The sequence below is a fragment of the Stenella coeruleoalba genome, assembly GCF_951394435.1.
Source record: "Stenella coeruleoalba genome assembly, chromosome: 2".
In the NCBI taxonomy this organism is placed as follows: domain Eukaryota; kingdom Metazoa; phylum Chordata; class Mammalia; order Artiodactyla; family Delphinidae; genus Stenella; species Stenella coeruleoalba.
This window is the reverse complement of record NC_137147.1, coordinates 21,446,388-21,518,476: the sequence shown is the minus strand read 5'-3', so window position 1 is coordinate 21,518,476 and position 72,089 is coordinate 21,446,388. Positions and strand designations below refer to the sequence as shown.

At 37.5% G+C, this 72,089-nt stretch overlaps 1 protein-coding gene across 1 annotated transcript; it reads right to left on the bottom strand.

Moving 5' to 3' along the window:
* Nucleotides 1-20,278: 20,278 nt before the first annotated feature.
* Nucleotides 20,279-66,560, bottom strand: GTF2A1 (general transcription factor IIA subunit 1). The gene is made up of 9 exons (XM_079913964.1): nucleotides 66,087-66,560; nucleotides 62,142-62,243; nucleotides 52,907-53,108; nucleotides 51,181-51,245; nucleotides 47,230-47,305; nucleotides 44,846-44,979; nucleotides 41,968-42,288; nucleotides 33,601-33,690; nucleotides 20,279-25,247 (listed from the first exon to the last, which is right to left on the bottom strand). Exons 1-9 carry the CDS (start codon nucleotides 66,114-66,116, stop codon nucleotides 25,140-25,142), a joined length of 1,128 nt encoding a protein of 375 aa, XP_079770090.1. The 5' UTR covers nucleotides 66,117-66,560; the 3' UTR covers nucleotides 20,279-25,139.
* Between the last annotated feature and the right edge of the window lie 5,529 nt (nucleotides 66,561-72,089).

Sequence of the window (72,089 nt, the reverse complement as noted above, 5' to 3'; positions counted from 1 at the left end):
AGGAGGAAGAAAGCTAAGCAGTTTTGAGCTGAGACAGGAGTCACAGCCTCCTACATAGAACTGCTTGAGAATATGTCTTTCTCCCCCTTTCTCTTGCTAGAGAATTAGGAGCCTCTCAAAGTGTTCACAGTTGACTGGTGTCACACAGCAAATCCTCCCCTTGATGGCATTCTCCCTCTGCAGGCTGCTCAGCTGGAGCACAAGGAAGGCACCTCTCCTCAGCTGTCCCCCAGTGTGACTGACACGTCTCCTATGCCACTCACCCTTGGATGTCATTCTCTTGGCCAGCATATTATAACAACTAATTGCTCTGATAGTGATTCAAAGAGGAGAATAAAAAACCACTGCTGGACAACTTGGTTCTTCTTTTTACCTTTTTGCATTGGTCTGTAATATCGGCCACAAGTAAGGCACATCCATGTTAGCATGGCCCCAACAGTATTAGAAAACACCAAATTAAAGAGTTTTACTGCATTCTATGAGACCCTTTGGCACCTTATTGTTTTAGTTAAAACTCTCCAAGATTGCTTGTCCCATCTGATAATGACGGTTGAATTGGGGAATGGTGGCTCGCACCACTCTACTTCACCTCGCCACCATTGTAAACTATTCAGGTTGTTGGAAAAAAGCTTCATTTCTCAAAAAAGGTGGTGCATTTTGATTGGCCTCAGTCAATCTGAGGCCAAGTTACCTTGTGACCAGTCAAGGGGCAGGAATTGTTTTAAGGAAAGAATCACAGAAGATAAGGATGCTTCTTGTAGCTTAATAACTTACATTTGGCAGGTTGAACATTAGACTTTCACAGGACTATCTCTCCCTAAACTTCCCACAAGAATCAGACTGTATTCCTTGGGTGAAGCCAAACCCAGTGACTTGGGCCCCTTTGACACAGCGCTCTTTCCTCCTGTCTGCATGCTGAACTGCTTTGGCCAACTGTGGTCAAATCCAAAGCAACACCATTCTGCCAAGTGCTATCACCACTGATGAAAGTAGGTAGACTTGAGGAGTTGCCCTACTTCTGCTTTGCTGGATAGTGTCCCTCTTCTAGAAAATTTCACAAAGGTGAAGCTCCAAGTTCATAGGTGAAGAGCCGAGTGCTGCCCAGCATCGACGTGCACTCCCCAGGCTACATGAAGGAGCATCCAGTGTTTGTCAATCATTAAGCCTCTGTGAAACATGTTATATTTTTAAAGACAAAACTTTTTAAATACAAAGTTAAGATGATACCTACTTACAGGTAAATTAAATTTATAAGACAAAATGTTGACAAAGTTCTTCAGTTAAAGTAATGCAACATCTGTACTCAACTCTTCATAAGCAGCAAGCTGCGTATTTAAAAAATAATGAGTTGTTCAAACAAATAAATGAAATTGTGTTTAGGCATCAGGGCCCATGCTGGTGGCTATCAGGAAATAAAAGAATGTAATTAACTTGGAAAAACTTTCAATGATAAATAAACAAATGTGATCACTATATATTTTAATCATCCTTGTTACCTTTTGCATACTTGCAAAACAGTCATGATTAGCTATCTTATGGCAAACACCCAGGTCATATACTCAACTAAACCCATCTTCCCTACATCTTGGGCACACACCTACAAACACATCTCCCTGCCGTGCCTGCAGTTATTGAGGTCTGGCCAATGGAATATAAACAGGGGTAAGAGTGTCACATTCAGGTCCATGAAACCTCCCACACAATCCTCCTGTGTTCTCTGTCTTCTGTCTCTGCCAGACAGAAGCAAAGGATCCCAGGGAGATGGAGAGAGTATCTGAAATCCCAGGGAAAGGTAAACTTATTAGATGGAAGGAGCCTATGTCCCTGAATTACTGCGTGGAGCAGAGCCTTCCCTACCAACCTGGAGTGCACTGTGACATGCAGGAAAAACAAATCTTTACTGAGTTAAGCCACTGGAATCTTGGAGTTAAAGAAACATTACATAAGTTCACTTTCTTTGACTACAATCACATTCTTACACTGTATTCTTACCCCTTTATTTCAGAAATTGAGCAATGGTAGACAACATACCTTTATCTTTTCCATAGTTAGAACATACTTGAACTCTTTGCCAATGTTACTTGAATTCCTTCCATGTCAAACCTATTTGACAGCACAGATAAATAATACAGAATTATGTAGTCATCTTTTATGCAGTCCTTTAGACAATCATGCCATGATGCTAAATTTAGAATTAAAATGCATTGAATCCAAATGTAAATAGTTGGGAGAAAATTTTTAAATAGTGTTATATTCCTTCTTTAATAATAATCCCATAATGGCCATTTCATGGAAAAGTAAATTTTTTTCCTCATGTTATATACATTACTGTCAACAAATATCCCCGAATTACACAGGAAATCACTGTCATTGCCCGATGTATACAAAAGGAAATTTCAAAAAACTTTTTTCTTAAAAGGAATGATTTTGACATTTTTTGACACCTGTATTAATGCTACATGACTAACAAAACCGTGAGAATTGCTTAGACTAAATCAGAATGAACACACGTCAAAATGCTTAAGAGAGAGGAATGTAGTCTTCACCTGTATGGATCTCTACCAATAAAAGGTAAAATATAAAAACTGGAATAACCAAAATGTACACTTTCTGAGTAGAATTAACTTAGGCTTGGAGAGTAATAATAGTGGCATCGACAAAACGTATTTTTGATGCCATCATTTTATCTTTGAATTTTTGTTACATATTTATATGTCAGGAATGTTTATTGGGACATCACCTCTGAGGAGAGAACTGAATTGAGATAAACGCTAGAAACTGTCCTGATTTATATAAAGAAACTCCATTGCCTATAATTCATGGAGTAATTGATTTTGTTATAATGACATTTGGTTCACTTTCTTTTACAACTTCCCACACTAATTTTTTTTCTTCAGTTAATGTTCAGGTTTATCCATGCTTACCAATTTCTTTGTTCTCCATTCCTTCTTTCACCCCCGTTCTGGTTCCCATAATCTTTTTTCCTGAAATTCATTATTTATCAATACTAATTCTTTCAGCCTGGGCCTTATAAATGATTTACACTTTCCAGTTTTATCTAAAATTATTTTTATTTTCATCCTCACTCAAATAGTAGTTTTAACTTGGTATAGGCTTCTGGGTTGAATTAGTCCACTTTAGCACTCTGAGTGTACTAACTAGGTCATTGCTCTTGCTTTTGATGAGTAATCTATCTTAGTGGGTAAGTAGCTGGTCTCTAAGTTCAGCCTGGGTCCAGGTGTGGCTCCACCATTCACTTGCTGTGTGACTTGGGGGGAAAATACACAATCTTTCTGTGGCTTAGTTTCCCTATCTGTAAAATGGGGGCAAATCTAAAGCATACTGCATTGGGTTATTGAAAGATTCATGCATGACCAGTGTCTGTAACATAAAAAGCAATTTGGTAAAAAAAAAAAAAAAAAAAGCAATTTGGTATCTTTATTTATCTTGCTCAGGACGAGATGTAAATGTAGATTCTATAGCTGTGCTTGAGTTCTCATGGGATTCCTTCTGTTTCACCAGAGCCCTGGGCATATGCATGCTTCCTTGAAAGGCACTACAGTGCAGAGACTAAAAGCACTGATTCTAATTTAGAGACTATCTGGGTTTCAATCTTCATGTGACGCTTGTAATACCACTGAACTTCTGGCATATTGTTAAAAAAAAAAAACATTCTCTGTGACTCAGTTTTCCTGTCTGAAGTCCCTCTTCAGTGAAGGGGGATTAGAAAACTCCACCAAAAAAATGACAATAAAAGCTAACACCTATAACACATGACATGTGCCCTGCACTGTTCTAAATATTTTACTATATTAACTCATTTAATCTTCATAACAAACTTACAAGGTAGGTATTATTATTAATTTCATTTTACAGAAAGGAAAACAGTCATGGAGAGGTTTTTGTTTGCTTGTTTTTACACGATGTCTAAGGTTCAATGGACTTTCTTTCCTTTCTTTCACACTCAGTTCTGTATACAATTTTTTTTCTTCTTTTGTACCAAGAAGGCTTGGAGGAGTGGTTAGGGCAAGGGACGAGGAGTAGGGATCGCAGCTCACACTAGCACTGTCTGCTGTGTTGCCAGGATCCAAAGCCTGCAACTGAATTTCGAACACTCTCTTCAGTCAGAGCCATTGCTAGAAAAGGCTCTTTTTGCAACACCACAAGTTCTTCTCTAATTCTATCTGAGAATGTGCTTTAGTTTTCTAAAATCTTATTGACAACATGTGGCCTTTTCCACGGCACATCACTCCTAGGAGCCGAAAGTTCTTATCTGTAGGATACGAGCAAAGCAGATAAGACGTCACCTCTGAAACCCCAGCCTCCTTCCAAAAATCTCCTGTCTTAATTATTAAACAAAAATAATCTTCCTAGACTCACTAGAATCATTTTATACAATGGAAGAAATAATAGTACAATATATTCATCAAAAATATTTTGCTTGGAAGTTCAAAGAAATAAGTCAAACTGCAGGCTTTTCTGATAGAACCAATTTTTTCTTTGCCTAGTGTGTATAGGAAGAAATAAAAAAAATATTGGGAAGAAAAACAATGTCGATAAAATTTAACTATCCAGAATTTAAACTAGTGTAATTTAAATATTGGTCATGAAACTTGCTGTGATTTTCTAAACCATTTACCTGGCAGCTGCAAGACTACAGTATATAAGCACTAGCTGTGAAACTAGTCCATGGTTCCCCTAAGTTCTCCCATCTGAAGCCCCTGATGACAAAAGCTCATGGCCACAGAGGTGGGGTGGGAGGGAGTCTCTGTAGGTGAAAAAGGCCCTCCACTGAGGAACATAAACCAGATCAGGGCTCAAACCTGGGACCTGCTGTTTACTCTCTTGTATGTCATTAATGGCCCTCAAGGAACGACCTAAGTGTCAGCCAGACACCTGATTATACCCCAATTCTCCTGTCTTGTAGGTCACCATTTCTTTAATATTTAAATTAAAAGGTGTAAACTCCCATTCAAACACAGGAGAAAGCAGCATGCTGACTCCCACCCTAAGTAGTCTGGAGACACCCAGGAGTATATGTTTCTCCTGTTGACCTTCTGCTCTGATTTTCTTGATCCACTGTACCTTCAATCCCACTCACATCTTGTCTCCTGCAGTTTTGTCTTCCCTTCACCCTCAACTAGCTCAACTCAAAAGGCATCCCCTCTTCCTTTGATTCCCCAAAGCCTCCATGATGATAAGCCTTTTGAATGAATCAGACCATTTTTTGAAGGCTTAAGAGTCAAAGGGATTTGTGGTGATGAGGGTGGGGAATGCCTCCCATCACAGAATCATAACCGCATATGCCTTCAATTTGAACTTTAGACACTGCTGTTCTTAAAAGCCCCTCAAAGGCTTCCCTGGTGGCGCAGGGGTTGAGAGTCCGCCTGCTGATGCAGGGAACACGGGTTCGTGCCGGGGTCCGGGAAGATCCCATATGCCGCAGAGTGGCTGGGCTCGTGAGCCATGGCCGCTGAGCCTGAGCGTCCGGAGCCTGTGCTCCGCAACGGGAGAGGCCACAACAGTGAGAGGCCTGCGTACCGCAGAAAAGAAAAAAAAAAAAGCCCCTCAACTATCCTCGATTATAGAAACTTCTCCCGGGCTGTTTTCCTCCTTGGGGACGTCCCTCCACGTGATGTAGGACCAGCCCTCTTCACTTCTCTTCCTTCTTCTCCAACCAGCCTTCAAGTTCTCACGATCTCTTGGCATTTGTCACACACAGCAGTTCTTCTCTGTACTCCTTACCTCAAACCTTCTGAAGCCTACTTTTTAACGTCATTAAGGTGCTTCAAAAATAAAGGGCCATCTATTTTCCCCCATTTCCTAGCTCCAACCCCAAACACATCAGAAGCTGTGACATCGGGCTCTGTAGGATCACATTCCTAGAAGTGGCTCCCTTACTCTTCAGTGTCTTTACAGAGAAGGAACCAGTATAAAGACTCATTCTTCCCATTATATGAATTATGCCACCTCCTCCTGTTATCTCCCTTAAGAAGAACCAAAGACAATTCATTTTTTGTTTTAAATAGTAATGTTTCCCTTCCCACTACAGGAAGTAATATCTGTTCTCCAATGGAAATGAGGATGACATATGTGGATAAGCATATGCCAACTGCCAGGCCTGTATTAAGTATGGAGGCATTGTGGTTGCTCTGATTTTGACTGGTATTATTTCCTCTCCTTTTGGGAATAGTGATCTTTTAAAAAAATAAATCATTTTATCATGCTATCCTCTGCTTTAACTCTCCAATAGACTCTCATTGCACTCAGATATAATCTAGGGCCTACAGGCCCTACTTTCTAGCCCTTTCATACTTCTCTAACCTCATCACCCTTCAATCCCCTTCTTGTTTACGCTGTCACACTCCAGCCATACTGGTCTTCCTTCACTGCTTGCATTCAAGACATACGTATTGAGCATCTACTATGCACCAGGTAATGTTTTAGACACTTGAGGCACATCAGTGAACAAAACAGAAAACACTTCCTCACACAAAATATACTGAAGCTGCTATTTCCTCTTCCTAGTATGTTTACCCCAGAGTTTTGTGAGGTCCGGCTTCCCTTCATCCTTTAAGTCTCAGCTCAAACATTACCTCCTCCAAGAAGACTTCCCCAACCACACTTTCTGGAGTAGTACCCACTCCCCTGGCCACTATGTATTTCATCATCCGTCTTTGATCGCAGCTGTATTTACTATTTTTCAATATTATTTTGTCCATTTATTTATTTATTTAATTTTAAAATTTTACTTATTAATCATCTGTCTTTCCCCGTTAGAATGTAAGCTCCATGAAGGCAGGGACTTAGCCTGTTATGTTCCTCATTAAATCCTTTGCACATATGACAGTGCCTGTCATGTTGTAAACACTCAATAAACTGGATACACTGAATGAGTGAATAATGGATGAATGAATGAATGAATGAATGAAATTACATCTGCTTTTGCTTGAAGTCATTTTCCTTGCTCCGTGTGGTCCTTGTTGTCAAGAATGATACAAATAGATGGAGAGATATACCATGTTCTTGGATTGGAAGAATCAACATTGTGAAAATGACTCTACTACCCAAAGCAATCTACACATTCAATGCAATCTCTATCAAACTACCACTGGCATTTTACACAGAACTAGAACAAAAATTTTCACAATTTGTATGGAAACACAAAAGACCCCGAATAGCCAAAGCAATCTTGAGAACGAAAAACGGAGCTGGAGGAAGGAATCAGGCTGCCTGACTTCAGACTATACTACAAAGCTACAGTAATCAAGACAGTATGGTACTGGCACAAAAACAGAAAGATCAATGGAACAGGATAGAAAGCCCAGAGATAAACCCACGCACATATGGTCACCTTATCTTTGATGAAGGAGGTAGGAATGTACAGTGGAGAAAGGACAGCCTCTTCAATAAGTAGTGCTGGGAAAACTGGACAGGTACATGTAAAAGTATGAGATTAGGTCACTCCCTAACACCATACACAAAAATAAACTCAAAATGGATTAAAGACCTAAATGTAAGGCCAGAAACTATCAAACTCTTAGAGGAAAACATAGGCAGAACACTCTATGACATAAATCACAGCAAGATCCTTTCTGACCCACCTCCCAGAAAAATGGAAATAAAAACAAAAATAAACAAATGGGACCTAATGAAACTTCAAAACTTTTGCACAGCAAAGGAAACCATAAACAAGACCAAAAGACAACCCTCAGAATGGGAGAAAATATTTGCAAATGAAGCAACTGATAAAGGATTAATCTCCAAAATTTATAAGCAGCTCATGCAGCTCAATAACAAAAAAACAAACCACCCAATCCAAAAATGGGCAGAAGACCTAAATAGACATTTCTCCAAAGAAGACATACAGACTGCCAACAAACACATGAAAGAATGCTCAACATCATTAATCATTAGAGAATTGCAAATCAAAACTACAATGAGGGCTTCCCTGGTGGCACAGTGGTTGAGAGTCCGCCTGCCGATGCAGGGGAGACGGGTTCGTGCCCTGGTCCAGGAGGATCCCACATGCCGCGGAGCGGTTGGGCCCGTGAGCCATGGCCGCTGAGCCTGCGCGTCCAGAGCCTGTGCTCTGTAATGGGAGAGGCCACAACAGTGAGAGGCCTGCGCACTGCAAAAAAAAAAACTACAATGAGATATCATCTCACACCAGTCAGAATGGCCATCATCAAAAAATCTAGAAACAATAAATGCTGGAGAGGGTGTAGAGAAAAGGGAACACTCTTGCACTGCTGGTGGGAATGTGAATTGGTACAGCCACTATGGAGAACAGTATGGAGGTTCCTTAAAAAACTACAAATAGAACTACCATATGACCCAGCAATCCCACTACTGGGCATATACCCTGAGAAAACCAAAAGTCAAAAAGAGTCACGTACCAAAACGTTCATTGCAGCTCTAGTTACAATAGCCCGGAGATGGAAACAACCTAAGTGTCCATCATCGGATGAATGGATAAAGAAGATGTGGCACATATATACAATGGAACATTACTCAGCCATAAAAAGAAATGAAATTGAGCTATTTGTAATGAGGTGGATGGACCTAGAGTCTGTCATACAGAGTGAAGTAAGTCAGAAAGAGAAAGACAAATACCTTATGCTAAAACATATATATGGAATTTAAGAAAAAAAAATGTCATGAAGAACCTAGGGGTAAGACAGGAATAAAGACACAGACCTACTAGATAATGGACTTGAGGATATGGGGAGCGGGAAGGGTAAGCTGTGACAAACCGAGAGAGAGGTATGGACATATATACACTACCAAACATAAGGTAGATAGCTAGTGGGAAGCAGCCACATAGCACAGGGAGATCATCTCAGCTCGGTGCTTGTGACCGCCTGGAGGGGTGGGATAGGGAGGGTGTGAGGGAGGGAGACACAAGAGGAAAGAGATATGGGAACATATGTATATGTATAACTGATTCACTTTGTTATGAAGCAGAAACTAACACACCATTGTATTGCAATTATACTCCAATAAAGATGTTAAAAAAAAAACAACAGTTCATCAGAAACAAAGCCCTCCTCACATTCCTACTCATGAACTTTCAGTTGCCAAGACCTAGAGGCAAGAAAACACTGTACTGAAGGAGCTTCTAGGGTCTACTACATTCTCTGAACCACACAGCAAAAAGAGAAGACACAGAACCATATTTGCCCTGACATGTGACAACGGGAGAAGTATACTATTTCTTGGATATACTCTGTACAGAGACCAATATATGTACAGTATGTACAGTATTTAATATTAATAATACGAGTAGCTAACTGTAGTCGGTGGAATGGTGGCCCCCAGAAAGATATGTCCGTGTCCCGGAACCCCTAAATATGACTTTATTTGGAAAAGGGGTTTTTGTAGATGTAATTAAGTTAAGGATCTCCAGATGAGATTATCCTGGATTACCCAAGGGAGCCTTATTAAATCCAGTGACAAGTGTCTTTATAGAGTAAAGCAGAGAGATTAGACACACAGAGGAAAAGGCCATGTGAAAATGAGACAGAGACTGGAATGAGCAGCTCTAAATCAAGAAAAGCCTGGGCTACCAGAAGCTGAAGTGGCAAGGAAGGATTCTCCCCCTAGAGTCTTCAGAGGGAACACAGTCCTGCTGACACGTGACTCTGAACTTCTGACTTCCAGAACTGAGAATAAATTTCTGTTATTTTAAGCCATCCAGTTGGTTGTAAGTTGTTATGGCAGTCCTAGAAATGGAATGCACTGGCCCACATTGTACTTACCCTGTGCCTACACCTGTGCTAGGTGCTTTGCCTTCATTTTCTCCTTTATTCATGGCAAATCCTCCTTACATGGGAGGTATTGTTCTTCCCCCTAAACAATGCCTTGCCCAAAGGTTTTAAATGCCTTGCCCCAAAGTCCCCTGAGGAAAGGTGGAGCCTTAACTCAAATTCAGATCTACCTAACTCTGAAGCCCATGCTCTTTCCACCATACCTCTATTTCTGTATTTAATAAAGTGTTTGTTTTCAAATTATTAAAGAATAGGGTCTGATCCTGATGCCACTTCTAGAATATTTGACACCCAGAGCACTTCATTTTTTAACACCTCCTCCTCTCATATATGACACAATTATTTTCAGTAATAGTCATGAAATGAAATGAGAGTATTTCATTTACAGACTAAAATTTGCACTAACCAAACAAAAGGATTGCACTTCAGAGTTTATACTGTTTTATATTTAAGCAGAATAAAATTCCCAGTGGTCACAACGAAGGACATAATTAAATACCTAAATTTTGTTTCTTCCCTTACAATTATTGTGCTCCAACTGTTGCTTCCTAATCTACTGTTTAAAGACAGAATTATACACTACCACAAGAGTTGGACGCATGAGCTTAGCCTTAAGTGAGTGTGAAGAATTCTGAACCCAGGGGAATTTATTCTTGAAACCAACTAATATGACTGTACCCCAAGTGTCAGGGTCTGACTGTATAACTGGCAGTTGTTCAAATTAACTTCCACACTGATTATGTTTGTTAAAAAATATGTATACCTTTAAAAATTGTGGTTAAAAACATAATATAAAATTTAACCATCTTAATTAACCATTTTTAAGCATACAGTTCAGTAGTGTTAAGTATATTCACATTGTTGTGCAACTAATCTCCAGAACTTTTTCATCTTGCAAAAATGAAACTTTCTACCCATTAAATAACTCCTCATTTGCCCCTCCCCAAAGCCTCTGGCAACCACCATTCTACTTTATGTTATTATGAATCACACTACTTTAGATACTTCCTATCAGTGGAATCATATGGTATTTGTATTTTTGTAATTGTCTTATTTCACTCATGTGAAATGTAGAAAAATGGCTTTTAAAAGATATGTAATGCAAATGAAGCTAACAAATATTTTATTATTAAAACTCAACACTAACTGCTGTATTTAGGCCAATTAGAACTTACACTAAAAAATTATTTCTTGCAGAGAGTGGTAATAATAAAAGCATGCCGAATTTAATCAGCTTTATTATTACGTCTAAATTCTCTGCAAACAGTTCGCCCCCTTCTTGCCTGTTCCTGGGACAGATTGCCCCCTGCCTTGGGGATACCATTGCTGCAAAATGTGCCTAGGAGGGCCACGTGGGACAGCTTTCCCCGGAGGCAGGCCAGGCCGGGCAACAAGAGTTGCTGCCCACGCTCACGTACTTAAATTAAAAACTGAAAGTGGGGCTTTTCAGTGACCACAGGGCATCAGCCTCTGGGTTTCTATATTCCTGCTGCGCCCTACAATGAAACCTTCAAAAGCTGTAGGAACCACTTTGATTGCATTAGGGAGCTTACTTGGGAATAAACCTCCAGAAGAGAAGTGGTATGAGCTCAGTGTAGACCACCCTCCCTTCAGGTAAACAAAAATTTTTTTCCTGAAAGCACGTTCTTTTCCTTTAACTCATTCAACCTAATCCTATTAGTAGAGGGGGAAAAGTCATAACTAACCACTTTGCTGATCCTCAGGTGAGCACAGAACCACTCTCCAGAGTGGCTCTGTCACTATGGCCCCAGGTGGTGTATTTATTTCTCTCCCTGTCTTTTCAGTGTCTTTTTAGAGTGGTGAATGCAAATGGTGAAGAGTCAACGAGTGTTCCCAGAATGCCGCCTCTGAACAAAAACAGGAGACCAGGCTGCTGTAAGGCTGCAGCCTCTTGTCCACAGGTTTAGCTAAGGTGAAAACCATTTGTTCCTGCAAACTGAGGAGATGGAGAGACCTAACTCATCCTTGAGCTACAATCCTGGCCTCACTCTGCAACAAGCCTAAGCTTCACTATCATCATTTCACTGTGTGATCTTAGTCAAATTACTTGACCCCCATAAAAATAACCACCCTCAGGGCTATTGTGAGAATTAGAAGAGCAGCCAAAGCTTGTGGCACTCAAGGAAGATTCACTCCTAGTCTCTTTCCTTCATCGAAACCTCTATTCCCAAACTTTTCTTTCTGCTCCACTAAGAGCTGTGTCTATAAAACCTTTCAGTGCGCTTCTCCTGTCATCTTTGATGCCCCTCTTATTTGGGAACAAGAACTCCCCACATAAGGACCCTTGACTGTGGGAGGTAAAACCCTAGGGGGAGGCTCCAGAATATATAGGACATGTCAAAAAGAGGGTTTAATAAAGAACATGAAAATAACATTAAGTACACATCACACACAAACTCCTTATAACACAGAACATATCAACTAAAAAGTGCCATCTCAGGATAGGGCACAGGGTCCTGATGTATGTTCATACCAAGAAAAGAGAGGAAGTGTTAGAGTGGGGGGCCTGGTGCAGGCAGACTTGTGCTAGAACAGGTTTAAGGAGATGTCGATGACTATGGAACCTCTGTGCTCCTTGTTTCCTACAAATGGGCCTCCAGTGGCCTCATCCAGGCAAGCCCCAGCCTCCAGAGAGCAGTGGTGCTAGCGATGAGGCATCTTGACCTGACTCTGCCGACCCTCCTGACCACTCACTCTACCAAGACTGTATTGGGTTGGAGTTTGGGTCTAGCTATCACGGTGCATGTAGTAAGTATTCAATAAATAATGACAAAACTATACATAAGGAGCTAAAATTTAACTGAAACTCTTTTATGCTCAAGTATAATCAGCCAGCCAACCACAATTGTAATTGTTAAACAGTAAATAATGTTAACAATAATAATGTAAATACATTGCTGTTTTGTGTATCCAGTGAAGGCTATAGGATATTGAATGCCTAATGGGAGGAAGGGGTTAATATAAGGCAGAAGACTCCCTGCAAGGGAAGGAAGGTGATTCTTAAGACATGCCTCTGTTTCCAGTTTTGCTGAATCAAACCTTGTTACCCCAGCTTACCGAGAGACAAATGTGGAAGTGTTTGAACACTGGGATAGATGTATAACTGAATAGGAACCTTGCTGCTGAACCATGCAAAGGACACTGCTTTGCATGATTAAGAAAGCTTTTCATGCTAACTCATAACTCAGTGTGGCTCATTCCCAAGTGAACCGAGCTACACTGTCAGGGCTCTTGGTTGTGAACAATAAAAACAAAATCTGATTAATTTAAGCAGAAAAAGAATTGATTAGAAGAATAGAGTAGTTTGCAGAATCAACAGGAAGGCTGAAAAACCAGGCTCAGTGAGCAATCAAGCAAAGGAGGCAAAGCCACAGCCCTGCCCCAGCAAAAGTGTGCTTAGGAGGCTGCCACAGATACCCTTGCCCCAGACAGTCACTGTCACACCACTGGACCTAAACATATATAGGACCTCTGCCTGGTCCTGAAACTTTGTTTCAAGCCCTCAAGATTCAAAGTCCTCTGATTTTAAAACTTACTACAAAGCTACAGTGATTAAAACAATGTGGCACTAATATAAAAGCAAACACATAGACTAAAGGAATTGAGAGCCTAGAAATAAACCCTCAAAAATATAGCCAAATTATTTTGACTAGGGTGCCAACACCATTCAATGGGGAAAGGACAGTCTTTTCACAAGTGGTGCTGAGAAAACTTGATATCCACGTGTAAAAGAATGAAATTGGATCTGTATCTAACACCAAATGCAAAAATTAACTCAAAATGAATTAAATACCTAAATCTAAGGCCTAAAACTATATAGAAGAAAACATATGGCAAAAGCTTCACAACACTGGATTTGGAAATGATTTCTTGGATATGACACCAAGGGCACAGGCAACAAACTTTTAAAAATAGATAAACTGGACTTCATGAAAATTAAAAAATTTTGTGTATCAAAAAACAATATCAACAGAGTAAAAAGTCAATGCACAGAATAGGAGAAAATATTTGCAAATCACATATCTGATAAGAGATTAATATCTAGAATATATAGAGAACTCCTAAAACTCAACAACAGAAAACAAAAACCACGCATCTCAGAAATGGGCAAAGGACCTGAATAGACATTTCTCCAAAGGAGATATACAGATGGCCAATAAGCACATGAAGTTCAACATCACTAATCACTGGGGAAATATGAAATCAAAACTATGAGATACTACTTCACACCCATGAGGATAACTACTATGAAACTAACCTGGGTGGAATTCTTCATTTTCCTGTCTGTACTTGCTCTGCCCAGCTTTTCCAAGCTACCCTACGGCATCCACAGTGTGGAAGATCTGTCAACACTGCAGAAAAGTCAGTGTGCCTTTTTCAAAATGAAGAAGACAGATCCTTGACTTTCTTCATAATAACCAGCACAGCACTTTTATTTACTCACTCGTTCATTTAACAAATATGTACTTTTAATGTCTGGCACAGAGTTCAGTCCTGGAAATATGGTTGACATATTCACAGCCCTAATGGAATGTATAGTCCAGTGACCCAATCTTCAGCCCCTAAGGAATGCCATAGAATACTCTTCTCTTGAGGCTTTTAATAAATGCCCACATTCTCATCAATTTGATGGCCTCCAAAGTCTATGCCTAAGAAAACAAAAATGGCCCAGATAACCCCTCAAGTTACCCTTATCCTATGGGATGTGTAAAATTTTCAGATTTTGAGCTCTTTCATATTTTAGAGCTCTCATAAAGAGATGATTATTGAGGAATGGAAATTATGCCTTTAAACCAAGCTCCCTTAAAACAACAAAACAGCCAGCTGTACCCTGTTTCTCTAATTACAATCAGGAGTACTTCACACAAGGAGGTACAAGACTAAGCCCACAGAGACACTCTGGTGGTCCCCAGGTATTCCCTCCCACCCCATAGTCTGCCTTCTTGAAGAATACAATTGACTTTTTCTTTTTTAACATCTTTATTGGAGTATAATTGCTTTACAATGTTGCGTTAGTTTCTGCTGTATAACAAAGTGAATCAGCTATATGTATATGTATATCCACATATCCCCTCCTTCTTGCGTCTCCCTTCCACCCTCCCTATCTCACCCCTCTAGATGGTCACAAAGCACCCAGCTGATCTCCCTGTGCTATGCAGCTGCTTCCCACTAGCCATCTATTTTACATTCGGTAGTGTATATATGTCAATGCTACTCTCTCACTTTGTCCCAGCTTACCCTTCCCCCTCCCCATGTCCTCAAGTCCATTCTCTAGGTCTGCATCTTTATTCCTCTCCTGCCCCTAGGTTCATTAGAACCATTTTTTTTTTTTTAGATTCCATATATATGTGTTAGCATACGGTATTTGTTTTTCTCTTTCTGACTTACTTCACTCTGTAGATGGACCTAGAGTCTGTCATACAATTGCCTTTTATTTTGGAAAGGCAACAAGGTTTACAGCAGCTTCTCACAGATAAGTCCCGGAGAAAAACAGAATGGTCTAGGAGGGTAACTACTTGACCTCAAATTGAATGGGATATTTTCACAAATAATTTTGCATCTGTTCTTAAAACCAACATGTGACAGGCTGTCACATGGGACCACAGATTCACTGCCAAAAACACAAGCAGTTAGTACAAATATGTAAAGTAGGCCAGGTGTAAGAAGAGGAGAATTGCCATCCTTTTGTCTCAACTGTACATTAAAAAGCCACCATTGTATACTATTAAAACAAGTTCGAGGAAACTTGGCCATGGGACATCACTGCCTGTAGGTTGCATGCCTCAAGGCATCTACCTAGGTATCAGGAGACCTTCTGGCTATACCTTTTATTAGTTGCACAATGTTGGTTAATTTGCATTACTTTTTTGGGGGTTTAAAGTCCTCAACTGTAGAGTATGAAGATCAAACCAAAAGAACCTTAAGGCCCTTTTGCTAATATAATGAAATATTTTCAGGGGATTCCCTGGCGGTCCAGTGGTTAGGACTTGGTGCTTTCACTGCTGGGGCCCAGGTTTGATCCCTGGTCAAGGAACTAAGATCCTGCAAGCTGTGCCATATGGCCAAAAAAAATTCAGACCTAATATGTGCCCTACACTTTACATACACTATATCTTACAAAAAAGGATGCAAGATAACCATTATAATAATGCTTTTACTATAGATTTTATAGATTAGGGATCTGAGGCTCAGAGAGTGTAGTACACCTGGCACTCAACCCCAGGTCAGCCTGGTTCCAAAGCCTGAGCTGTTTCACCCTATAGTATTTTCCACTGTGTGTCTAGGAGCTATGCTCATAGGCCCCTCTGAGTATAGAGAAACAAGAGTTTCCCAAGGGAAACACAGTCTCAAAACCTAGGCCTAAAACAAGCCAGCAAATCATCAGGGAAAAATGCAGAAAACTGTATACAATTAAAAGGCAGAGAGGTGAGAAGAAATAAAGAAAAAGAATGGTAAACAAAATACAAAATCAGTATTTATGATAACAGTAAATGGAATAAATTACCTACTAAAATGCTTAGTTACAAGAAGTCATGAAGGGGCTTCCCTGGTGGTGCAGTGGTTAAGAATCCGCCTGCCAATGCAGGGGACACGGGTCCATGCCCTGGTCTAGGAAGATTCCACATGCCATGCAGCAACTAAGCCTGTGCGCCACAACTACTGAAGCCTGTGCTCTAGAGCCCGTGAGCCACAACTACTGAGCCTGCGAGCCACAACTACTGAAGCCCGCGTGCCTAGAGCCCGTGCTCTGCAATAAGAGAAGCCACCGCAATGAGAACCCCGCACACCGCAACAAAGAGTAGCCTCCACTCGCCGCAAATAGAGAAAGCCTGCGCACAGCAACGAAGACCCAACAAAGCCAAAAATAAATAAATAAGACAAATAAATGTATTAAAAAAAAAAAAAAAGAAAAGAATCTGCCTGCCAATGCAGGGGACATGGGTTCAAGCCCCAGTCTGGGAAGATCCCACATGCTGCACAGCAACTAAGCCCACGCACCACAACTACTGAGCCTGTGCTCTAGAGCCCGCGTGCCACAACTACTGAGCCTGTGTGCCATAACTACTGTAGCCCGCGTGCCTAGAGCCCGTGCTCTGCAACAGAGAAGCCACTGCAATGAGAAGCCCACGCACCACAATGAAGAGTAGCCCCCGCTCGCCGCAACTAGAGAAAGCCCGTGCGCAGCAACAAAGACCCAATGCAGCCCCAAATAAATAAATAAATAAATTTATTTAAAAAAAAAAAAAAGTCATTAAGGATGCTGTTTCTTTCCATCTTCTGCTCTGCCTCCCTGTATCATCTTTATCTTAAGCTCGGTTCTCAAGGTCATAGGATGGCTGCTAATGCAATTGAAGCTAATGCCTCCTCATCCAAATCTGACAGGAGAGAGTCTGAGCATTTCAAGCAAGAATCCTGAATCCCTGAATCAATGACCATGGCCAGGAAAGAATGGCTTAAGCTAACCAGGACCTCATCTTTATTAAAATACTATCCTCTTTGACTTGTAAAACACCAACCTCTCCCCTTTCTTCCTACTTAACTGGACTTGTCCCTTACTGACTCCCAGGACCAGCTTCGAAGGTATGTGACAAGTGCAGTCACAAAGGGCTCCACTGTCACCATCTTGAAATTCTTAATACATTTTGAACAATGTGCCTCGCATTTTCGTTTTGTATTAGGTTCTACAAATTATGCAGCCATTCCTGTTAACTAATCCTTTTCCCAATCTGTCTTGGGAGTGCCTTTAGGGTTGGTCCTGGATCCCTCTCTTTTTACATTCTTGCTTAGGTGAATCATTTCTATGGCTTTAAATCCTCTCAATATGATAATAAATACCAATGGTCTTATTCAGCTCAGACATCCCCGCTGAGCTCCATCTGCTTATATCTTGCCTTCTTGATACTTCAACCTGAATGTCTAATGGGCATCACAAACTTAATATATCAAATATGGATCTTTTTATTTCTCCCCCAAATATCTGTACTCTCCCATGCTTACTACACTTGAGCCTCTTAGATAACTTTTGTACCTTGTAGATACCATCCCCCTGTCCTGACTTGAAGCACTTGTGTTTCTTGTTCCCTCTGTCCACCAGAAAGCTGTTACCATTTTGCACTCCTGCAAGCAATGCATCATAAGGTCCATTTATCCACACCCTGACCATGACAGGGTATTTTTTTCTGGTCATTGGGTAGATGGAAAAATGATTTATTATTATTGTCTTATTTTGTATTCCTTCAATTATTAAAAGGGTCAATTAATTGACATCTGCCTTTCTTCTTAGATGAATTGACTTGTTATATATATATGTATTTTCCCTAATGGAGTATTCTATTCATTTTTAAGAGTCCATTATATTAAAAATATCAATTGTCTTCATAAAAAGTGAGTTAGAGCAAACCTGGGATGAGGAAGGACAAATCAAGAAATGTCAATGTAAGACAAAGCATGGTAGAAGCAAAAGAAATGTTCTTGACAATGGGAATATAAAGATCTAAAGGGAGAATGTTGCAGGCATAGGGGAAAATCAGGTGTAAATGCCTTGCTTAGGAACTGAACTTTGTGTTACTAGGTGGGTCCCCCTATGTAGTTGCCACCTGTGCATCCAAACTGTGACTCACTTCCACGTGAACATATATTAAGAAATGGGCTTTAGTGAGACAAATCTACAAAGTCAGGGTCAGCAAGAGAAGAACGAGCAGGGGCCCACATCCTGTCACAGAGAGGCAGGCCAAGGCCAGGGGCTCTGATAGACACAGTTGAGATCCAGTTGAGGGAAGTTGCCCCAGGTTCTCCCTTCATAGGAAAGGCCAAGTGTAACCTTTGTCAGACTAGTTGATGCCAGTCTGGTTTTGGGGTGACTCAGACTAGGTACCAGTGAAAAAAAGAAGGGAATCAGGAAAAACTTGTGGGTTTTGTTTTGAGCACCTGGTAGGCAGTGGAGCTATTTCCTAATATTGGTGAAGACTAGGTTAGATGATACTGAGCTTCAAATCCCAGTGACTGGGAGAACAGTAGTCACTGATACACACAAGGTTTGGGAGTGGGGAAATAGAAATTGGAATGAATTCCATTTCTGTTACATTGTGTTTAAGAAAGCAGGCTATTCCAGAAGTGATCAGGAGGTAACTGGTATCATTTCAACTCAACAACCTTCAGAAAGATGAAGTTTGAAGATAAGATCCAGAACATTCCTGATTCAAGAACACAGAATTCATTTCCAATGTGAAGACCACAATTATAAGTAAGCTTCTAGAATTATCTCCATTGGCAAGCTCAATGCTCTCTATAATTGCTAGCTTTTAGTCCTCTGATCTCTCACTTTAATCTGCAGAAGCATCAACCCAGATGGTAAATGTGTTTCTATTATGACAGGAAGATAAGGAAAACTCAAAGTAACCTAGCCAGTCTAAGATCTTTTCTGTGACCATTATGCCTTACTAAAACATATGGATATATACACACGTGCCAAGGATTGTGCTAAAGGCAATGTATGCATCATGTCATTATCTTATCTTCACAACAACTCTATGAGGTAGTAGGTTTGGTAACATGCTGAACCTCACACTGCTGTCAATCCAATCCACACTGGGATTAGAACCCAGACAATCCAACCTCACTGCTTTTAAAGGCAGCAACCATCTTAACTCATCTCTGGCTCAACCAATAATACTGATCATAATTCCTGGCCTATGGGAGATCACCAAAAAGAGTTGAATGAGTGAGTTAATACGTGCTCTGTGCTCGATTCCCTTTCAAACTAAGAAAACTTGTATTTCAGAACAGAAACAAAAGTAACCGATTATTTATATATGCAACTTCTTCCTTGGCTGGGAAGTAGGAGCATTGACACAAAGGTTATTTGCCTCCAGAAATAGGATTGCCAACAATCCCTAGGAGAGGGGTTCAGGTCAGACTCAAGAGTGATGTAATCATAGTTTCAATGTCTTTCAATAACAATAACACTTCATTATCACTTTCTCCATAAATGAAATGAGCAGAATCCACTGATATTTAGGAAAATCATGCAATTTTTAAAATGTTGTATTGCTACTACAGTTTTAGCTTTGGGAAAATTCAACCTATTTTAGACATATAGTTCAAAAAATGTTTACTTTAGGGGTAAAAAGGCTTAAAGCCTTCTGGTGTGTTTCATTATTCCTATCCATACCCATCATTCCCTTTTCTTCCCTCAGGCACTTTCTGCTACAGACAGATGCACTGCTTCACTAACTCAGCCTCCCAGGCTTAATTTGCTTGGCTGTATCCACATCTTTCACTGCCCCTCCTTAAATCAGACCACATTCTCTTTTGCTATTTTTGACCATTTAAAAACATTTTTTCCACTCCACAGGTCATTTTAAATTATATAATTATGAAATAAAGTAAATAACTGGGATATCTGAGTGCTTACCATGTACTACAAAAATCTTTACATGTATTATCTTTAACCCTCAAAACCATATTGTTGTCATTTTACATATGGAGAAACTGAGGCCAAAAAGGTTAAGATCATCAATGTAGGAACTTGAATTAAACTGCAAAAATACAAGATTTGCTGGCAATAAACAAAATATCTTTATTATGATTGTTTTAATGGTTAAAATTTGCATGTTTCCTAGATAAAGTAGTCCATAACAGGATTAAAAAATTACAAAAAAGCAAGCTTCTTAATGATTCATTTGAATTAACTATAAATTAAAATACTTGCTAATTATTTAATACCTTCTAAAATAACACAAAATATATTCAATATGTAATACAAGTCTTAATAATCTGATTCTCCTTTTATGCAATTATTTACAAACTCTGAACTAAAAGAAAAACATATGGCTAAATGGTGGAATTAAAGAACAAGTATGTTCTCAAATAATTTTATCCTAAGTAATCTATTCTTTGGAGTAGAAATACTCACTTAATACAGTATGTTAATTATAATCAATTTTAGCTACACTTTGTTGGTGCGAATTTAGCCCAATTTAAATTCCTGTGTGCCTAGAAATCACAACTATTCTCTTTAAAAGCTACTAAGAATTTATAACACAGTTTAATATTCAGACTGATATCCCACCCTACTTATTTTAAAGGTACAGAATTTAATGATACCTTCTTTTGATAAATGGAACTTACTAACAATGTAAAGCATTTTCCTTTCTAAACTGTATAGTTTTATTCAGTTATCTATATAACAATGGTATAAACTAGTAAGCAAAGCAAGCAGCATTACTTTTTTTAAATAACATCTTTAATTAAAGTTTTTGCAAAGGTAAAATATTAAACTTAAAATAGGTCTTAGTACATCAAAATACTAAGTTCTCTAATTGTATTCCAAGATGGTCTTTAAAACATAATATCCCATATATCACAGAAGAGCAACCTTGATCTGCAATTGTACAGAATGAATTTTACAAACATAATAAATATATTTACGCCCTTACACATAACAGTATGTACAACAGCAGTTGACAATAGTAGCTCAGAACAGCAAAAAGGATTAGCCCCTCCCCCCAATTGTAGCCCTGATACATACTGGATGATTTAAGGAAACTTGAAATAGTAGCTACTAACTCAATGTAGTTCTTCCCTTAAGAGAGAAGAAAAAAACAAGTTTATCTTGTTCCTCAAAATAAACAAAAATATCAAGTTTGGTGTGCTCTTCCTTAAACCATAAAAAAATGACAAAAAACAGACTAAGGCAGGCTTAAAAAGGGAATACAAACTTCAGAATAATTTCCGTAGCACAAGAGATTAAAATGCAAAACTATTTAAAATAAACCCATGAGGAGATATATAAAGTAACTATTTTTTAACCAATGAATTCAAAATCTGAAATAGCTGATTCAGACAGAGAGGTGGGAAATAGACATATGAAATAAAATGAAAATGTACAAAGATGGATCAATAAAATATTACATTGCACAAAAGCTCAAAAAAGTTCAAGATGAAATAATCTGAAAATATAGGAATTTTCTCAAGTGGAAGAAAAAACTAAGTTATAAAGGGGACTCCCAAGAAAATTATGTCTGATTTCCTATACAAGGTGTATTTATCTTCTGAAAAGAATGGTGACGTTATTGCTATAAGATAATCAAAAATTACTCTTAGAAGGAGATAACCCTCTTCATTCCTCCATAAAAGCCAGAAAAAAAAGAAAACCAAATCCTTGATTTTCATATAGCAAAAGAAAATCTTTATACAAAAGCTATTATATTTTTATGTTCTTGCTGTCCAAGCCAGTCGATTACAGTATGCTCTTCAAGAACACATTTTAATCACTATACACACTGCTCAAATCTTGATGTATCCCTAAAAGAATAACATCAAGGTGGCTTTGATTTTAAGAGAGGCAACAATATAAACGTGGTATTATGGTGGCATTTAATAGAAAGAAATGTGAACATTTAAAAAAATATAAAAGCCCAATATAAAGATCCCCCTCATATAACAAGACATTTTACTCTAGAAACTAATTGCACATTAAAGAGTTGTTTCAGCCAAATGTGGCGCTCCACAGAATTTAAATGTGCTCTCAGCCATTCAAATGGTCTGATTATCCAAACGACCACCAAAAAAGAGTACATACACTGAAAGGCACGCATTTCCACACTTTTATCTAGTACTTTTGCGTAAATTTCCTTAGCACTGCTGATTGTTTTTTAATAAAAGGTGCCATCACCATCTGTGCAAATCTAAACAAATCCTTTTCTGAAACCTTTACTTATTTCATAATACTAAGTCTGAACTATTTTCCCTCTTTGAATAAACATGTTATTTTCATTTCAAAATTCTGAAAGTGGGAATCCTTGCCTTTTCAAAGGAATGACAGAACCTAATGAAACGATTTGTTAAATAAAATGTTAAAAGCATGATTAAGAATTCAAGTACAATAAAAGATAAGCAAGTGGCATTCTTATAGCAAGCCACTATAATAAAACTAAAACATGCTATTTGATTAAAAAGGAACACGATGCAGTAATATATAAGAGCACAATTTGGTATGCAGTGTTGTTTGGACCAGCTTTCAGAATATTCACAGGTAAAAGAAAAGCACTTGCCAAGTATGTCATAATTAATATGCAATATACACAGGTGCAAATATAAATGGCTATTTCCTGCTTCAAAATAACCCTAATGAGTCACTCTGAAAGCAGTGGTTGTTCATGTTTGAGTATAAAAACAGGCCAGTATACAATTCTATTATGAATACGAATGTTTTCGTCTACATAGAGAGCCCAAAATATAAGCTGAATATCATACAGTAATCCAAGGTTCAGTAGCATAAGAACTACTAGATAGCGAAAGGGTTTTAATCAACACTGCAGCAATGCTAAACTTTTATAGGTAGTTCAGGTCATTGACTTCTTCACTGGGTAAATATAAACCTACTAGCAACTATACTCAAGGGCAAACAAACAACAGGACTTCTGTGATTTTACCCCCTCTCCCTTCTCTCCTCCCAGTCTCATTAATTAAAAAAAAAAAAAAAAAACCTGTGTGTGCTTTGAGCATAGTGGGGTAAACAAATAAATCTCCAGAAAACTAAATTAATATAGTAAAAATTAAAACCGTATCACCAGTTATGGCATCTAAATAAAACCTAACTACTAGCATGCTAGAAACCACATTTATACCAAAGTTCAGAACATAAGTTAAAGGGACCAAGGTGGTATGTGGGGTGGGAAGCAGGCAAAAAAAAAAGAAAAAAAAGATTAGCCTTTTCAAGAAAGTTTAAAGATTTGTGTTAAAAAAGGAAAAACAATATATAATACCTCACAGTTTTTCTTTGCAATGTACTTTAAAGTGTTTCTATGTTACTTCTGGAAACACAAAGGCAAATAAAAGGAAGACAAAAATGGAAGACTTAAAAAAAAATCAATATACAAGTAAGTTAAACACATGTGAATTTTGTCAAAATAAACCATGAAAAGAATTAGGTGTAAGAACAAAGGTGAATACACAAGTTCCTACAGTTCTCCCAAGCAACTCGTTCACACTGAACATAGCACTGCCACATTGTTCTTTATAGCCCCTTACAGAATACAGAGCTATGCATTCTTAATATCATATAACATTTCTATTATTTTTAATATACAAGTCAAATTTCTATGCTTTCTTCCCAATGTGCAAACTGGAGCCCATGTCTATATTATCAATGGCCTGGAAGGGCCACCAAATGAAAGAGGTAAATATGTACTTAGTGGCCCACCCTCCTCTAACCCCAAAATTTCTCCCTCAAATTACAAAGTTGCATTTTAAAAGTGTGTTCACTTAGAATCATTTTAAAATTCTTTACTAGTAAACACAAAAAAACTTTTATAATTACTAAATTGTTTAATAAAATTCCAGGTCCTCACCACCTGCCCAATGCTTCAATCAATGCACAGAATGTTATCTAAATGTTTGTTTAGCTTGAAGACTAAACACATATATAAGCATATACTCTTCAGCCCAACAGGAAAAAAAAATCTATCTATTCATATGTATATAATTTCAGCTAGATGGTACCTTTGTGCAATAACACTGTATTCCTGAGGAGCCACTGGGGTTTCTTTTTAAGGTGGGGGGGCTAAAAGAAACAAATGCAATTTTTCTGTTAGGAAATTGAAGTTATTTTAATTCTGCTCAACTCAGATGAGACCCAAGTCTTTAAACTACATTTAATGAGTCTCAAAACCTAATTAAAATAAATACCCATTCCTGGGTAAATTTTGTCTCCAAACTGTGATCACTGTTTACTTCCTTTAACTCTTAAATAGATGTTCCATAAAGCAGGGAAGGAAGAGGTATATATTACTGAAGGAGAACAGCAAGTAAAAATATTTAAGACCTATTATGAGAGTTCTAAATTGTTTCCTTATACAAATGAATTAAAATTCAACACATATTCTTACCCTTTTGTAAAAAGCTCACACACAATTTTTACCAAATATAACCACGTACAATAAGCAGTTTCGGTTCAACCTATCAAAAGGGAAGTTTCTTCAGTTCATTCCAACAAGTATCTTCTGACTGAACTCAAGTTGGAGGAAGGAATATAAACCAAGCTTTACATGCTAATTACCAGTGGCAGGTACCTGTATTTAAAATCGACAATTACGGTTTTCTTACACAAAATCCCAACCCTCGCCACCCCAACAACCCCAGGTGCTACAGTTCCATGGCTTGCCAGTTAGAAGTAGTGTCTGTGTTGTCAAGGTCTCTTTGTTCCAGTAGCTCTGCTTCTACTGCACTTCTCTGACATGCAGAAGTTAAGTTTTGGTTGGTATATGTCCCAAGTTACAAACTGTCCACTTTAAATTTTTTTTTAAGTTTCTTTTGTTTTATTTATAAAAGGAAAGAACCAACTCTTCACCATTCTGCATCTCCAATGGCTTTGGAAAATATATAATCTCTTCCATTAAGATTCATAATGCCATCCTTGAGATGAAATTTCCATTTGTTTTTACTTCTGTGTATCTAAATAAATAAGTAAAAAATGTATGAGATAAAATAAAAAGAAAACAAACCACAGAAAAATCATTCACACATCAAACTTGTATATTACTGCAATTGCAAACTGGTTTCTTTTTTAACTGAGATATAACTGACATGTAACGTATTAGTTTCAGGTGTACAAAGACCATAAATAGTTACAAATTTTTTTCCTGTGACAAGAACTTTTAAGATCTACTCTTTTTGTAACTTTCAAATATACAATGTTATCAACTGTAGTCACCATGCTGTACTATATCCTCCTGATTACTTATTTTATAACTTAAACTTTGTATCTTTGACCACCTTCACCCATTTCACCTACCTCCAAACCCTCATCTCTGGCAATCACCAGTCTGTTCTCTGTATCTATAAGTTCACTTTTTTCGTTTTAGATTCCACATGAGATCACATGGCATTTGTCTGTCTCTGTCTGATACTTCACTTAGCATAATGCAAAGTCCATCCATGTTGTCATAAATGGCAAGACTGCCTTCTTCTTAAAGGCTGAATAATATTCAACTGTACATATACATACACCACAGCTTCTTTATCCATTCATCCACTGATGGACACCGAGATTGCTTCCATTCTTGGCTGCTGTAAATAATGCTATAATGAACGGGGGAATGCACATATCTTTCAGAGTCAGTGTTTCTGTTTCCTTTTAATAAATACTCAGAAGAAGAATTGCTAGATTGTATGGTAGTTCTATTTTTAATTTTTTTTTTTTTTTTTTTTTTTTTTGCAGTACACGGGCCTCTGTTTGTGGCCTCTCCCGTTGCGGAGCACAGGCTCCGGACGCACAGGCTCAGTGGCCATGGCTCACGGGCCTAGCCGCTCCGCGGCATGTGGGATCTTCCCAGACCGGGGCACGAACCCGTGTCCCCTGCATAGGCAGGTGGACTCTCAACCACTGCACCACCAGGGAAGCCCTCTATTTTTAATTTTTAAAGGAAGGTTTACACTGTTTTCCATAGCAGCTATCCCAGTTTACATTCCCACCAATGGTACCACAGGGTTCCCTTTTCTCCACATCCTTTTTAATTCTTGTCTTTTTGATAACAGCCATTTTATCAGGTGTGAGGTGATATACCTCATTGTGGTTGACTTGTATTTCCCTGATGATTCGTGATGTTGAGCATCTTTTCATGTATCTGTTTGCCATTTGTATGTCTTCTTTGGAAAAATGTCTATTCAGGTCCTCTGCCCATTTTTAAATTGGGTTGTTTGTTTTGATGTTGAATTGTGTGAGTTCTTTGTATATTTTGGGTATCAACCCACTGTCAGATATATCCTTTGCAAATATCTTCTCCAATTCAGCAAGTGGCCTTTTTGTTTTGTTGATGGTTTCTTCCGATGTGCAAGAGCTTTTTCGTTTGATGTAGTCCCACTTGTTTATTTTTGCTTTTGTTGCCTTTGCTTTCTTGTCAAATCAAAAAATCACCAATAAGACCAACGTCAAGGAGCTTATCATCTCTGTTTTCTTTCTTCTATGGTTTCGGGTCTTACATTCAAGTCATTTTGCACTGATTATTTTGCATGATAAAAGATAGTAGTCTAGTTTCATTCTTTTGCATGTGGCTTCCCAGTTTTCCCCACACCATTTACTGAAGGGACTGTCCTTTCCTCATTTTATATTCTTTGCTCTTCTGTCATAAATTAATTGACCACACAGGAATGGGTTTATTTCTGGGCTCTCTTTTCTGTTCTATTGATCTATGTGTCTGTTTCTATGCCAATACCATACTGTTTTGATTACTATAGTTTTGTAATACAGCTTGAAATCAAGAAGCACGATGCCTTTGTTCTTTCTCTAGATTGCTATGGCTCTTCAGGGTCTTTTGTGGTTTGATACAAATTGTAGGACTGTTTGATCTCTTTCTGTGAAAAATGCCATTGAAATGTTGATAGAGACTGCACTGAATCTATAGATTGTTTTGGATATTACGGACAATTTAACAATATTAAGTCTTCCAATCCATGAGCAAGTAATATATTTCCATTTACTTGTGTATTTTTCAATCTCTTTCATCAATGTCTTAACAGTTTTCAGTGTACAGGTCTTTCACCTCCTTGGTTGTATTTATCCCTAGATATTTTTTTCTTTTTGATGCAGCTGTAAATGGATTGTTTTCTTAATTTCTCCTTCTGATAGTTCACTATTAGTGTATAGAAACTCAACAGATTTTTGTATCCTGAAATTGACTGAATTCATTTATTAGTTCTAACAGTTTTTTGGTGGAGTCTTTAGCATTTTCTATGTAATATCATGTCACCTGCAAATAGTGACAGTTTCCCTTCTTCCTTTCTGATTTGGATGTCTTTTATTTCTTTTTCTTGCCTAACTGCTCTGACTAGGACTTCCCATATCATGTTGAGGAAAAATGGTAGGAGTGAGCATGCTTGTCTTATTCCTAATCTTACAGGAAAAGCTCCAGCCTTTCATTGATGAGTATGTTACCTGTGGGATTTTCATATATGTCCTTTATTAAGTTGAGGTACATTCCCTCTACACCAACTTAATGTTGAGACTTCTTATGTTGAATTTTGTCAAATGCTTTTTCAGCATCTATTGAGATGATCACATGACTTTTATCCTTCATTTTGTTAACATGGTGTATCACACTGACTGATTTGTAGATGTTGAACCTTCCTTGCATCCCTGGAATAAATCCCACTTGATCATGGTATATGATCTTTTCAATAAATTGCAAATTCAGTTTGCTAATATTTTGTTGAGGATTTCTGCATCTATGTTCATCAGGATGATACTGGCCTGTAATTTTCTTTTCTTGTGGCATCCTTGTCTGGTTTTGGTATCAGGGTAATGCTGGTCTTGTAAAATGAGTTTAGAAGTGTTTCCTCCTCTTCTATTTTTTAGAAGAGTTTGAGGATTGGTATTAATTCATTAATTGGTATTAATGTTTGATAGAATGTACCCATGAAGCCATCTGGCCCTAGACTTTTGTTTATTGGCAAGTTTTTGATTATTGATTCAATCTCCTTACTAGTAATCAGTATGTTCAGATTTTCAATTTCTTCACGATTCAGTCTTAGAAGGTTGTGTGCTTCTAGGAATTTATCCATTTCTTCTAGATTGTCCAATTTGTAAATGTATAATTATTCACAGTAGTCTCTTATGATCCTTTATATTTCTGTTATCAGCTGTAACATCTATTTCTGATTTTATTTATTTGAGTCCTCTCTCTCGGTGAGTCTAACCAAAGGTCTGTCAATTTTGTTTATCTCTTCAAATAACCAGCTTTTAGTTTCATTGATCTTTTCTATTGTCTTTTTAGTCTCTATTCATTTATTCCCACTCTGATCTTTGTATTTCCTTCCTTCTACTAACTTTGGGCTTCTTCTTGTTCCTTTAGGTGTAAAGTTGGTTTGTTTGAGATTTTTCCTTATTTCTTGATGTAGGCATTTCTCTCTATGTACTTCTTTCTTACAACTGCTTTTGCTGCATTCTACAAGTTTTGGTATGTTATATTTCCATTTTCATTTGTCTCAAGGTATTTTTCTAGTTCTCTTTTGATTTCTTCTTTGACCCATTGGTTGTTCAGTAGCATATTTAATCTCCATCTAATTGATTTCTAGTTTAATACCACTGTGGTCAAATTGGTTTTTAATAGTTAATTTGACAACCTCTCTTAAAAAAAAATTCACTAGGTGCGTTTTTCAAAAATAAATTTATCTATAATTAGTAATACTTATTTTATAGCTCTCAGTACTTGTGTTCATTAAAGTAGTTAATAATATTTCTCTGAAAAATATCTTAACTCTACCAGGTATGTGTATACATGTCACTTCATAGGAAATTTTATACTGGCAAATATTTCAAACAGCAATACCCTTTGTTCTCCCTGATGCTTCTAGACCATTTTTTTTGGTCTTTTCTCTGTAACTCCTTTTATGTCTATGCCATTGATTTGACCTTAGGCTTTTCTTCATTCCTCTTATCTACTGACCACCAGGACACTATCTTTTCAATATTGGTATCATGTTTACAACTACTCTCTTCTTCTTCCTCACATACAGTAACAACTTCCATATTGCTGACCTTTTTAATACCGTGGCCCCACTGTATTAGAATTCACACTAATATTAGTATTTCTCTAATTATTACTTTCTCTCTAATTCTATTTTAGTTGTCTTCAGGACACCTGGCAACTGTTTTCTAAAAGGCCATCAATAATCTTCTAGTTACCATGTCAACAGCCTCTTGTCGTACGATTTATTACAATATCCCTTAGCTGATTTCCAGGACTTCACTCTCTCCCTTCCTTCCAATCATCTTTTAAGTATCACTGCCACTTCAGGCTTTCATGTTCAACAGAGAAAATTATAGCCTGGAGAGGTTCCATGGCATGACCAAGGGCATATCACAGTTAAGTGACAAAGATGATTCTCTTGCCCCAGTCCAAAATGCTTTCTACTAATCAGGCTGTTTTATATAATAATGCAGAAATTCTCACTATATAAAGGTATTTTCTTATCCCACTGCTAAAATTCCATGGTCTAACATCCCTGTGCAGACAGTCTCCATGACACATTCTTAGCAAATCACTGTTCGGTGTCTGCTTGAGTATGGTTAAAAGTGGGGGGTAAAGAACTGCAAATTAAGTTATCCCTTCCTGGGATAGCTCTCTTATAACTCTTTCATACTTTACTCCTTACTAAAACTGCTTACTCCAAACTTCTACTTATTGATCGTAGTTCTGCCTTTTGGGAGTTAATTTAAAAAACAATCAAATACTTTGTATGTTTGAAAATCACTCCCATACCTTTCCTCTAGATCACTAACTTAAGCTATATATAAATTTAACATGTGTCAATTTTTTCTCACTTATTAAAACAAAATAGAGTACAATAAAGTGAAACAGTATTCAGGACAGAGACTCCAGCATTAAGTGGTCTTATAGCTCTGGTCTAATTACATTATGTAGATTTTTACACCTAACACCTTAGGATGGATGATTTGAATGTCTAACAGATACAACACTTAACATGCCCAAAACCAGCCACTCTCCTTTCCCAAACTTGCTCCATCTGCAGCCTTTCCCATCCAAGTTGATGGTATCTCCATGCTTCTGTCTGATTCCTCATCAAAAAAAATTCCTATACTCATTCTTGATCCCTCCTTTTCTACTGCACATACAAGAGTCAGGAAATCCTGTTGACTCTTCCTTCAAAACATCCAAGATCCAGCTGCTTCTCACCACTTCCAGTACTATCATCCTAGCCTCAGTCACCATTATCACTCACTTGGATTATGACAATATCCCTCTATTAACCTCATTTCAACCTTTGCTTCTTCTCTGCTCTCACAAAGAAAGCTAAGTGATCTTTTTAAGATTAAAATGTAAGTGATATCACTTTTGTCTATTTGAAACCTTCCAATAGCTTCCCAATTCACTCAGAGGAAGAGCCCATGTCCTCCTACACCATCTGCCTTCACCTAGCTCTGACTTAATCTACTACTATACTATTCCCCCAAGTCCAGTTACACTGGCCTCCTTTTTGCTCCTCACACACAACAGGCAGGTTATGCCACTGAATAATGACAGGGCTAACTTTCTTCAAGTCTTTGCTCCTGTTCCATTTTCCCACTCTAATATAATTTCCCATACCAATTATCAGCTTCTAGCATAGCATATTAATTACAGTTGACCCTTGAACAGTATGGGTTTGGAAGTGCAGAGATCCACTTATACATAGGTATTTTTCAATAGTAAATACTACAGAATTAAGTGGTCTGTGGTTGGATGGCTACATGCATGTGGAGGAAGCGCAGATACAGAGGACTGCCTATATGTTACATGCTGATTAACCCCAGCATTGTACAAGAATCAACTGTAATTTATTTGTTGTTTGTTATGTTTTAACATCTGTCTCCCTCAACTAGAGTAAGCTTCTCAATAGCAGAGATTGTTTTGTTTTGTTCACTGGTGTATCTCAAGTTCCTAGAATAGTACCCTGGGACATCACAGACACTCTGTAAGTATTTTTTGAATAAAAAGATGTCTCCTCTTTTCTTTGACTTCCTGTAGAGAAAGTATTAACTATCCTAAAATTGGATATACAAATTTATTTCCAGTACAAACCAAGTGACTACAACCTGAAAGACATGGAATTAAATAAACAAGTGACATATATATAAAATAAATAAATAAATGAGCAAACAAGTGCTGAGTAGCCAGAAAAAGGAATTCCACAGACAAGTAAAGAAACTGACTGCATTCTGCTGCAAGACAACTTGCAAAAAGCAAATGTAGAAAAGTTTCATTAATCAAATAATAGTCTATATACTAAGCACTGAAGTCATATTGAGTAATAAGTAATAAATATTTTTACTTGAATAAAATCACAAAATACAACTTAACAATTCATTGGCCTTAAATTAAGCCCTTCCTGAAGGAGTGTCCCGAGTGCCAGGAAAAAGGCCTCTGAAATTTCCTAATGACAAACATATTAAATAAAATTACCTACAAATAAGGCTGAAGACTCAATACCTGATGCCATACTTATGGGAGAACCCTGCCTCATTATTAAGTTTAAGGTTCTCATTTGATTAGCAATACAATAACTCTATGATTGCTTCTAAAATTGACTCGTTGTTGAAATTCTAAAGTTTAGTCTTCAAAAATAAACTCCTGAAGTTCAAGTTGCCTCAAACCACACCCACGCCCATTTCAGAACACACCATTCTTTACTGTTGGCTAAAACATCAAGACTCAACCCTCCAGTCTCCAGAACTCATTTGATTATAAAAATTAGATCTCTGCAAACTTTATAACTGTTTATCATTCAACACACTATTTAAATCTATTTTTTAATTTCTTAGTTTAAAACATTAAAATATTGTCTCTTGGAGCAAAACAAACCAATTTTAACATTTAAAATATTAAGTGTACAAAGGAGAATACAACTAGTCACTTATAATATGAAAATACTTAGAAGCATATTCTTAAGTCAAGCTAAGGTAAAGGTCCTCTCTTGACTGATAAATCTGACAACTTGCTATCATGAAACTGTGCCCTGGATAATTTGGCTGCCAACAGGTTCCCTTGAGTCTTCCTGGCAATAAAGATTTACTGGTATCTCCCATTGTTTTAACTTCAATATGCTTCCTGTATGTGCATGTAACGAGAAATTACTTTTATTATAATGTGCTTGGTGTAGGGTATTAAAAGTGCTTACTTAGCAGTCATAATGTACACAAGTGGATGTCTGATAACTCTGAATCAATGACCTCACTAATTTAATTCTATAATTTCACGGGTATTCAATTCTCTTGACTTTACCTTTTCATTAGGAAATGATAAGATTTATTTTCTTAACATTTTCCCTATAGATCTGTTTGCAGTAAACATGGCTATTTATAATATTCATTTCTATAAAAGCAACACAAATTTAAGATTTTCATCATTTGTAAAGGAGGGCATGCAGGGCACAAATCTTGTATAATAATGACTTCAGTTCCAGTACCTGACACATCTAGGCACTTAATAAATATACGTTTACTGAATGAGTAGTGCTTATAAACAAAACTCAACTACTTCTGTTAGAGTTTTCAGCACATTTTAAAGACCTCTGCTAAAATTAAATTATAAAAATGCAATATAATTTGTGGATTTACTATAAATTTAGTGATTATAACCAGAAAAAAAATTTATTCCAAATTAAATGTTTCAGCAAATAACCAATATTTTAACAATGCCAATAACTATAACAAAAATACTTGGGAAGTAGCATCCTTTTTAAGAATTAAGAAATCAAGGAATCAATAACTAATTCTCATAGAATCTAGTTTAAAAATTTTTTACTGCTACCAAAGTACAGCAAAGCTAAATAATTTAAAACAATTTTCAGTAAAAATTATCTTTTGTTAGTTATCAGTCTTGTTTTTTGCCGTTGTTCTTTTCTCCTTAGCAATAAAAAAAGGTTACAGAAATTTAATTAAAGCCTTTTAGTTTGGAGGTAGTTGAAGTCAGAGGGAAAACAGGGTTATCCCACTGAGTTACTATTCATGTTAAAGGACAACCACAAAGTAGCTTTACTTTGTTAACAGGTTGGGAGACAGTCTAAATTGAAAACAACATACTTCCCATGAGTTCTTTCATAACTTTTTTTTCAACTGTAAAGTTATACAAATTAATTTCTCATTCTATTAAAATAATCTAAACTATAACATTGTTTTCATTCAAACTGTTTATACTGAATATAAGAGGCATCAATCAGCTGACCAAATGCTTGAACAAGGCAGACAGGATGGTTTAGGGAAGAAATTACAACAGAAAAAATGTCAGTAACCTGATCATAAAACCCTTACCTTATCATATTGGCATACAACAACATTTTCTGTATCAAAGAGTTCCTGTCCTTCCTCATCACTCACATCATCTTCACTATTGAGGGGTTCCTAAAAATGAAAAAGGGAGAATTCATTTACTTATACTTCATGTATTACTAGAAAAGGCCCTTCAAATATTCAGAGAAAAGAAACACAAAGACCTTGATGTTCTTTGAGAACCAAGGGCCAGACAGATGCATATATACCATGAATATATTGTTAACTGGCTGTGTTAAGACTCTACCAATGTCACTGAAATTCCAGCAAGAAATTAAATACAATAATTAAAATAGTTAAGCTATATAATTTATAAGCCTGAAAAGATGTTTAACTTTACTTCCTTTATTCTTTCCTAATAGTACGAAAAGATGATTCTCTTTAGTAACTGTTTTAAGATGCCTAGAAGTAGACCTAACAAAATATGAAGGTTTAATGAGATAATGGTAGTATGTACCACCAAAAGCAGCAGTGTAAAAGGGAAAACAATGGTGAAATTGGCATAGGAAAACAGGGTTATAAAACAGCTTGGCAGCCTGGATAGTCTTTACATTAAGGACTAGGACTAGGGATACAAACTAGTATTAGTGGAGGCTTAGAGCATAGTTAAGGCAATCATATTTAAAAAGAAGGAGAGGATCTCGGTCTCAGTATCAAAGAGAATTAAAGGCCAAGATCTAACTAGAGCATAAAATGACCAACTAAGTTAACCTTGACCTCAGTCATGGCAGAAAATAAAACATATAACTCTGATTTCTAATTAATGAAGAAAGAGAAGCTAGGACAAAATGAAGGTGGAAAGAAAAATAATCAAGATGATATTAAGTCTAGGCCTATACCTACTCACACACATGTATATGTATATATATTCTTTAATTTAAAATAGGTTATCACCAATGTAAATGTAAAAAGAAAATTTACTGAGGTAAAATTCACCATTTAAACCATTCTAAGGTGTACAATTTGCACTTAGCACATTCATAATGTGTGCAATTACCACCACTATTGCCATTTCTAAGCAATATTATAGAGCTTAGGCAACAAGGCAAGAAAAACTACTTTTTCACTTTTGATTTGACTGCCTACAGAAAAAGCATGAAAGAATCAAAAGAGGCCACCTGGTAAATAAAGATGACGGTAGCCCCCAGCGCCCCCACCTGAAAACCCCATTTCCCTTGATCAACCTGCCGTGTCCAGGGAAGGAGCTGGGAAGCACAGCGAGGTTGCCTTAAGTACACGTGGGAAATCAAGAACTACGATATTTTTCTCTGTTCAAACAGCTTTTTAAAATTTGCTATGGTGTTTATAACAAAAAAGAAAATTGAAAAAAAAAATAAGTGGAGTAGCAGAAGCCTTTTGCTACTCATCATTAATCAAGGAAATAATAATTAAAACCGAAATGAAACAAAAGTTTCTACCTACCAGACGCAAAAATTAAGCAGCCTGACAATGTCAAGTATTGGTGAAGATGTATAGACATATGCACCATTATACACACTGACTGCCAGAAGTGTAATTAGTACAACTATGTGGCATTTTATCGTCAGTTGAAGATAGGCATGCCTTATGATTCAGCAATTCAAGGTTTAGGTACAACACTTAGAGAAACTCTTACATGTGTCCCCAGAAGACACATACCAAAATATTGTATAACTGTAATGGTTAACAAGTAGAAACAACCCTAATGCCCAACACATCACAAAAATGGATAAATTTTTAACATTTAACAGTGAAAATAATTATATGTATATGCAACAACTCAGATGAACCTCAGGAATACCATGTCGGCAAAAAAAATCAACTTGCAAAAGAATACACAATTATTTCACTTTATTATAAACAGACATGTAAAACAAAACAATATGCTCCTTAGGAATATGAATACATATGGTAAAATATAAAGGTAAGTTAGCGATAAACACAAAATTCATGAGCAAGGTTACTCTGATGGCAGAAGGAAGAGGATGGGGATTGGAGACGGGCACCCAGGGGACTTTATTTAGGCAGTGGGATTTTTTTTTTTAACTAGATGTGGACATTGGGTTTTTTATATCATAAAATATTTTTGTTTCATCTATTCAATATTTAATAAAACAGTATTCTTTAAAACAACATTACTTAGATCAGCGGTTCCCAACCTTTTTGGCACCAGGGACCAGTTTCATGAAGACAATTTTATCATGGATAAAAAATTGGAAGGGGAGGGGCTTCCCTGGTGGTGCAGTGGTTAAGAATCCGCCTGCCAATGCAGGGGACACGGGTTCGATCCCTGGTCTGGGAAGATCCCACATGCCGTGGAGCAACTAAGCCCGTGCACCACAACTACTGAAGCCCACGCGCCGTGCTCCGCAATAAGAGAAGCCACTGCAATGAGCAGCCCGTGCACCGCAATGAGGACTCAGCGCAGCCAAAAAAAAAAAAAATTGGCGGGGGATAGTTCAGACGGTAATGGAAGCGATGGGGAGTGGCAGAGGAAGCTTCGCATGCTCACCTGCCGCTCACCTCCTGCTGTACGGCCCAGTTCCTAACAGGCCACAGACCAGTACCAGTACACGGACCAGGGGTTGGGGACCCCTGACTTAGATAATTTAGAAGAAGTTTGTACTAAGATAAACCAGAAGATTACATCTTAGGCTGCAGAAGGCAATTAACAGTGGAAACTGTGGTAAGACAAACACCATCTTGAATACAAGTAACTAAGCTGGAATACTGAGGAAATCAAAGATATAATCACATGCTTCTAAAAATACACAACAAAAAAATCAATAAGAAAGGATGGTTTGATCAGGAAACTCGCACAATCTTCTTAGATAGCCTCATCCACCAAAGGGCAGACAGCAGAAGCAAGAAGAACTACAATCCTGCAGCCTGTGGAACAAAAACCACATTCACAGAAAGACAGACAAGATGAAAAGGCAGAGGGCTATGTACCAGATGCAGGAACAAGATAAAACTCCAGAAAAACAACTAAATGAAAAGGAGATAGGCAACCCTCCAGAAAAAGAATTCAGAATAATGATAGTGAAGATGATCCAGGACCTCAGAAAAAGAATGGAGGCAAAGGTCGAGAAGATACAAGAAATGTTTAACAAAGATCTAGAAAAATTAAACAACAAACAGAGATGAACAACACAATAACTGAAATGAAAACTACACTACAAGGAAGCAACAGCAGCATAATTGAGGCAGAAGAATGGATAAGTGACCTGGAAGACAGAATGGTGGAATTCACTGCTGTGGAAGAGAATGACGAAAAAAAGAATGAAAAGTAATGAAGATAGCCTAAGAGACCTCTGGGACAACATTAAACACAACAACATTCACATTATAGGGGTCCCAGAAGAAGAGAGAAAGGACCCGAGAAAATATTTGAAGAGATTATAGTCGAAAACTTCCCTAACATGGGAAAGGAAATAGCCACCCAAGTCCACGAAGTGCAGAGAGTCCCATACAGGATAAACACAAGGAGAAACAAACCGAGACACACAGTAATCAAACTGGCAAAAATTAAAGACAAAGAAAATTACTGAAAGAAGCAAGGGAAAAATGACAAATAACATACAAGGGAACTCCCATAAGGTTAACAGCTAATTTCCCAGCAGAAACTCTACAAGCCAGAAGGGAGTGTCATGATATACTTAGATGAAAGGGAAGAACCTACAACCAAGATTACTCTACCCAGCAAGGATCTCACTCAGATTCGAGGGAGAATTCAAAAGCTTTAGTGACAAGCAAAAGTTCAGAGAATTTAGCACCACCAAACCAGCTCTACAACAAATGCTAAAGGAACTTCTCTAAGTGGGAAACACAAGAGAAGAAAAGGACCTAGAAAACAAACACAAAACAATTAAGAAAATGGTAATAGGAACAAACATATCAATAATTACCTTAAAATGTGAATGGATTAAATGCTCCAACCAAAAGACACAGGCTTGCTGAATGGATACAAAAACAAGACCCATATATATGCTGTCTACAAGAGATCCACTTCAGACCTAGGGACACATTCAGACTGAAAGTGAGGGGATAGAAAAAGATATTCCATGCAAATGGCAATCAAAAGAAAGCTGGAGTAGCAATACTCATGTCAGATAAAATAATTTTAAAATAAAGAATGTTACAAGAGACAAGGAAGGACACTACATCATGATCAAGGGATCAACCCAAGAAGAAGATATAACAATTATAAATATACATGCACTCAACATAGGAGCACCCCAATACACAAGGCAACTGCTAACAGCTATAAAAGAGGAAATCGACAGCAACACCATAATAGTGGGGGACTTTTAACACCTCACTTACACCAATGGACAGATCATCCAAACAGAAAATTAATAAGTAAACACAAGCTTTAAATGACACAACAGACCAGATAGATTTAATTGATATTTATAGGACATTCCATCCCAAAACAGCAGATTACACTTTCTTCTCAAGTGCGCATGGAACATTCTCCAGGATAGATCACATCTTGGGTCACAAATTAAGCCTCAGTAAATTTAAGAAATTTGAAATCATATCAAGCATCTTTTCTGACCACAACGCTATGAGAGTAGAAATCAATTACAGGGGAAAAAAATGTAAAAACCACAAACACATGGAGGCTAAACAATATGTTACTAAATAACCAAGAGATCACTGAAAAAATCAAAGAGGAAATCAAAGAATACCTAGAGACAAATGATAATGAAAACACGACAATCCAAAACCTATGGGATGCAGCAAAAGCACTTCTAAGAGGGAAGTTTATAGCTATACACGCCTACCTCAAGAAACAAGAAAAATCTCAAATAAACAATCTAAACTTACACCTAAAGGAACTAGAGAAAGAACAAAGAAAACCCAAAGTTAGCAGAAGGAAAAAAATCATAAACATCAGAGCAGAAATAAATGAAATAGAAACAAAGAAAACAATAGCAAAGATCAATTAAAGTAAAAGCTGGTTCTTTGAGTAGATAAAATTGATAAACCATCAGCCAGATCCATCAAGAAAAAGAGGGAGAGGACTCAAAACAATAAAATTAGAAACGAAAAAGGAGAAGCTACAACAGTCACCACAGAAATACAAAGCATCCTAAGAGACTACTACAAGCAACTCTATGCCAATAAAATGGACAACCTGGAAGAAACGGACAAATTCTTAGAAAGGTATAACCTTCCAAGACTGAAGCAGGAATAGAAAATATGAACAGACCAATCACAATTAATGAAATTGAAACTGTGATTAAAAATCTTCCCACAAACAAAAGTCCAGGACCAGATGGCTTCACAGGTGAATTCTATCAAATATTTAGAGAAGCGCCAACACCCATCCTTCTCAAATTCTTCCAAAACACTGCAGAGGAAGGAAGACCCCCAAACTCATTCAATGAGGCCACCATCACCCTGATACCAAAACCAGACAAAAATACTAAAAAAAAAGAAAATTACAGACCAATATCACCAATGAATATACATGCAAAAATCCTCAATAAAACACTAGCAAACAGAATCCAACAACACATTAAAAGGATCATACACCATGATCAAGTGGGATTTATCCCAGGGATTCAAGGATTCTTCAATATATGCAAATCAATCAATGTGATACACCATGTTAACCAATTGAAGAATAAAAAACATATGATCATCTCAATAGATGCAGAAAAAGTTTCTGACAAAATTCAACACCCATTTATGACAAAAACTCTCCAGAAAGTGGGCATATAGGGAAACTACCTCAACATAATAAAGGCCATATACGACAAACCCACAGTAAACATCATTCTCAATGGTGGAAAACTGAAAGCATTTCCTCTAAGATCAGGAACAAGACAAGGATGTCCACTATCACCTCTATTATTCAACATAGTTTTGGAAGTCCTAGCCACGGCAATCAGAGAAGAAAAAGAAATAAAAGGAGCACAAATTGGAAAAGAAGAAGTAAAACTGTCATTGTTTGCAGATGACATGATACCATACATAGAGAATCTTAAATATGCCACCAGAAAACTACTAGAGCTAATCAATGAATTCGGTAAAGTTGCAGGATACAAAATTAATGCACAGAAATCTCTTTCATTCCTTTACACTACTGATGAAAATTCTGAAAGAGAAATTAAGGAAACACTCCCATTTACAAACAAAAAGAATAAAATACCTAGGAATAAACTTACCTAGGGAGACAAAGACCTGTATGCAAAAAACTATAAGACACTGTTGAAAGAAATTAAAGATGATACCAACAGATGGAGACATATACCATGTTCTTGGATTGGAAGAATCAATATTGTGAAAATGACTACACTTCCCAAAGCAATCTACAGAGTCAATGCAATCCCTATCAAATTACCAATGGCATGTTTTACAGAACTAGAATAGAAAATCTTAAAATCTGTACGGAGACAAAAAAGACCCCGAATAGCAAAGAAGTCTTGAGGGGAAAAAACAGAGCAGATGGAATCAGTCACCCTGACTTCAGACTACACTACAAAGCTACAATAATCAAGACAATATGGTACTGGCACAGAAACAGAAATATAGATCAATGGAACAGGAGAGAAAGCCCAGAGATAAACCCACACACCTATGGTCAACTAATCTATGACAAAGGAGGCAAGGATATCCAATGGAGAAAAGACAGTCTCTTCTTCAATAAGTGGTGCTGGGAAAACTGGACAGCTACATGTAAAAGAATGAAATTAGAACACTCCCTAACATCATACACACAAAAAAAACTCAACATGGATTAGAGACCTAAATGGAATACCAACACTGTAAAACTCTTAGAGGAAAACATAGGAAGAACACTGACATAAATCACAGCAAGATCATTTTTGATCTACCTCCTAGAGTAATGGAAATAAAAATAAACAAATGGGACAGAATGGAACTTCAAAGCTTTTGCAAAGCAAAGGAAACTACAAACAAGGCGAAAAGACAACCCTCAGAATGGGAGAAAATATTTGCAAACAAATCAATGGAAAAAGTATTAATCTCCAAAATATATAAGCAGCTCATGCAGCTTAATAGTAAAAAAACAACAAGCCATCCAAAAATGGGCAGAAGACCTAAAGAGACATTTCTCCAAAGAGGACATACAGATGGCCAAGAAACACATGAAAAGATGCTCAACATCACCAATTATTAGAGAAATGCAAATCAAAACTACTATGAGGTATCACCTCACACCAGTTAGAATGGGCATCATCAGAAAATCTACAAACAACAAATGCTGGAGAGGGTGTGGAGAAAAGGGAACCCTCTTGCACTGTTGGTGGGAATGTAAATTGATACAGCCACTATGGAGAACAGTATGGAGGTTCCTTAAAAAACGAAAAATAGAACTTCCATACCACCCAGCAATCCCACTACTGGGCATATACCTTGAGAAAACCATAATTCAAAAAGACACATGCACCCCAATGTTCAATGAAGCACTATTTACAATAGCCAGGTCATGGAAGCAACCTAAATGCCCATCGACAGACGAATGGATAAAGAAGATGTGGTACATATATACAATGGAATATTACTCAGCCATAAAAAGGAACAAAATTGGGTCATTTGTAGAGATGTGGATGGATCTAGAGACTGTCATACAGACCGAAGTATGTCAGAAAGAGAAAAACAAATGTCATATATTAACGCATATATGTGGAACATAGAAAAATGGTACAGATGAACCAGTTTGCAGGGCAGAAATTGAGACACAGATGTAGAGAACAAACGTATGGACACCAAGGGGGGAAAGTGGCGGCGGGTGGGGGTGTGCTGAATTGGGAGATTGGGATTGACATGTATACATTGATGTGTAGAAAATGGATGACTAATAAGAACCTGTTGTATAAAAAAATAAATAAAATTTTAAAATTAAAAAGAAGATAAAGTATGGTTTGTTTAACTGAAGATAGACACTAAGAGTAGATAAGGTTATCTACGGAACTGCTATGGAATACAGAACAAAAGGAGGTTTTGAATAAATCGGTCACATTTAGCTTTTTCTTAAGTTTCTTCCCTTTCGAAATGTTGTTTTAAATTACTGAAGGAAAAGATTACCACATCTATCTGTTCTACCAATGTTTAATCTTTAAGCTACATCATGATGAATGCATAAGCCAAAGAATTAGAATTACATGCACTGTCTCCATCACCTTTATAAGTACAACTTAATTTGGTATTCATTCATTTTTTTGTTACCAGCTATAGAAATATTTTATGAAGATAAATACATCCAGAACAATCTAAAAATCTTAGGGTACAGTACCCTAACAGCCTCTAAGAAAATATAATTCATCAGTTTGGTACCAAGTAAAAGAAGAAATGATTGAGTAGTTTCTTACTTCTAGTCTTTTACTAGAAACTTACCTCTTCTACCTGCCCATCTTCAGCTCCATCTTTCTCTTTGTCTTCTTCCTCCTCATCATCATAGTCTTCTTCTTCATCTTCATCTTCTTCAGATGACGTATCCCCAGTCCCATCAACCTGCAACACCAGCGGGGCTTGCTGTTGAGCAGGCTGGGCCTGTGGCTGCTGTTGGCCAGCTGCGGTTAGCTGTGCTTGTGCTGGTGTAGGTGCTGCCACTGTTGTAGGTATAACTTGAGTCTTATTTCCTGTAAATAAGATTTGCTGGGGCTGGATGATAACACCTGTTTGTGGTGAAATCCCTCCAGGAAGAGGGGCCAGTACCTAAGGAAAAAGAAAAACTACAGATTAGTAACTAGCTAGAGGATCAAGTAGCTCAGTTTCATTGCTTGGCACACTGAAATAGGCCCCAATGCTAAAGAATCACCCCAAATTGCCATATCTCACACATAGTTAAAACTACCAAAGCACAGGAGGAATGTTTAGTGAGTGTACTGATCCACTAAATTTTCATTTTACCATTCAAATTTCTAAAGGAAAAAGATTTTCTGAAGATAATTGCTCCATTAATCAAGTACTTGCTATGTATATGCCAGACTCCAGGCTAAGAGTTACACGTTATTAGTTTATTTGCTTGAGGTATAGAGGTTTAATAACTTGCAAAGCTTGCAGTCAAGTCACTAAGGGGCAAAATGTGAACCTAGGTTTTCTGGTTCTGCTCTTATTATGCTACACTGCCTCCCTATGAAGAACACTGCCCTGAACTCTGAAGCCCTGGGTTCCAGTTTTGTCTAAGATCACAGATAAAGATGTAGCAGAGGCAAGTCTTTAACCTCTCTTCACTGTTAGATTAGGGTCAATGGTTCTCAATGCTGGCTACAAATTATAACAACCTAATAACTTAAAAATGCTGATACCTGGGCTTCCCTGGTGGCGCAGTGGTTGAGTGTCCGCCTGCCAATGCAGGGGACACAGGTTCGTGCCCCAGTCCAGGAAGATCCCACATGCCACGGAGCGGCTGGGCCCGTGAGCCATGGTCGCGGAGCCTGTGCTCCACAACAGGAGAGGCCACAACAGTGAGAGACCCGCATACCACACACAAAAAAAAAAAAAAAAAAAAAAAACTGATACCTAAGTCCCCACTCCTAATATTCTGATTTAATTGGTATAAGATGACATCTATTCATTTTATTTAAAGTTCCCCAGGTAATCCTAATCATGCAACCAAAGCTGTGAACCACCAGATCAGATGATTTCTAAAGTTCCTTCCAGCCTCTGCATCCTAGGATTCTAAAGTAAACCACAACTCAAAAAGAACCTATTAACAAATAGTAATTATATCTATTATAATGAACATATTTATAATTATAGTTATTAAATAAAAAGCAGAGAATGCCTAGTGATAAATTAAAAGCACTAAATGGCAATTCCTTGTCATTAGGTTCAAGGAAAGCAAAAATAATAAGACTATTTCTTTTAAGAAGTTTACAGATTAATGATGCAATAGACAAAGCAATAGCAACTCAAAAAGACAGAAGATGTCTGAGAACTGCAATATATAGCCTTATGAAAAGACAGGCGAGAGTACTAAATTCAGCTTGGGGGGACAAGGCCTGGTCAGGGAAGCCTTCCTAGTAGGCAACAGTTGAGCTTCTATTTGTGTTTTGGGAGATTAGCCAGGCTTTTTCTGTTTGGTTTGTTTGTTTGCGGGGGACTGGAGAGAACTGCTAGAAGGAAGGCCAAAGGTGGCATTCTAAACAGAACAGCATCAAGTGAAACCCAGAAGTACCAACAGGACAAATGTGGAAGGCTGTAAGTAGGCTGGATTAATGTTCCTCCTCTGTATCTCTATCATTGTACTATCATATTAACATTATTTGTTTATGTATCTGTCTCTTTTTCAAAGTACACAAGTTCCTCAAGAAAATAACCATTTCTTTCATCTTTGTCCTCACAGTACAAGAGTTTAACACCTGGCACACAAGTATGTGCAAATATTTGTCAACTTTGATATAAACAGCAGCTGAACCAGGTAACAACTGGAAGCATGGCAAAAAATAAAATGTGGAAAAATTTTAAAAAAAGAACCCAAAAAAGATCTCATAACCCACGCTGAGGAGTTTACACTTTTTCCAATAAGCAATGGGAAATCATTAAAAGATTTTAAGATTTTTAGAACAATGACTATAAATATAGAGTAGCAGTCAAGTTAGGAGGGCACAAGGCTGGAGGCAGGGAAATCAATTAAGAGGATAACACAGTATTTTAAGTGAGAAATTATGAGAGCATGAACTAAGGAAATGACAAAAGAGAGTGTGGGAAAAGAAAACTAGTTTCAAATATATTAACAGACTGAAAGCATGTTTAAACTGCAGTCTAAAAAAAAGAAACTATTAAGAAGAATTGGTAGGATTTCATGATACCTTGGATATTAGAGGTAAGCAAAAGGGAGGATTCCACATACCCCCTTCCAGACAATACATAACCATCAGGAAACCAGACTCATGCCTGCTTCGTTCACTCCTAAATCTCTAGTCTCTTGCAAAGACTCTGATACGTAGCCACCCAATAAATGTGTGTTGAATGAATGCTGAATAACTAGCTTAGGAGGCTGGATGGAGAGTGGTGCCACTTATAAAAAGCGGGGGGGAGGATGATAAAGGATGAGTAGGGATAACAACAATTTAGTCTTAAACATACTGTAAGTTAAGCTGTGAGGTGTACAGGAGGAATTCAGAATGACAGGTTGTGTAGTATTAGAGAAGAGTCTAAGAATTTGTATAGACAAAGCTATGGAAAAAGGGATGGTAAACACCCAGAGAATTCATACAGAGGCAGAAAAAAAAGAACCCCATGGTGGTCAAAACTTAAAGATTTTTACCTGTTGTATAACAGGAGCTTGTACTCCACCAGGCTGCATTTGTGGTATAACCTGTTGTTGTAGAACTACTGACTGCTGAGGCTGAAAGATATACTGGGCACCATTGGCTGCTCTGACCACTTGAAGAAGCTGGCCTGAAGTAAAAAGCATGTATTCCAAATTACCACTTTAGCAGTAACCACCTCAAAACAAACAAATTCATAGTGAATGTCAGACCATGGTGAATGACAAAAATTACTAAGAAGGCTAACAATTTTATTAAGGGCTGTCATCCATACACAGTAAACTATAGTCCTTACCTTCTCTGACTTTACGACATGCTCTAATACATTGCTTAATATGTTTTATTTTCCTTATAAAGCTGTTTCCAACAAAGTTTTAACAACAGATTATGAGAGTTGATTAAAAGTGTAAATTATCTTCACTAACAAGTCATGAGAGAGGAATAAGTAACATCAGCAGACATTTCAGGGGCTGTTCATTTTTAAAGTTTTAAAGAAACAAAAGTATAATAATGCATTAATATCTTGAACAAAAGCACAGCATTCCGTAGCTTCAAGATGACTTAAAAAGCAGTAAGAGTTTGCTGAACCAATTATTACTGCCACATAACACTAACAGTATGACTGGCTTATACCAAATCCCTCTAATATATTGTTTTAAATGATGCAGAATGTTGAATAAATTAAGTAGTAAGCAATTATATCTCATTAAAATATGTAGCAAGCCGCTAAGTTTGTTCTTCAAACATTTAGAAATTAACAAGAAATTGTATAATCATTGTACTTTTTTTTAAACATCTTTATTGGAGTATAATTGCTTTACAATGGTGTGTTAGTTTCTTATTTATAACAAAGTGAATCAGCCATACGTACACTTATATCCCCATATCCCCTCCCTCTTGTGTCTCCCTCCCACCCTCCCTATCCCACCCCTCTAGGTGGTCAAAAAGCACCGAGCTGATCTCCCTGTGCTATGCGGCTGCTTCCCACTAGTTATCGGTTTTACATTTGGTAGTGTATATATGTCCATGCCACTCTCTCACTTCGTCCCAGCTTACTCCTCCCCTTCCCCGTGTCCTTAAGTCCATTCTCTACATCTGCGTCTTTACTCCTGTCCTACCCCTAGGCTCTTCAGAACCATTTTTTTTTTTTAGATTCCATATATATGTTAGCATACGGTATTTGTTTTTCTCTTTCTGACTTACTTCACTCTGTATGACAGACTCTAGGTCCACCCACCTCACTACAAACAACTCAGTTTCATTTCTTTTTATGGCTGAGTAATATTTCATTGTATATATGTGCCACATCTTCTTTATCCATTCATCTGTCGACGGACACTTAAGTTGCTTCCATGTCCTGGCTATTGTAAATAGTGTTGCAATGAACACTGTGGTACGTGACTCTTTGAATTATAGTTTTCTCAGGGTATACGCCCAGTAGTGGGATTGCTGAGTCGTATGGTGGTTTTATTTTTAGTTTTTTAAGGAACCTCCATACTGTTTTCCATAGTGGCTGCACCAATCTACATTCCCACCAGCAGTGTAGGAGGGTTTCCTTTTCTCCACACCCTCTCCAGCATTTATTGTTTGTAGATTTTTTGATGATGGCCATTCTGACTGGTGTGAGGTGATACACCTCATTGTAGTTTTGATTTGCAAGAAATTGTATAATTAAATTACAGAGAAAATACTTAAAATCCAGGTAAATAAATTCTTCAAACATTATTATTAAAAGTAAATTTTGCCTGCTATGGAGAGATACTATATAAAATACAATGTAATAAATTTGCTCTTAAGATACTATAGGATTTAGTTTGATATCACAAATTAGTTCAAATGAGTTGTTTAACTTATTTGGTAAGTTAAAAGTGTTTAGCAAAACCCAAGTAAATAAGCACTTCTAGGGCTTCCCTGGTGGTGCAGTGATTGAGAGTCCGCCTGCCGATGCAGGGGACACAGTTTCGTGCCCCGGTCCGGGAAGATCCCACATGCCGTGGAAGAGGCTGGGCCCGTGAGCCACGGCCGCTGAGCCTGCGTGTCCGGAGCCTGTGCTCCACAACGGGAGAGGCCATAACAGTGAGAGGCCCGCGTACAGCAACAACAACAAAAAAAAGCACTTCTCTATAATCATACTTCATTCAATAAATAGGATTCCATTCACGGATCAAAAGTTCAAGTGCAATTCTCATCTTCTCTACTGCATCCTCAGCAGTGATTATGGTTTAATATGCCATGGTCCTCAAATCATCTTATTTTAATAACGTAAGCCAAATGGTAAAAGAAGTATTAAGATCTTCTGTCTTTCAGTGAAGACAAAACAAAGGCTAGACGGTACAATTTTCTGAGTTATATAAATAATGGATCAGTTATTCCTAATTACCTGAATTTGTTAATATCTGTTGAACAGGAGTCACACCAGCAGGGAGTGCTAAGGTAGCAGCTGTAGCAGCAGCACTCTGGAAAAAACAATGAAAAACAATCAAAACCATGTATGTTCATAACAGCACATCAGTTTATCTCTGGCATATTTTAATAGTATTTACAGTTTCATTTAGTATATAGTACAATGAAAAGTTCTAACAATAAGACTAACTGCCATTTTATAAAATGGTACAATAAAGACCATTGAGCCTAAACATCTTACCTAATTATTTCAAGCAATTAATTAGAATAATTAGGAGGTTTTTTCACCTGGAGAATGTACTCTAAGGAAATATAACCCACACTAACAGTGCTGTACAATAAATAAAATTTCCATTCCATTATTTCCTTACTTATTCTGTTTCCTTACTCCCAATTCCTTGTTGTCAATTAATATACTTATGGCAAAAGTGTAAGTATCTTCACTTTAGAAATCCTAATATTTTAAATTTATACCATGATTAACAGGTCTCTAGAGAAAACCTTGTATCAGAAGACTGCAATTCTTAGCTGGCAACTCTTCTAAGATGCCATAAGGTGACAACACTGGCATTATCTAGGTGAAACATATATTACTGACAGTTTTATCAATATAGAAAATATCTTAAAAATCTTAAGTCACAAAAATTAATTTCTACACTTAAAAATGAAGTTAGTATCTGACTTTAAATTATAAAAACATACATGCAATTATACTCTGAATGTTTTTAAATCCAGGATAAATTCTTGATTTACTGCTTCTGGAGACTTCTCCCCTTTCCTCTGAAAGAATTATACTACATTTTTACTGTTTTTTTAAAATCCTGAGCTCAAAGTATTTCCATGTATCTCACTGTAACTATATACAGGTAGGTTTTTTTCCCCTCCCCCTTCAATCTTTTTTAAGGTACCAAACCTTCATATACTCAATCTAACTTATACATTTTTAGAAACACCTCTATTTGAATACGCTGTAAGAAATAAATATTAACTGTGCTTTGAAGTCAACAAAACTTGGAAAATTACACTCAGGTAGGTTACTGATACAACTATCTAGTCAGGCTCTAAGTATAGCCTTCCAAGAAAATATGCTTGTTGCCATTTGACAGGCCTAAGTAATCTCTATATCTTAAGCCTGAAACTCCCATTATGTCCCCAAAATCCAGCTATCTAGCTCACCAGGTTCTCTTTATAAAATGCAGGTTCTGCATTTCATTTTATTAAATAAATGAAAGATTTAAATAAATCTTGTCTATATAAGCAAATGAAAGGTAATCTAAATTTAAGGAATATATTAACAACCACTTACTATTGAGAAATATTATTTAGGAATATTAAGTGCCTATAATTCACATTTTATAAGATTAATAGATCTCCCTCTACTAGCAAACTGACCTAGCATTTTCCTTATAGCATACATGAGAAAATAACCACCTGCATACCTCTGCACACTCAAGTTGCTATAAATATTTGTTGTGATGTATCATACACAAACCATCTTTTATTAATGTCTGCTGAAAGTTCCTTCCTATATTTTGTGAAAAGGCCCTAATGTGAATAACACATTTGAGCAATTTCATAAAGAGAACCTGCAAAACTAGTTTGATATAAGGTCCTGTTTCATAAGTTCCCTGAAATAGCTTTCTACCAAATATATTATCACTATCCCATATTCTTATATTAAAAAAATTCTTTTTTCAAAATGAAACTGTTTTTAATGGATATCTTTGAATCAGGAATAATAATGCAAACAAAAACACAAAAAACTTATTTGTAAAAAGCCTATACTGATTACATTTTAGAACATGAAAAACACATGAAGCAAACACTAACTGAAAACAAGTAAAATGCTGAAATACGTATAAATGCTAACATTTTATTGATTGAAGTCTGATCTATGATCTGTTTAAATACATATGCTCTTTAGAATCAAGGAGACACAGCAAATCAGTAAGAGATGGGCCATTAACTTTACCAGTCTTTTTAAACACAATTTTAATTCAAAATTCTCTCCCACAAAACTTAAAATTCTTCAAAATTAGGTGGGTCTACTGCAAGTGATTCTACTAAACTTTGTTTTAAAATGATACAAGTTATTCCCTAGGAAACAGTCTCAATAGTACCAACTACAATATGGATCCTACAGTGAGACTTATTTTTAAAGATGGAGGTTAAAAAGAAATTTGGTGCCTTAAACTTGAAAAGGAATTTTTTTTGAATAATAAAAATTCTTGTGAGAATCGATAGGCATGGACTTTTGTGATTTTCATGCAAAAGAATTGACTCCAGGAACTTGAACTGGAAGTACAAACAGAGATTCTTGATTTTTTGTGAATTTAAAAGTTCCAATTTCTATCGTGTAGAAATTTGCAATTCTGTAAAGTTATACATTTGTTAAGGCTGGTATATATCAATAGAAAGAAGTCGTTTGTCTAGTAGGTAAGCCCTGCTTCCTATATGGCTTATAAAACACAAAGGAGCTTTCAGGTTCACTCATCACTCACAAAATATAGTAACTGTTTTTTTTTTTTTTTTTTTTTTTTTTTTTGTGGTTCGTGGGCCTCTCACTGCTGTGGCCTCTCCTGCCGCGGAGCACAGGCTCCGGACGCGCAGCCTCAGCGGCCATGGCTCACGGGCCCAGCCGCTCTGCGGCATGTGGGATCTTCCCGGACCGGGGCACGAACCCGCGTCCCCTGCATCGGCAGGTGGACTCTCAACCACCGCGCCACCAGGGAAGCCCAGTAACTGTTTTTTAAAATATTGCTTTTTCGTTTAAAAAAAAAAAAATCTGGATCTGAAAAGAAAATCTCACTGCTAACACTAGACTAAGAGATCTTATTTAAAATAATGATTCTTTCCTATTAAAAGGATTTGGCTGGATTTAAGAATGGAATGTCAGAGCAGAGACACCACTAACAGTCTGTGTAGTTTAAACAGAAGAAAAGCCATTTACGAGAAAATGCCGGAACAACGATTCTAATTAAACTTTGTTTTAATGTTTTTTTAAAAAAAAAAAAACTGTGAAGATAGAAGTAAAGATTTTCTAAGGATCTGAGGGTTTCTTTCTTTCAGTTTTATTGTTATATCTGATGGGATATATTATATGTGCTAAGTGAAATTTGAAAATTTGAGGACTTACGAAGTTCAGTGGCTATCTCTTAGAAGTATCAAAAGTCTAATATATAATAAACACAACTGAAAAAATGCATTTTAAAGTAGCAATTTACATATTGTAATAAAACTTATTAGGCTATGCTATGGTTAAATCAGAGCAAAATTTGTAAATGTCTGATCTTAACGATACTAGTTATCTTTATCCAAATGGTTCATTTTTTAAAAATTTATAATTCTTAGCATTCCTAACCTCTTTCAGTTAATGGGTCTTCTGCAACATAACTATACTTGGCATAATGTTTGGTAGGTCCCGTAAACCTATTTTCAAAAAATAGCAGAAGAAGGGCTTCCCTGGTGGTGCAGTGGTTGAGAGTCCGCCTGCCTATGCAGGGGACACGGGTTCATGCCCCGGTCTGGGAAGATCCCACATGCCGCGGAGTGGCTGGGCCCATGAGCCATGGCCGCTGGGCCTGTGCATCTGGAGCCTGTGCTCTGCAACGGGAGAGGCCACAACAGTGAGAGGCCCGCGTACCGCAAAAAAAAAAAAAATAGCAGAAGATAAAACAGCTCCCACAAAGCATCATTCTTTTGGTATTTTCAACAGAAAGTTGCATAATTTTATGAACCTTAATGTCTAAGTACCAAGCTAAACTTTAGATTTGCTGTTAAATCCAATACTTAGGAAACCAAACAAAACAGCTATTTTGCTTAAGTCCTGAATAAACTTCAAGTTGTTAATATACAACATACACAAGCATAATCACAATTTGGGTTAGAATAAATAGAGCCAAGCAAAGTGCTATGTTCTGAGTCTTACCATGTTTGATGCATTCATATGTTGTATCAGCTTAGAATCAGGAACAATAACTTGTGGTGCTGCAGCTATGAAAAACAACAGGCACACATAAAAACAAGGAACCCTGAGGCTATTTCAAAAGAATGCTGTGTACTATACCAAAAATTTTTTTCATGCTTTCCACATTTTCTGCATGCAAATGCACTCAACCACTTGATATCTCAGAAAGTTATAAACTTTTACGGTAAATAACAGCTGTGACATACCCACCTTATACTGGAAAACCCACAATTAAAAAAAAGATTTAACAACACCTAAGGACACAAGGGACCTTGGGAACACGACATAATGAGATACCTAACACCTAAACATATATATTTCTGTGCATTCTTAAACTGGAAATTTTCAAACATAATTTAATACTGTCTTGCCAACTCAGCAATAACTGTGTTATTAATATAATGATACTACTGCTGGAATGCATTATTGACCCATTAAAAGGGAGCTCAAAAAGTTATAATCTACATAGTCTTTTAAAATCTTTTTCTCCCAATTTGACAGTTTCCAGTATCTTATTTCCATCAACTTTTTAAAAAATACAAATCATAAATAATGGCAATATCACGTAAGCATAAAAGGAACTAAGTGTTTGATTCCGCAAATTTCAGAGAATAAATAGATAATCCCATTATCCTAATATTCTCTGAGTGAAGAAAATCAAATTTTAATTTATGATAACCTAAAATCCTAGTGCCAGGCCTGAAGGCAATAGGAGGAACGGTCATCAAGAAACATTAAAAGGATAAAATTACTTGATGCAAGGTACAGAGTAAAATCAAATATTAAGTCTTATTTGATATAAACAGTAAAATAACTCAAACAGACATTTCTAATGTGCATCAATATCAGTTTTAAGTCTTACATACACTCTCAGATGAGACAAATAAGTAACTCAAGTTACCTTAAGATGAAGTTTTCATTTATCTTTATTCTCCTCTCTGACAACAAGATTTACAAAACTTGAAGGCCTAGGAAGTTTTATAACTGAACAAATGTTTGTCATGACAGAAAATACTCCATGTAGAGGATCAAGCTTCTAAGCCTTTTCAGGGCCCAGATTTTCCTCAGCTGTGATGTTTTAAGAGCTACTTCACAGAGCCTCTATTAGACTGCAATGAAACAAAACCTATAAAATGACTTGCACGGTACAAGGCACTATGGATGCAGTCTATAAATACTTGTTTTTTCTTATTTTTAAACCACATAATATAAATTAAGATGTCATATATCCACTCTTCACTTAAAGGAAATCTAATTCAGTCAATTTAACTACATAAATTAATAAGGAATTAGAATTTCAGATTGCCAAAGTATAGTTACAAAAACCCTCCAGTGTTTATTTATAAAAACTAAACTCAAATGCCTTTGTAGGAACAAATCAGTTTCAAAGAAAGTAATGATTCTACTATATAAAATAATGAAACCCTTAGTAAATAAACCTTTATAGATCTGACTTAGGAAATCCACCATTGTGTAGCCATCTAAAAAAAGTAATAATATACTTACCTGAATATCATTTTAAGCTGTTAGTGAATTACTTGTTTATCATTACTACATAAATAGGAACCACATTTTATACACACAGATACAACCCCCTCAGCCAATAGAAAGGAGACACCAGAGTGTTTCTCTTCTTTGAAAATGACAACTTTCATTTCCAAGTTGCAGTAGGATCAGACAGCCTCACCTTGCTGAGACGCAGGAATAAGGACCTGCTGGGTCTGCGCCTGCTGAGGTACTGTCTGCTGCGGTTGAGCCTGGTGGTGATGGTGGTGGTGATGCTGCTGCTGCTGGGGTTGCTGCTGCTGTTGAACTTGCAGTAAAAGCTGCTGCTCTTCTGAATGAAATCCATCTACTGCCCTAGACTGCATTAGTTTATTCTCCCATAACTAAAGCAAAGAATATTAAAGATTTCTAAGTAAGAGTCAGGGAAAACAACGCTGGACATATGGATAAAACATACTTTATTAGTCAGTTTATAAAATTCTTACATTTTCAAAACTGATAAATCTACAAATCTCTAATTCTTACCCAAGTGTATGCCATAATGAAAACCAATTTTTAAAGTATCAAACCTCATTTTTGCTACTTAAGAGTACTGAAGAATTCTTTTGTTTCCTTTTATATCTTCAACAAACTTTCCATAGTAATTCCTTGGTTGCCAAGCAGTTTCATATAAGCAATTTTTCAGTAATCAAAAATCATCCTTTTTAGTATCAAATCCATTGTTAGCTATTTTATGGAAATCTTTCTTTCCTAACTTTTAAATAACATATAAAACATAAATTCATCTTTCCTTGAACTATGAGAAACATTATAGAGGCAGTCCTCAGGTTAGAAAACCCTACCTTTCTATCTGTCCAACCCTACATAAGGAAAAAGAAACAGCAATGCCTAATATGCTTTCAGAGGTATTCTCAACCCTCCACACTTCTTGAAATTCCCTTCCCTCTTTCATTATGACAAGGATTGACAATCCTTTTTTGCTTAACCACTTCTATTTTCTCATCTCTCCCTTGGACAGCTTCTGTGATGAAGGGAAAAAAAAAATCAAAAGTGGGCAAAAACAAGGAAGTAAAAGAAAATATTTACAACTATTCCATCCTTCTCCCTAACACACATTTCCTCTCTACAAGGTTTAGTGTTCAATCTATAGAGCCCTTATAAAAAAACTGCCCAAGAAAGTTACAAACCATTCCTTAAACATACATATAAAATTTAATTCAGTCATTCTGTACACAAGGATCTACAGATACTTTGTTTTCTCCCCTAGGATCTACTCTTGGGATATTGCCTAGCTCATGTAAGGCTTCTATCAGATCCTTCAAAAAGCTCCCTTTGCCATACTAACAGGGATTTTTATAAACTGCTGACACTTCCAACTGTTCTAGAAATTCTAGATCTACATGTTAATAACAATTCCAGCACATCTCTAACAATTTAGCGAAAAAGTAAACTAAACTAAAGGTCAATTCCCCAGAGCAACCATTCCCTTAGCAGTCTCAGTATTTAGGCTCACCTGAAGACTTTTCTTACAGAGACAGTAACAGTATCTATTTCATGCGTTGTTGTGAGGAGTAAATAAGATTTCCATGTAAAACATTTATCAGAGTCTAGCATAAAGTCAGTCATCAATAAATGTTAGGTATTACAATTATTGTAGTGGTGGTATTAATTGTGTAATAAAGCATTACAACAGAAGTCAGGAACCCAATTAGTCCTGGTTTGGCCACTAAACGGCTTGGTGGACAAATTATTTGTCTTCCCTGGGCATTTTACTCATCTAGAAAGGGAACAAGCTGAATTAGATTACTTCTAAACGAACTTCCAGCTAGTAAATCTAAGTCGGTGCAAATCCCAGACTAAAAACAGCTAGGGTTCTTCCTAGGGTAACAAAAAACTACTTTTTGAGAGCCCAAGTTTTGTCTGGTTCATTTCTATAAAGTGGGCACCTCGCATAACACACAATACAAAATAGGCTCAGACACTGAATAAAATACACTCTACACTCTAAAATACACTCTAAATGTATTATATAGTAAGGCTATATAGGTAAGCCTCCCAGTTATCACCCAAACTGTTTACACTTCTTTTCCCTGTTTCAAAACAAAACAAAACCTCGCTTCTTGTAGGCCAAAATCAAGGTGCAAAAAGTACTATTAATTAATGCTTTAAGAAACAGGTCTTTAAGGGACTTCCCTGATGGTCCAGTGGTAAAGAATCCGCCTTCCGACACAGGGGACGCGGGTTCAATCCCTGGACAGGGAACTAAGATCCCACATGCCCCGGGGCAACTAAGCCCACACGCACCACAACTAGAGTCCGCATGGCGCAAACTACAGAGTCCACACGCTCTGGAGCCCATGCACTACAACTACAGAGCCCATGTGCTCTGGAGCCTGTGTGCCACAACTAGAGAGAGAAAATCCACACACCATGACTAGAAAGAAGCCCGCGTGCTGCAACAAAGAGCTCGAGCACCGCAAGGAAAGATCCTGCACACAGCAATGAAGATCCCATGTGCTGCAAGTAAGACCCAACGCAGCCAAAAATAAAAATAAATATTAAAAAAAAAAGAAAGAAACAGAAAAAAGAAAGAAAGAAACAGGTCTTTAAACCATAATTTTCTAAATTTAAAGCTTCAGTTTTTATCACCTCCAATTGGTCTTCCCACTGCAATCCTGACCCATCACTTTAATGAAGCTTCCATGACAATGGTAAATATTAACAAATACACATTATGTGCTAAGTGCTGCGTACCACTACTCACCTAGTCTCCCAAGTCAATGATCTGTGAGTCAGAATGCACTCCAATGCCCTATCATTATTGTCAATTTCCTTTCCAAAGCATTATTCCAATCTATCCCTACTATAATGGCCCCAGTTCAAGTCCCTTCCTCCCATCAGTATTATTGCAAAGTGTTAATGACTAAGCTAATTGAGCTCCCTGCTTCAAATCATACATTCTACACATAATTATTGAATATCTCCCAGCTAGACACTGTTAGTGGCATTGAGAACAGACAGTGAACAAATCTGACAAAGATCTTTGTCCTTACAGAGCCTACATTTTAGTGGAAACTTGTGCTTCCAATCTATTCTCTATAAATCAGTAGTCCTCAAAATGTGATCCTGGACCAATAATATCAGTATCACCTGGGAACTTGTTAGACATACCAATTCTAAGGCCCCACCCCATCGAATCAGCAACTCTGGAGCTAGAGCCAGGAATCTGTTTTAATAACCTATCCAGGTTATTGTGATGTACACTAAAGTGAAAGCCACTGCTTTAAGTATAAACCAATACTTTTCAAACTGCAGACTGCAACCCATTAATGCATTATTAAAAGTTAATTTAAGAGTTTTTGGTAAATGTAATCAAATTTTTCTTTTTAAATGTCAGACTGTACCCCTATCAACTGAGACTCTTTGAAGCAGAAGTCCAAAACTCTGTCTTTTAACTAGCACCCCAGAGAATCCTTCTCACTCTAAAGACCAAGCTCCTTAATGCAATATTATGTTAACTTCTCCAACTGCTACTATAACTTGCACTCTATTTTCCAAACTACTTGCAGTTCCCTAAATATAGCATACATACCTCCTGTCTAAACTTTCGTAAACTACTCCTTATGACTGACAGTCTTCCCACACAATTCCCCAAAGAATGCAAATGCAAAGTCACATAGCCGCGAAGAAATCGCTCACTGCCTCTATACCTTAGAGATATTTCTATTGGTACACTTTTCACACTAAGTCTACCTTCTCTACTAAAGTATGAACTCCTTCAGGGTAGAGACTATGTCTTATTCATAACCTAACAAAATGACTAAGAACTTATCAGAAATTTAATATTAATTTCAAAAAGAATGGAAAACGAACTTGTTTTCTAAGGTAGTTTCTCTATAAAAATGCTACCAACATTTTAGGCAGAATAACTCTTTATTTACAGGGTATTACCACAGGAAGTGTACATGAAATACAACACTCCTCTAGCCTACTAAATGCCAAAGATGCCCATTAGTCATTATAACAAGCAAACACAGAACCACACATTTCAAACTGCTTCTGGGGGAGCAAGGGGATGCTGGAGTAGTGGGCCACTGAGAATCCATATTTACTAAGTACCAAATACTGCTCTAGGTAATGTGAAAAATACAAGAATAATACCATACAAATATTTAGCATTACGCTTATAATATCAAATAATGTAAAGTTCAAATTAGTTGAATGTTTTCTGTTTCTCTTCAATTTCATTTTAAAATAATTTATCAAAATATTTTATTTTTAAAATATCATCTGTTTAAAATAATGTAATACTGTTTTGGCAACAGTAATCATATTAATACCCCTAAAGACTACCAAGAATACTGAATTGTTATTTATGTATGTATTTATTTATTTAGCTAGCTTAGAAAATAGGAAGAACTCTTCTCTCCACATTTTTATAGTACTTTTTCCCCCCAACACCATAGCTATTGTTTCTGGCAGTCCTATTTCAACAATCTTTGCCAGGTCTCCGGAATTAGACATGGAGAAAATTCATTTTCTGTTCCCAAAATGATTTGGATATGCATCATGTTATGCCCATGATGTTTACTAGACTAACACTGAATTCTTAATGTGCACTTAAGTACTTTCCGTGTACACTCGTTTTTCACAAAAATTCTTTAAAATAGACATTATTATTATCTCCTTTTTACAGAAAAAGAACCTGAGGAACAAGAAGTTAGGTACCTTATCCAAGATCACCAACTAACAGCAGGCAAAACCATCATACAATCCAGGCAATCTGACTCAACAGGGCTGGACCCTGAGAGTGAAGAGTAAATGTCCTTTAAATTTTAAATTTAAAGTTTAAATTTTGGACTCTAGGCCCTCACTTTCCTCACCATAATCCCAGCTCTGGTCCAAAGTTCTAATCTCTAAACTGTACTGCTGCTATCACAGCAGGTCTAGTCATAACTCTGGTACCTTCCTTATCTGGAGACAAAAGGCTTAGCTTCAAGTCTCTACCACTTGCTAAATGATCTGTCAAAGCATATTTATTCCATTTTTTGATCTATAAAACGTTACCAGATCTACTGCTCCCTGGCAGTATGCTGGGCTAGAAATTCTAAAGGATTCTCCTACTCTCACAAAAACAACTAGCTCCTGGATAAAACATAAGACAATTGAATTTTTGGGCTCTTTAGAAATGATGTTGGGGAACAGAGCTTTCCCCAAGGCCAAATGATACAGAACAGTAGATCATCGTTCAACTTATGGTTCAAGTATTTATATACAACTAGAGTATACTTAGAATAGTGGTTCTCAATCAGGGGTAGTTTTTCCCCTTCTGCCCTGGGGACATTTGGCAATGTCTGGAGATATTTTTGGTTGTCAGAACTAAGGGGTGCTACTGGCATCTAGTGGGCAGAGATCAGTTATGCTGCTAATATCCTACGATAACTAGCCTTCTACAACAAAGAATTAACAGGTCCCAAATGTCAGTAGTGCCAAGGATGAAAAAACAGATCTAGGGGCAGATTAACTTTTTCAGATTTGTCTCCAAATGAGGAATTCTTCTCACTTTGTTTTATTGAGAGGCCATGTTTTCTATCTCCCATTGTACTTGCTATTTGGATAGGGGTGGGTCTGACAGTTTAGAAATCAGGATAATTTTATCACTTACTTTGAAGAGGACTTCTAGACTGTCATTTCCACCCATAGTCATTTACCAATCTAAAACACAATTTACATTCAAATATAGCTTTATTGAAAATCAAGTGGTGATCATTTTCTAATGTATAGAAATCCTGAATCCCTATGTTGTGCACCTAGAACTAATACAGTGTTGTAGGTCAATTACACTTCAATTAGAGAAAAAAGCAAGAAAACCAACATTGTGCTTTATGCATCTTTTCTATCTCCCACAGTTCATACATTAAAGGAGACCCACAGTGTTAACAGATAACCTCAAGAATCAGGTTGAATTATTTTAATGTAGAAGGTCCCTTTCTGAATTATCTAGTTGAACTTCAAATTACAGGCACTCTCATTACTCATCTTAATTCATAATCTAATACACCACTGTATCCTTCACAGCCGTTTGGAAGCTTTTGATAGAAGTTTGTGAAATACTATAAAATGGTGAGAAAGGGGATAGAACTAATGACAGTCTTTTATAAAGCTTAAAATATGAAATATTGTTAGTTTTCATTAGCAAGAATATCCAAACCTACAAGGTCTAATACAGTAGCCACTAGCCACACGTGGTGATTTAAAGTGAAATTAATTATAATTAAATAAAAATTCAGTTCTTCAGTTCCACTAACCATATTTCAAGTGTTTAATAGCCACATGTGGCTAGTGGTTACCATACTGGAAAGCACAGATATAGAACACTTTCATCACCACAGAAAGTTCTACTGCATAATGCTGGCTGTCAGACTGTTAAAACTAGGGCATATTCTGGAAATTCTAATGAGATCCTGAAGAAATTTAGTGCAGAGAATTAAAATAACAAACTCATTTCAGTCTACCAGTTTTATATTTAAATTCAGCTACAACCCAGAATAAAAGAGTATGCCCCGTTTAAAAAACAACAAAAACATTAAACTACCTTTTTCAGTTAGATTCTGGAGCAACGCGTTATTAATTTGTTTAATTAAGTATTTACTGAATGCCAACCACATATGCCAGGCATTGTGGTAGAGGTTGGAGATTCAAAGTTGAATAAGTCACAATTTTGTCACAGAAAACTAAGCATTAAACAAAAAATCAGTGCATAACCTATAAAACACAGATATTACTTTTTTTATACTATTATACTATATTATATGTACATATATCTGTATATACGTGTATACATGTATAAAGTCTTATGTACTAAAAATGCAGGTGGAGCTATTTGGTCTCAAAGATAGCTCATTCTGTTTGGAAAGAACACCTTGATTCTAACTGGGACCAGCAGGAAAATATCAACAGACTCTGTGAAAAGCAAGAGGAGATAACAACTTGGATTGACCGCTAGTCTGACGTACCACAAATTAAAGCCTTTGGGACTAATTTTTTGCACCTAAAAATGCTGTACCTTCTACATAAGATCACAGATCTACAAGGACAACCATTATAAGGGTATAACATATTTATAAAATATTCATTACATGTAACATGAAGGAATCAAAATAAGCTTATTCTCTTCTTATTCATATCCCTGAGATACTTTATGTTTGAGTAGTTTATATTGCTATTCTTCCAACTCATGTCTCAGAGTTGGCATTCCTTCACTTATATTTTTAAATACCTACTCTTCACTTTCAGTAACCATTACATTTCTCACAAGGTAAATAAACATTTCCTCATCTCATTCAAACCTATATTTTCCCTTCCTCACAGGGGCAGATTCATATTGAAAATTCTATAGAAGCTGCCCACAGATGCTGCAACATTCTAAGATATATTTTATCACCACAACACAGGTGAGATTTGCTTTATTTAAAATAGTAAGTTGCTAAATTGCAGCCTCCACACCTCTGTTGAATGGATAAATAAGACCACAACAAATGTTCCTTAGCATTCATTAACTGTGATTACTTATTTATACATAGCTCTAAAGGAGCTCAATTCCCAATCTCTAAGCCAGCAGTTCTAAAACTTTTTAGTCTGAGTCCTTTAACATTTTTACAAATTAATGAGGACCTCAATGAACTTTTATGAAATTTTAAATAAGATTTTTTTTTAATGTTGACATTTAAAAATAACAACGTGGGCTTCCCTGGTGGCGCAGTGGTTGAGAATCTGCCTGCTAATGCAGGGGACACGGGTTAGAGCCCTGGTCTGGGAAGATCCCACATGCCGCGGAGCAACTAGGCCCATGAGCCACAACTACTGAGCCTGCGTATCTGGAGCCTGTGCTCCGCAACAAGAGATGCCGTGATAGTGAGAGGCCCGCGCACCGCGATGAAGAGTGGCCCCCGCTCGCCACAACTAGAGAAAGCCCTCGCACAGAAACGAAGAACCAACACAGCCAAAAGTAAAATAAAATAAATAAATAAAAGAAATGCATTTCCATTTAAAAAATAAGATCCAGAGGAGTAAAGAAGAAAAAAAAAGAAAAAACAACGTATCCATTACATGTTAACATAAATACTTTCAATGAAAATAACCATATCTTCCAAAAAAATTTCGTGAGAAATGGCTTAAAAGGAAAATAGCTGGATTCTCATATCTGCTTCTACATTCAGTTTTATTTCGTTGATGTATATGAAGAAAATCTGCCTTCTCATAGCTAAGTAGTTGGGAAAGGAAAAAGTATTTTAAGTGATGGTTTCTTAACAGGTAGCTGCAATGTACAATCTGAAACCATATACCAATTAACTTTTCAAACTCTTCGATTAAATGGAAAATAAGAGTTCAGTGAAGTATGCAGACATGCCATATGTTAACACATTTCATTATAGAATATCATGAATAGAATATCAAACAATTGCATGTCTTAGTATCAACAATGATCTCATCTCAACCTTTACGTAAACATCTTTTTAATATTTGGTACATCAAAATGGGAAGCATGCATAAAGCCCTTCTGCTGCATATGGAACAGTTATCTCAAGGAAAAGCACTTGTACATTTGAGTTGCAAGTTTAACTGGTCACTTTTTTCATGGAATACAACTTTTACTGGAAATATGACAAACATACTATGATTATTCAGATTTGGGCATCTGTCCAACCGCATGGACCCCTGAAAGAGCCTGTGGGGAAGTCCACTGACCATATTTTGAGAACCACTGTTTTGAGCAGTAAGGCAAAAATATTCCATGATTTCATGAGTCATTACACCATCAAGAAAACACAAATGCTAAATAAAAGTATCTATATATTTCTGCTTAAATCCAAGTAAATAGAAGAGGCAGAAAAGCAGCTCCCAAACTAGAATACATTGTAAACCAAATATTTGGCCCACATAGAGAATCGGACTCCAGAACATGAAATTTATCAAGCACTTAATCTCCACAACATAAATACATTTTAGAATACCAGTGCATTAAGACCACAAAAAAAGAAAAAGTAAAAAAAAAACCTTACAGGAATGTCAAGTAATTAAAACATAAATGGATATTAACTGCCCATTAATAATATCTAATACTATTGCCAGGCACTTTGCTAAACACTTTATATAGTCATTACATTTAATCCTCAAAACAAGCCTAAAAGGTAAGTACTACTAATTCTCATCTCACATATAAGGAAACTGAAATATAAGCAGTTTGCCTAACGTCAGAGGAAGAATGGATGGTAGAGCTGGGATTCAAAACCAGCACCCTTCACATAACTATACTGCTTCCTGCAACAAAGTCAAATGGTCATCATATGGCAAAATTATGGAGTATAGTTTCTGACTGAAGAGAATGTTAAAAAAAAAAAAAGCAGCAAACTCACAGTTTTTAGTTCCATCAGAACTTGTTCATCGACTCCATCATCCAAAAAGATGTCTCTCACATCATTAATTACATCTTCAATCACAGATCTGTATAATTTAGGCTTTAAAGGGAAAATAAAAGACTGCTAAAAAACACTGCTTTTCACATATTAAAATATATAACATTTTCACAAATTCAAAACAAATGTAATACAACAGTCCCTTTTCCAACTCTCTAAAACTTATTTTAGAAGATGTAACTTTAAAGGTATGGCCATTCCCATAAACATCAATTGCCTTAGTTAAAATGAATTATTTGATGACTGCATATTTTAATAAAGGTTTTACGACTGTTTAATACAATTCATATACAGAAGATCGTCACAGATACAAGGTCTATACAGTTTCCAGTTGTAATTACCCATGTTGTTATAGTCAAAACACTTAATGTGTTTTGACTATATCCAACGATATAGTTTTATGGGTTGCTATGTCTGGTTTTTATTATTCCTTGCTTCGTTTAACCCGTTGTATCTCCTAACGTCATCGCTGTCTTAACAGAAACTTATGTCCTGTGATTTGCCTGGTAATAATTTGCAACCTAATAAGTATTCAAATTTAAAAATCACCTAATTTTAGTTTTTGTTACCCAGTCTGTACCTTTAAATTATACCATCAAGCTGTTCATATAACCACAATAACAGGTCTCAAAGTCTCAGAGGAACAAGCCACAATGATCTCTTTTCCAGGATTTCTCTCCTACTACTGCCCAGATGATGCTATGGAATAGAACTATAAGCAGCCTCGATATTTATTTTTAAACTATTATTATTGTAACTATTATTGTTGGCATTACTTGGGGGGAAGCTTGCTTTTAGAAGGTTGCCAGAAAAATAAAATGAGAATAGATGTGAAAGCACTTTAAAAGCATAAAGTACTTTTTAAAAACCAAAAGGTAAGAGACGGAAGACTTTGCCCAACCCACATCCTATTTTTAATGGACAAAAGGAAGTTTGCTTGTCAGAGTGTAAAACCAGAGATGCCTTGCTATAAATCTTATCCATTATCACACAGAGCTAAGATCAACAGCCTTTTTATTTTAATACTTTGTCATTATCTGTGTTTTATATCTTGCTTAAAAATTACTGCTTACCCAATAAAACCAAGGGTTTGCTCTCATAAGCAAACCTCAAACATAAATAAATGTTTCATTAGCATCTCTCCCAGCAATACTGTTATCACAGGGGAAACCTCTTATGTGTCCTTGTCCAGGCAAAAATATAAATAATGAGTTCCTCTATACAACTTACCTCAACCATTAAAAACTATTTGTTCCTTTTCATTACAACCAGAAAAACAATTCATGTATCTAGTTTCTCACCTTTGCCGTTCCACTCACTCACCTTTTTATTTTGCCAAATCTGCCTCTATGAACTAAAATTATTCACGTGATTTCTGCATCTCTACAGTGCCTCCTTATGTTAGCATTCTGATTCTATATATAAAGGAAAGTCTATCTGACTATGGGTATCACCTTATCTATGGCAATTCAACTACTGAATTACAAAAATACATTTATAAAGTGTTTTTTTAAAACCAATGACTCAAGGCATTATAAAGATACAGTGTAATTTTAAATTGGTAGTATAAATCTCAAATTGACGATATAAATTATTTTTCCAGCAAAATAGATGTTGTTCTGGTGTTTCTGAAGTCGGTCATCCCTAAAAATATTCTGCTTGGATATCCACACATTTATAGGTACAATGTGCTTTCTTCTGGCACTCCCTACTTAATGAATCAATCTTGCTTTAAGATTTTGCTTTTGTGTTTTAATTAACCCACAACTTGACCACTTAATGGATTCATATGCACTATAGTTAAAGAAAGGGAAATGTGTATTATTCATGAAGTATACGCAATTTAAAATTGTTCAAGAGTTAAAAAGCGCGCAAAATACTGACGTTTTTCAAAGTATGTGAGTACACAGGCATTATTTGAAATAAGCAATTTCTGAATTATTTAGAATACTAAAATGTACTTAAGCCAAAGTTTTTGCCTTTTATGAAATACACATTAATTTAGGTTTGTCCTAGTTTTCAAAAACCAGATATTCCAAACTTAAAAACTCGTAAATTAAAGGGCCATTAGTGTCATTATCTAACGATTAAAGGATTTCTTTCAAAAGTGTTAGTACCTGGTACAATATTGGAAAATAAGTTGGATTAATTTCTATATTGGATATCACATTAACAGCCAATGCAGCAAAAACACCGTCTACTTAGAATTTTAATACCCAGTTTCCACTAAGCAAATTACTCACAATTCCCCGATCCATAAATGTACTGTAGACATAGGTCCTACGTCGAAGCTTTAGGCACTTACTATTTCTTTGAAAAGCTTCGTATCTCAAATATTTATTATAGGAAAACATAATGAAATATTAGGAGCTATATTTCTAACATTTCCTGAATACGTGATAAACAAAATACTACCAAAATCAAATCCTCCACAGCTAACAATTAATGTAGAAAACTTTTCAAAAAAAAAATTACCGACAATAATGCATGCATCTTCTGAATACAAGAACGATTAGACATCTGAGCTTAAATTCTCTTTAAAAAATAAAAATAAAAGAGGATGGCAAGTCTATTTTCCCCTATCAAAGACCGCAAATCCCAGCTGCTGTATGAAAACAAAAACTTGGGGCTCTAAAAGCAGACCCGGTTGGGCACGAAATTACAGTGTACGCAAAGGATTTAGGAATAAACTGAGCTCTGCACGCGCCAGCCTCTCGCCTCGGGAGCACGCACCTCCCAGCCCCGCTCTCAGCAGCTCTCACTATTTAAAGCCGGATCTGGTGTTTAAATGGAGAGGCGGTGACGTAGGCCTGAAAAGCACCTTCCCATCCTGGCAGAGTCTATATTAGAGAGCGGCAATGGCTCTATATAAACAGGGCAGCCAAAGGGAGGAGGACCACAAGGCTCAGGGACTGAAAAGCAGGGTAAGCGGCCGCAGCCATGATGGATCGACCCGAGTCGTCAACGGTACGGAGCCGGGCTGCCGTGGGCTTGTCTGCATTTGGGACCGGGCAAAAAAGTGTTTTATTGTCATAATAAAAATAAGAGAGTGGGGTGGGCTAGTGATCACATTTTGCGTTGGTGACTGAAAAGGTTATTTATGTGACTGCTTTTTGCAAACCTACGTGATCGCAAGTAAGAAAAAAGGGACAAACGGTGAGAAGTAGGCAAATTTCAAGGCGAAAGCGGGGCACTTTGACCACTACTGTAGGCTTTGTTTGTTTTGGTGCTTTTGCTAGTCGAAGATACGATGGGGGTTTTGCTTCCCCTTCGCCATTTTACCGATTCGGAAGGAACCGAGATAAGTGCTTTTCAACCTTCGTCCTTTTTTTTTTTTTTAAACATAAAATGGCCCCAATGAAGGCTCTTTAAGCACAACCGCCAAAACGCCCAAAGTAACCCCCAAAGTAGCCATTAACCTTTCACTGCGTTAAAGTGGATCGCGGTGGGTCTTGGGGATTCGCCCAGCTCCCCAAACACGGTTTTTGTTTTGAGGCTGCTCCGGGAGCCCTCCTCCAGCCGGCGCGGCCGGGCCCGCTTCGGGGAGAAGCGGCGGCGCCCCTCCCGCCCTCCCTCCTGGCGGCCGGGGTCTGGGGCCGGGGCCGCGCGCTCGCCCCGGCCCAACCGCCCCGCGGCGGCCCCAGGCCCAGCAGGCGCCCCCGCCCTCCCCGCCGCCGCGGCCGCGAGCCTCGGCACCCCCCCGCGCCCGCCGCCCGGCGCACCGGCCCGCTCCGCCTGAGGCGGGAAGCGGCGGCGGCAGCGGCGGCCGCGCGGGCGGCTGAAGAGAGTCGAGGCCGGGAGTCGCGGCCGTCCCCGCCCCCGCCCGGTCCGGCCGTTGCTGCCGCCTGAACGAAGCCCCCGCCGGCCACCAAACCACGTCCTTACCACGGTGTTTGTATTTGCCGAGTTCGCCATTTCCACACACAACACAAACAAGAGGGGGGCAACCCCGAGAAAAGATAAAAACAAAAACAAACAAACAAAAAAAGAACACCCGGAGGGTGACCCAAGCCACCGCAAAACTGGGGGGAAAAATTTTTCAAACAAAATCGTATCCTGACGGAGGAGAGGGGAGCGGTGAGAGGAGGTAGAGGAGGAGAGCAGTCCTCGGAGCTAAAAACTCGAGAATCGCCCTTAAAAAAAAAAGGCCACGACCCTTCAGGGGTCCTGGGGGGCGTTGCCCGCTCCCCACCCCGCACCAAGGAGGGAAACCACCACCGGTCGCCGCTCCCCGCGCCGCCGCTGCCGCCACCGGCTGCAGCTCCAGCCGTCCGGTCCGCCCGCTTCTCCCCTTTATATAGTGAGCCAACAAGCTGCGCGAGCCGCCGCCACCGCCGCTGCCGCCGAGAGACAGGGCGGAGGGGGAGGGAGGGGCGGAAGGGGCGGGGGCAGAGGTGGGCGGGCCTGAGCGCGAGACACCGCGAGAGCCGCGTGCGCAGGCGCGCCGGGGCGGAGGCCGCCGCGCGTCGTCACGCGCAATGGAGGCTGCTGTGTGGGCAGGGCCCGGGGACTTAAGTAGTGAAGTTGGACCGCTGTCTCCCCAAGTCTCGCGTGATCACGTGGTCGGCACCCAGGCGGAAGTCTCCTGCACCTGCTTTGGGATGAGGAACTTGCTAAGCATTGCTGGAAAACGCGTGAGTTCTGGTGACACAGGAGTCCAGAGCTAGCTGGGATCGCCTCCCGTCGGGCATTTATGCGCCGTCGCGCGGTGGAGGGGATACGAAATGCTGAAGGGGCGCCGGCTGTTGCCCCGCTAGGAATGGCCGCGGAGGAGGGCCGGTCACGTGGCCCAGCTTCCTGGCCCTGGCGCGCTCGGACTGAGGGAAGTTTGAAATGCGGAGTCATCTCCGAGAACGGGCTCGACTCAGATTCCGATTTCCGAGGCGTTGGCACCTCTTCCCTAGGATGGGCCTTTAGCTTGCAGAATTGTGTACGAGTTCCTAAAAGGGATGAAAGCTGATTTGGGCTCCCCGTAAACACATTCCAGAATTAATAACACCTGAAGCCGTATGAGTTCTCTCCATCAGTAAGCTACAAAGTCTCTGGGTTTAAGTTCCCCAAAGGTCCGGCCTCTACTATCCCACGTACTTTAAATGACTTTTCAAGGTGGGGGAAATGCCACCCCACCCCACCCACCGCCAACCCGAAACACTGATAACCGGGATTACGATCGCACAACTTTTCCCGGTTTTTAAAAATACTGCCAAAATTCAGTGACTCCACATGGTCAGGACATACTAACATCTGAAATACTTGGCATGTGACACACCAAGTCACATGGCCTCTCGCTGCGGAAGCGGGGCAGAAAATGTCCATGTCTTGGACTGCAACTCAGTAGGCTTTTGACCTGTTCTGTCCAAGCTAATCTCGCCTTTATATCAACATTTCACGCAGAACAGAGAATGCTCTGTTTAGAAGGCAGAGCTCACAGTACCTAATTTTCTTGTCCCTAGGAATTTCCAGAGACATGGAATGTAGTCTGGACAAGTGAGGGAGTTTATCCTCAAAAGGCAAAGCAAAACAATGTCAAACTTGTATGCCCCTGAAACCATAGTTGAGGAATATCAGTTGCTTCTCAGTTCGCTGCACAGCTGCTTGTTTGGGAGCATCAAAAGAACAACAACAACAACAACAACAAAAAATCACAGGAAATCAGTGTTCTTTATGTATTATATAAAATTATTATTCCATCAACATTTGTAATTCATTTAATAGTCGGGTGACCATTAGCCGGAAAAGTTATACTAATACTTTTCACTTCTTACTATTTTAGGAGGACTTGTTACCTCCTTATGTAAGTACTACTTTTTTAAAAAAATTAATTAATTAATTTTTGGCTGCATTGTGTCTTGGTTGCCGCCTGCCGGCCTTCTCTAGTTGCCCCCAGCGGCGGCTACTCTTCATTGCAGTGCGCGGCTTGTTAGGAACCAGGCTGCACAGCAGGAGGTGAGTGGCTGGCAAGCAAAGCTTCATCTGTATTTATAGCTGCTCCCCATTGCTTGCATTACCGCCTGAGCTCCACCTCCTGTCAACATTATGGTGAGTTGTATAATTATTTCATTATGTATTACAATGTAATAATAATAGAAATAAAGTGCACAATAAATGTAATGTGCTTGAATCATCCCGAAACCACACCCCCCTTGCACCGCCACCCCCCCTCCCCAGTCCGTGGAAAAATTGTCTTCCATGAAACTGGTCCCTGGTGCCAAAAAGGTTGGGGACTGCTGTTTTTGAGAATACAGAAGTTGAGAGGAAAGATCTTATATCTCAAATTTGCTAATCCTAAAGGAAGTCTTATTTGTAAAGTATACTGCATAATTACAGCATTCATTCAAGATATAAAAAGCACTGATATATTTCAGTCCTACCAAATAAAATTATAATCAGGTTTCACCTAATTTTTATTTGAAGTATAGTTGATTTACAATATTGTGTTAGTTTCAGGTGTCCAGCAAAGTGATTCAGTTATATATATGTAATTTTTTCAGGTTTTTTCCATTATGGTTATTACAAGGTATTGAATATAGTTCCTTGTGCTATACAGTAAATCCTTGTTGTTTATCTATTTAGTTTGTATCTGTTAATTCCATACTACTAATTTATCTCTCCACCCTCCCTTAGGTCTTCTGCCCATTTTTTTATTGGATTGTTTGTTTTCTCGATATTGAGTTATATGAGCTGTTTGTGTATTTTGGATATTAACTCCTTGTTGATCACATTGTTTGCAAATATTTTCTCCCATTCCATAGGTTGTCTTTTCATTTTGTTGATGGTTTCCTTTGCTGTGTAAAAGCTTTTAAGTTTGATTAAGTTCCGTTTGCTTACTTCGGCTTTTATTTCTTCTGCCTTGGGAGATTGATCTAAGAAAATATTGTTACTATTTATGTTCAAGAATGTTTTGCCTATGTTCTCTTCCTGAGTTTTATGGTGGCATATCTTATAGTTAGGTCTTTAAACCATTTTGAGTTTATTTTTGTATATAGTGAGAGGGACTGTTACAATTTCATTGATTTACATGTAGCTGTTCTGCTTGCCCAACACCACTTGAAGAGACTGTCCTTTCTGTATTGTATATTCTTTTATATTCTTTGTTGTAGATTAATAGGTGTGTGGGTTTATTTCTGCACTATCTATTCTGTTCCATTGATCTGTTTTTTTCTGCCAGTACCATGCTGTTTTGATTACTATAGCTTTGTAGTATTGTCTGAAGTCTGGAAGGGTTATATCTTCAACTTTATTCTTTTTCCTCAGGATTGTTTTGGCAATTCTGGGTCTTTTGTCATTCCATGTAAATTTTAGGATTATTTTTTCTAGTTCTGTGAAAAATATCTTGGGTATTTTGATAGTGATTGCATTCGATCTGTAGGTTGCTTTGGGTAGTATGGCCATTTTAACAATACTAATTATTCCAATCCAAGAGCATGGGATATCTTTTCATTTCTCTGAATCTTTTTTTTTAATTTATTTATTTAATTTATTTATTTTTGGCTGCACTGGGTCTTCCTTGCTGTGCGGGCTTTCTCTAGTTGTGACGAGCGGGGGCTACTTTTCGTTGTGTTGTGCGGGCTTCTCATTGCAGTAGCTTGTCTTGTTGTGGAGCATGGGGTCTAGGCACATAGGCTTCAGTAGTTGTGGCATGTGGGTTCAGTAGTTGTGACTCGTGGGCTCTAGAGCACAGGCTGAGTAGTTGTGGTGCATGGGCTTAGTTGCTCGGCGGCATGTGGGATGTTCCTGGAGCAGGGCTTGAACCTGTGTCCCCTGCATTGGCAGGCGAATTCTTAACCACTGCGCCACCAGGGAAGCCCTCTCTGAATCATCTTAAGTTTGTTTTATCAATGTCTTATACTTTTAAAGTATAGCTACCTCCTTGGTTAGGTTTATTCCTAAATATTTTTTTGATGTGATTTTAAACAGGATTGTTTTCTTACTTTTTTGATATTTTATTGTTAGTGTAAAGAAATGCAACTTATTTCTGTATATTAATCTTGTATCTTGCTACCTTGCTGAATTCATTTATTACTTCTAATAGTTTTTGTGTGGAGATTTTAGGGTTCTCTATATAGAGTATCATGTCTTCTGCAAATAGTGACAGTTTTACCTCTTCCCTTCTAATTTGGATGCCTTTTATTTCTTTTTCTTGTCTGATTGCTGTGTCTAGGTCTTCCAATATTATGTTGAATAGAAGTAGTCAGAGTGGGCATCCTTATCTTGTGTCTGAATTTAGTAGGAAGGCTTTCAGCTTTTCATCATTGAATATTATGTTGGCTGTGGGTTTGTCATAAATAGCTTTCATTATGTTGAGATATGTTACCTCTATATCCACTTCAGTGAGAGTTTTTATCATGAATGGATGTTGAATTTTGTCAAACGCTTTTTCTATGCTGTTGAGTTAATCATGTGGTTTTGTCTTTTCTTTTGTTAATGTGGTGTATCACATTGACTGAATTGCATATGTTGAACCATACTTGTAACCCTGGAATAAATCCAACTTAATCATGGTGTATGATCCTATCTGTGTATTGTTGAATTAGGTTTGCTAATATTTGTTGAGGATTTTCACATCTATATTCATCAAACATATCCTGTAATTTTTTTTTTTTTGTAGTGTCATTGTCTGGTTTTGGTATCAGGGTGATGGTGGCTTCATAGAATGAATTTGGGAGTGTTCCTTCCTTTTCAGTTTTTTGGAATAGTTTGAGAATGCTAGGTATAAGTTCTTCTTTATTTGGTAGAATTCCCCAGTGAAGCTGTCTGGTCCTGGACTTCTGTTTTCAGAGGGTTTTTTGTTTTTTTGTTTTTGTTTTTGCAGATTCTATTTCACTTGTAGTAATCAGTCTGTTCAAATTATGTTTCTTCTTGACTCAGTTTTGGCAAGCTGTATATTTCTAGAAACGTCCGTTTTTTATAGGTTGTCCAATTTGTTGGCATATAACTGTTTATAGTATTCTTTTATGATTTTTTATGTATCTATGGTATGAGCTATTATTTCTCCTCTTTTCTTATTTTGTCTATTTGGGTCCTCTCTCTTTTCTTTTTGGTGAGCCTGGCTAGAGGTTTGTCAATTTTGTTTATCCTTTAAAAAAAAAAAAAGGTTTTATTGATCTTTGCTGCTTTTCAATCTCTGTTTTATTTATTTCCTGTCTGGTCTTTATTATTTCCTTCATTCTGCTGACTTTATGTTTTGTTTGTTCTTCTTTTTCTAATTCTTCTAGGTGGTAGATTATAGAACAAAGTTAACTTTTGAAAAGAAGTCCCCAAATTGAAAATAAAATGAAGCAAATTAACCTAACAGTGTATTCCATAACACACAAAGGGGAACTTTTTCAAGTGACTTTAAAACACAGTCATTAAACTATATATATCTGTAGTGGGATATTCTCTAAGGACAAAAATATGAAAAGTTTTTTTCACTGCTCTCAATATTTTTATTTGTGGTGGTAATGTTGTATATGTATTCTTTTTTTTTTTTTTTTTTTTGCGGTACGTGGGCCTCTCACTGTTGTGGCCTCTCCCATTGCAGAGCACAGGCTCCAGACACGCAGGCTCAGCGGCCATGGCTCACAGGCCTAGCCGCTCCACGGCACGTGGGATCTTCCCAGACCGGGGCACGAACCCGTGTCCCCTGCATTGGCAGGCGGACTCTCAACCACTGTGCCACCAGGGAAGCCCTCTTTTTTTTTTTTTGAATGTGATATGTGGGATAAAGAAGATGAGTGATTATATGATGTAATTATACCATCCCAGTCATTGTTGAGAAGCGGGATTCCCAACATAGGAGAAATAAATTCAGATTTAAGACAGAAGAGGATAAATGAAAATTCTGTAGTCCTGAATTTAAATTAGAAGTGTCACGGTGTATTTTGTCTCACATATTTCTCCCTGGCT

Excerpts from the sequence above, each read along its gene's own strand:
- GTF2A1 (XM_079913964.1), bottom strand. The coding sequence starts at position 66,116 with ATGGCGAACTCGGCAAATACAAACACCGTG. Across the intron at positions 62,244-66,086 it reads CGGCAAATACAAACACCGTG|CCTAAATTATACAGATCTGT; the intron begins GTAAGGACGTGG and ends TTCCCTTTAAAG. Across the intron at positions 42,289-44,845 it reads AAGCTCCTGTTATACAACAG|GTACTGGCCCCTCTTCCTGG; the intron begins GTAAAAATCTTT and ends CTTTTTCCTTAG.